This window comes from Pongo abelii, chromosome X (genome assembly GCF_028885655.2).
Source record: "Pongo abelii isolate AG06213 chromosome X, NHGRI_mPonAbe1-v2.0_pri, whole genome shotgun sequence".
Classification (NCBI taxonomy): Eukaryota; Metazoa; Chordata; class Mammalia; order Primates; family Hominidae; genus Pongo; species Pongo abelii.
Window position 1 is genome coordinate 52,391,892 of NC_072008.2, and position 72,089 is coordinate 52,463,980.

Here is a 72,089-nt window from a genome sequence, read left to right on the forward strand (position 1 = left end):
ACTTTATTCTCCATTTTTATGATTTTCCTAATTTCTATAATTTTGTGTTCTTGTTCAAACACACTGTAATGATCACAAGACATTTTTTCCTGAAGTTATTCTTTTTAAAAATAAACCTTTTATTTTAGAATAGTTTTAGATTTACAAAAAAATGTGGATGAAATTGGAAAATTATTCTCAGTAAACTATCGCAAGGACAAAAAACCAAACACTGCATGTTCTCACTCATAGGTGGGAATTGAACAATGAGAACACATGGACACAGGAAGGGGAACGTCACACTCTGGGGACTGTTGTGGGGTGGGGGGAGGGGGGAGGGATAGCATTAGGAGATATACCTAATGCTAAATGACGAGTTAATGGGTGTAGCACACCAGCATGGCACATGTATACGTATGTAACTAACCTGCACATTGTGCACATGTACCCTAAAACTTAAAGTGTAATAATAATAAAATTTTTAAAAAAACAGTAAAAAAAAGTGAAGATAGTACAAATAGCAAAGAGACTTTCTTCTGTTATTAACTTCTTACATTAGTATTGCAGATTTGTCACAATTAATAAGTCAATATTAGCATGCATTAACTAAAGCCTATACTTAGATTTCTGTGTTTTTACCTAATAACTCTTTTCTGTTCTAGGATTCCATCCAAGATATCACATTACATTTAGTCATCATGTTTCCTTAGGTCCTCCTGCTCTAAAAGTTTCTCAGATTTCCCTTGTTTTTGATTACCTTGATGGTTTTTAGATGTACTGGTCAGGAATTTTATAGAATGTCTCTTACTTGGGATTTGTCTGGTGTTTTTATAATGATTGGAGTGAGATTACAGGATTTGGGGAAGAAGCCTACAGAGGTAAAATGCCATTCCCATCACATTATATCAAGTGTACATACTATCAACATGATTTTTCACTGATGAGTTTTACTCTGATCACTTGGCTGATGGTGTTTGTCAGGCTTGAACACAGAAAAGCTACTAATTTTTTCACCTTTACATACTTTACTCTTTGAAATAAAGTCACTATGAGAAACCCACATTTTCTATCTTTTTATTTATTTTTATTGTATTTTATGTTATTGAGATATTCATGTGTCATGGTGGTTTGCTGCACCTATCAACCCATCATCTAGGTTTTAAGCCCCGCATGCATTAACTATTTATCCTAATGCTCTCCATTCCCTTGCCCCCCACTTCACGACTGGCCCCGGTGTGTGTTGTTCCTCTCCTTGTGTCCATTCTATTCTCCTCCATATATTTTCTTCAATAATATATTTATATTAATATGGAATTGTGGATAATTATTTCATACTCTGGATTATAATCTAAAGCTACTTTATTTTGTTGCTCAACCTATTTCAGCTTTGATCGTTGGAACTTTTTCGGCTGACTCCTGTGTCCTTTTGACTTACTCTTGTCATTTATTGTATTTTTGAGCACTTTCTTACTTTCTGGCATTATAGGATACCCCTCTAATCTTTTTTCTACCTTTATTGTGGGTATAATTGACAAATAAAATTGTATAAATTTAAGGTACACAATGTGATGATTTGATATATGTATGCATTGTAAAAATCACAATCAAGTTAGTTAACACATTTTTCACCACACCTAGTTATCATTTTGGCGCATTGTGGTGAGAAATTTAAAATCTACTGTTTTAGCAAATCTCAGGTATACAATACAGTATTTTTAACTATAGTTACCATGCGTACATCAAATCTTATTCATCTCATCACTGAAAGTTGGTACTCTTTGACCAACATTTCCCCATTTCCCACACTTCTCAGCCCCTGGTAACCATCATTCTACTGTCTGTTTCTACGAATCTGGCATTTTTAAGTTCCACATATAGGTGGAGTGCAGTATAAGTGAGATCACTCAGAATTTATCTTTCTATAGTTGACTTATTTCATTTGGCATAATGCCTTCAAGATTCATCCGTGTTGTCACAAATGGCAAGAGTTCCTTCTTTGCTATGGTTGAATACTATTCCATTCATATATATATATACACACAATACATGTATATATGCATAATACATATATACATAATTTTTGTCCATTCATCTGTTGACAGACACTTAGATTGTTTCCATGTCTATTGGGTATTGTGAATATTGCTGCAATGAATAATGGCTGTTGTGAATAATGCTGCAATGAACACGGGAGTGCAGAGATCTCTAAGACATACTGATATCATCTCCTTCAGATATATACCCAAGGAATCATAGGGTAGTTTATTTTTAATTTTTTGAGGAACCTCCCTACTATTTTCTATAATGGTTGCATCAATTTACAATTCCACCAGCAGTGTACACGGTTTGCTTTTCTCCATATTCTTGCTAACGCTTGTTATCTCGTGTCCTTTTGATTATACCTGTCCAAACAGGTTTAAGAAAAAAAGCATTTGTCAAAATCCAACATCTTTTCATGATAAAAACTCTCAACAAATTGAGTACAGAAAGATTGTGCCTCAACATCATAAAGGCCATATATGACAAGCCCACAGCTAACACACTCAACAGTGAAAAACTAAAAATTTTTCTTCTAAGATGAAGAATAAGATAAGGGTGCCTACTCTCACCATTTCTATTTAACATACTACTAGAAGTCCTAGCTAGGGCTATTAGGCAAGAAAAAGAAACAAAAGTTATACATATTAGAAAGGAAAAAGTAAAATTGTCCATGTTTTCAGATGACACAATCTTACATATAGAAAGAAAACCCTAAAAAAAAAAAACCCATTAGAATTCATAAGTGAATTTAGTAAAGTTATACAAAGTAAGCCCACAAAAAATCAGTTGCATTTATATACACTAACAGGGAACTACCTAAAAAAAGAAATGAAGAAAACAATCTCATTTACTAAACTTGAAATAATAAAATATTTAGGAACAAGTTTAACCAAAGAAGTGAAAGATCTGTACCCTGAAAACTATAAGAAAAAGTTCTGATGAAAGAAATTGAAAGGACACAAATAAATTGAAAGATATCTCATGTTCATGGTGTGCAAGAATTAATATTGTTATAACGTCCATACTACCCAAAGTGGACCTATAGATTCAATGCAATCCCTATCAAAATTCCAGGCATCACATTTCCTGATTTCAAATTATGTTACAGGGATATATACTCAAAACGGTATTATACTGGTTTAAAAACAGACATATAGACCAAGGGAACAAAACAGAGAGCCCTGAAATAAACTCAAGCACATAAGGTCAACTTACCTTTGGCAGGAGTGCCAAGAATACACAATGGGGAAGGGACAGTCTCTTCAATAAATGATGTTGGGGAAACTGGACATCCATATGCAAAACAATGAAATTGAATTCCTATCTCACAGCATACACAAAAACAAACTCAAAATAGTTTAAAGGCTTAAATGTAAGACCTAAAGCCAGAAACCTCCCAGGAGAAAATATAAGGGAAAAAGTCGTTGACATTTCTCTTGGCAATTATTTTTTGGCTATGACACCAAAAGCAAAAGCAAATAAAACAAAAATAAACAAGTGAGACTTCGTCAAACTGAGGAACTTCTGCACAGCAAAGAAACAAACAACAGAATTAACAGGCAGACTACAGAATGGAAGAAGATCATTAGAAGCCATGTAACTGATAAGAAATTATCATCCAAAATATATAAGGAACTCATACAATTCAATATCAAAGAAACAAATACCTAATTTAAAAATGGGGAAAGGACCTAAATAAACATTTTCCAAAAAAAAATCATAAAAATGTCCAGGCCAGGCACAGTGGCTCACGCCTGTAATCCCAGAACTTTGGGAGGCCAAGGCAGGCAGATCATGAGGTCAGGAGATTGAGACCACCCTGGGTAACACGGTGAAACCCCATCTCTAATAAAAATAGAAAAAAATTAGCCAGGCATGGTGGCAGGCGCCGGTAGTACCAGCTACTCAGGAGGCTGAGGCAGGAGAATGGTGTGAACCCAGGAAGCAGAGCTTGCAGTGAGCCGAGATGGTGCCACTGCACTCCAGCCTGGATGACAGAGTGAGACTCCACCTCAAAAAACAAAAAACAACAACAAAAAAACTCCAACAGGTATATTAAAATGTGTTCAACATCACTAATCATAAGGAAAATGCAAATGAAAACCACAATGAGATATCACCTGACACCTGTTAGGATGGCTATTATCAAGAGAACAAGAAGTAACAAGTGTTGGTGAGAGTGTAAAGAAAAGGGAACCCTTATATACTGTTGGTAAGGATGTAAACTAGTAAAGCCATTATGGAAAACAGTATGGAGGTTCTTAAAAAATAAACATGGAGGGTGGAGCCAAGATGGCCGAATAGGAACAGCTCCAGTCTACAGCTCCCAGCGTGAGCAATGCAGAAGACGGGTGATTTCTGCATTTCCAACTGAGGTACTGGGTTCATCTAACTGAGGAGTGCCGGACAGTGGGTGCAGGAGAGTGGGTGCAGTGCACCGTGCGTGAGCTGAAGCAGGGTGAGGCATTGCCTCACCCAGGAAGCTCAAGGGGTCAGGGAATTCCCTTTCCTAGTCAAAGACAGGGGTGACAGACAGCACCTGGAAAATCGGGTCACTCCCACCCTAATACTGCACTTTTCCAATGGGCTTATCAAATGGCACACCAGGAGATTATATCCTGCACCTGGCTTGGAGGGTCCTACGCCCACAGAGCCTCACTCATTGCTAGCACAGCAGTCTGAGATCAAAGTGCAAGGCGGCAGCGAGGCTGGGGGAGGGGTGCCCACCATTGCTCAGGCTTGAGTAGGTAAACAAAGCAGCCAGGAAGCTCCAACTGGGTGGAGGCCACCACAGCTCAAGGAGGTCTGCCTGCCTCTGTAGGCTCCACCTCTGTGGGCAGGGCACAGACAAACAAAAGATAGCAATAACCTCTGCAGTCTTAAATGTCCCTGTCTGACAGCTTTGAAGAGAATAGTGGTTCTCCCACCATGCAGCTGGAGATCTGAGAACAGGCAGACTGCCTCCTTAAGTGGGTACCTGACCCCCAAGTAGCCTAACTGGGAGGCATCCCCCAGTAGGGGCACACTGACACCTCACACGGCTGGTTACTCCTCTGCCACAAAACTTCCAGAGAAACGATCAGGCAGCAGCATTAGCGGTTCACCAATATCCGCTATTCTGCAGCCTCTGCTGCTGATACCCAGGCAAATAGAGTCTGGAGTGGCCTCCAGTAAACTCCAACAGACTTGCAGCTGAGGGTCCTGACTGTTAGAAGGAAAACTAACAAACAGAAAGGATATCCACACCAAAAACTCATCTGTACGTCACCATCATCAAACACCAAAGGTAGATAAAACCACAAAGATGGGGAAAAAACAGAGCAGAAAAACCGGAAACTCTAAAAATCAGAACGCCTCTCCTCCTCCAAAGGAATGCAGCTCCTCATCAGCAACAGAACAAAGCTGGATGGAGAATGACTTTGACATGTTGAGAGAGGAAGGCTTCAGAAGATCAAACTACTCCTAGCTAAAGGAGGAAGTTCGAACCAATGGCAAAGAAGTTAAAAACTTTGAAAAAAAATTAGATGAATGGATAACTAGAATAACCAATGAAGAGAAGTCCTTAAAGGACCAGATGGAGCTCAAAAGCATGGCACGAGAACTACGTGATGAATGCAGAAGCCTCAGTAACCGATGCGATCAACTGGAAGAAAGGGTATCAGTGATGGAAGATGAAATGAATGAAATGAAGCGAGAAAGGCAGTTTAGAGAAAAAAGAATACAAAGAAACAAACAAAGCCTCCAAGAAATATGGGACTAGGCGAAAAGACCAAATCTACATCTAACTGGTGTACCTAAAAGTGACGGGGAGAATGGAACCAAGTTGGAAAACACTCTGCAGGATATTATCCAGGAGAACTTCCCCAATCTAGCAAGGCAGACCAAAATTCAAATTCAGGAAATACAGAGAATGCCACAAAGATACTCCTCGAGGAGAGCAACTCCAAGACACATAACTGTCAGATTCACCAAAGTTGAAATGAAGGAAAAAATGTTAAGGGCAGCCAGAGAGAAACGTCAGATTACCCACAAATGGAAGCCCATCAGACTAACAGCTGATCTCTCGGCAGAAACTCTACAAGCCAGAAGAGAGTGGGGGCCAATATTCAACATTCGTAAAGAAAAGAATTTTCAACCCAGAATTTCATATCCAGCCAAATTAAGATTCATAAGTGAAGGAGAAATAAAATACTTTACAGACAAGCAAATGCTGAGAGATTTTGTCACCACCAGGCCTGCCCTAAAAGAGCTCCTGAAGGAAGCACTAAACAGGGAAAGGAACAACTGGTACCAGCCACTGCAAAAACATGCCAAATTGTAAAGACCATTGAGGCTAGGAAGAAACTGCATCAACTAAAGAGCAAAATAACCAGCTAACATCATAATGACAGGATCAAATTCACACGTAACAATATTACCTTTAAATGTAAATGGGCAAAATGCTCCAATTAAAAGTCACAGACTGGCAAATTGGATAAAGACTCAAGACCCATCAGTGTGCTGTATTCAGGAAACCCATCTCACGTGCAGAGACACACATAGGCTCAAAATAAAGGGATGGAGGAAGATCTACCAAGCAAATGGAAAACAAAAAAAGGCAGGGGTTGCAATCCTAGTCTCTGATAAAACAGACTTTAAACCAACAAAGATCAAAAGAGACAAAGAAGGCCATTAAATAATGGTAAAGGGATCAATTCAACAAGAAGAAATAAGTATTCTAAATATATATGCACCCAACACAGGAGCACCCAGATTCATAAAGCAAGTCCTGAGTGACCTACAAAGTGACTTAGATTCCCACACAATAACAATGGGAGAATTTAACATCCCACTGTCAACATTAGACAGATCAGCGAGACAGAAAGTTAATAAGGATATCCAGGAATTCAACTCAGCTCTTCACCAAGCGGACCTAATAGACATCTACAGAATTCTCCACCCCAAATCAACAGAATATACATTCTTTTCAGCACCACACCACACCTATTCCAAAATTGACCACACAGTTGGAAGTAAAGCACTCCTCAGTAAATGTAAAAGCACAGAAATTATAACAAACTGTCTCTCAGACCACAGTGCAATCAAACTAGAACTCAGGATTAAGAAACTCACTCAAAACTGCTCAACTACATGGAAACTGAACAACCGGCTCCTGAATGACTACTGGGTACAAAACGAAATGAAGGCAGAAATAAAGATGTTCTTTGAAACCAAGGAGAACAAAGACAAAACAAACCAGAATCTCTGGGATGCATTCAAAGCAGTGTGTAGAGGGAAATTTATAGCACTAAATGCCCACAAGAGAAAGCAGGAAAGATCTAAAATTGACACCCTAACATCACAATTAAAAGAACTAGAAAAGCAAGAGGAAACACATTCAAAAGCTAGCAGAAGGCAAGAAATAACTAAAATCAGAGCAGAACTGAAGGAAATAGAGACACAAAAAACCCTTGAAAAAATTAATGAATCCAGGAGCTGGTTTTTTGAAAGGATCAACAAAATTGATAGACTGCTAGCAAGATTAATAAGGAAGAAAAGAGAGAAGAATCAAATAGATGCAATAAAAAATGATAAAGGAGATATCACCACAGATCCCACAGAAATACAAACTACCATCAGAGAATACTACAAACACCCCTATGCAAATAAAGTGGAAAATCTAGAAGAAATGGATAAATTCCTCGACACATACACCCTCCCAAGACTAAACCAGGAAGAAGTTGAATCTCTGAATAGACCAATAACAGGAGCTGAAATTGTGGCAATAATCAATAGCTTACCAACCAAAAAGAGTCCAGGACCAGATGGATTCACAGCCGAATTCTACCAGAGGTAGAAGGAGGAATTGGTAACATTTCTTCTGAAATTATTCCAATCAATAGAAAAAGAGGCAATCCTCCCTAACTCATTTTATGCGGCCAGGATCATCCTGATACCAAAGCTGGGCAGAGACACAACAAAAAAAGAGAATTTTAGACCAATATCCTTGATGAATATTGATGCAAAAATCCTCAATAAAATACTGGTAAACAGATTCCAGCAGCACATCAAAAAGCTTATCCACCATGATCAAGTGGGCTTCATCCCTGGGATGCAAGGCTGGTTCAATATATGCAAATCAATAAATGTAATCCAGTATATAAACAGAACCAATGACAAAAATCACATGATTATCTCCATAGATGCAGAAAAGGCCTTTGACAAAATTCAACAACCCTTCATGCTAAAAACTCTCAATAAAGTAGGTATTGATGGGACGTATCTCAAAATAATAAGAGCTATCTATGACAAACCCACAGCCAATATCATACTGAATGGGCAAAATCTGGAAGCATTCCCTTTGAAAACTGGCACAACACAGGGATGCCCCCTCTCACCACTCCTATTCAACATAGTGTTGGAAGTTCTGGCCAGGACAATTAGGAAGGAGAAGGAAATCAAGGGTATTCAATTAGGAAAAGAGGAAGTCAAATTGTCCCTGTTTGCAGATGACATGATTGTATATCTAGAAAACCCCATTGTCTCAGCCCAAAATCTCCTTCAGCTGATAAGCAAATTCAGCAAAGTCTCAGGATACTAAATCAATATACAAAAATCACAAGCATTCTAATACACCAATAACAGACAAACAGAGAGCCAAATCATGAGTGAACTCCCATTCACAATTGCTTCAAAGAGAATAAAATACCTAGGAATCCAACTTACAAGGGACGTGAAGGACCTCCTCAAGGAGAACTACAAACCACTGCTCAAAGAAACAAAAGAGGATACGAAGAAATGGAAGAACATTCCATGCTCATGGGTAGGAAGAATCAATATCGTGAAAATGGCCATACTGTCCAAGGTAATTTATACATTCAATGCCATCCCCAACAAGCTACGAATGACTTTCTTCACAGAATTGGAAAAACTTCTTTAAAGTTCAGATGGAACCAAAAAAGAGCCTGCATCACCAAGTCAATCCTAAGCCAAAAGAACAAAGTGGGAGGCATCACGCTACCTGACTTCAAACTATACTACAAGGCTACAGTAACCAACAGAGCCTGGTACTGGTACCAAAACACAGATATAGATAAATGGAACAGAACAGAGCCCTCAGAAATAACGCCATATATCTACAACCATCTGATATTTCACAAACCTGAGAAAAACAACCAATGGGGAAAGGATTCCCTATTTAATAAATGGTGCTGGGAAAACTGGCTAGCCATATGTAGAAAGCTGAAACTGGATCCTTTCCTTACACCTTATACAAAAATTAATTCAACATGGATTAAAGACTTAAACGTTAGACCTAAAACCATAAAAACCCTAGCAGAAAACCTAGGCATTACCATTCAGGACATAGGCATGGGCAAGGACTTCATATCTAAAACACCAAAAGCAATGGCAACATAAGCCAAAATTGACAAATGGGATCTAATTAAACTCAAGAGCCTCTGCACAGCAAAGGAAACTACCATCAGAGTGAACAGGCAACCTACAAAATGGGAGAAAATTTTTGCAACCTACTCATCTGACAAAGGGCTAATATTCAGAATCTACAATGAACTCCAACAAATTTACAAGAAAAAAACAAACAACCCCACCAAAAAGTGGGCGAAGGACATGAACAGACACTTCTCAAAAGAAGACATTTATGCAGCCAAAAAACATATGAAAAAATGCTAACCATCACTGGCCATCAGAGAAATGCGAATCAAAACCACAGTGAGACACCATCTCACACTGGTTAGAATGGCGATCATTAAAAAGTCAGGAAACAACAGGTGCTGGAGAGGATGTGGAGAAATAGGAACACTTTTACACTGTTGGTGGGACTAGAAACTAGTTCAACCACTGTGGAAGTCAATGTGGCGATTCCTCAGGGATCTAGAACTAGAAATACCATTTGACCCAGCCATCCCATTACTGGGTATATACCCAAAGGACTATAAATCATGCTGCTATGAAGACACATGCACACGTATGTTTATTGTGGCAATATTCACAATAGCAAAGACTTGGAAACAAACCAAATGTCCAACAAAGATAGACTGGATTAAGAAAATGTGGCACATACATACCATGGAATACTATGCAGCCATAAAAAATGATGAGTTCATGTCGTTTGTAGGAACATGGATGAAATTCAAAATCATCATTCTCAGTAAACTATCGCAAGAACAAAAAACCAAACACCGCATGTTCTCACTCATAGGTGGGAATTTAACAATGAGAACACATGGACACAGGAAGGGGAACATCACACTCTGGGGACTGTTGTGGGGTGGGGGGAGGGGGGAGGGATAGCATTAGGAGATATACCTAATGCTAAATGACGAGTTAATGGGTGGGACACACCAGCATGGCACATGTATACATATGTAACAAACCTGCACATTGTGCACATGTACCCTAGAACTTAAAGTGTAATAATAATAATAAAAAAAAGAACTAGAGAAGCAAGAGCAAACACATTCGAAAGCTAGCAGAAGGCAAGAAATAACTAAAATCAGAGCAGAAGTGAAGGACATGGAGACTTAGACTCCCACACAATAATAATGGGAGACTTTAACACCCCACTGTCAACATTAGACAGGTCAACGAGACAGAAAGTTAACAAGGATACCAAGGAATTGAACTCAGCTCTTCACCAAGCGGACCTAATAGACATCTACAGAACTCTCCACACCAAATCAACAGAATATACATTCTTTTCAGCACCACACCACACCTATTCCAAAATTGACCACACAGTTGGAAGTAAAGGACTCCTCAGCAAATGTAAAAGCACAGAAATTATAACAAACTGTCTCTCAGACCACAGTGCAATCAAACTAGAACTCAGGATTAAGAAACTCACTCAAAACTGCTCAACTACATGGAAACTGAACCACCTGCTCCTGAATGACTACTGGGTACGTAACGAAATGAAGGCAGAAATAAAGATGTTATTTGAAACCAACGAGAACAAAGACACAACATACCAGAATCTCTGGGATGCATTCAAAGCAGTGTGTAGAGGGAAATTTATAGCACTGAATGCCCACAAGAGAAAGCAGGAAAGATCCAAAATTGACACCCTAACATCACAATTAAAAGAACTAGAAAAGGAAGAGCAAACACATTCAAAAGCTAGCAGAAGGCAAGAAATAACTAAAATCAGAGCAGAACTGAAGGACATGGAGACACAAAAAAGCCTTCAAAAAATTAATGAATCCAGGAGCTGGTTGTTTGAAAACATCAACAAAATTGATAGGCTGCTAGCAAGACCAATAAAGAAGAAAAGAGAGAAGAATCAAATAGACGCAATAAAAAATGACAAAGGGGATATCACCACCCATCCCACAGAAATACAAACTACCATCAGAGAATACTACAAACACCTCTATGCAAATAAACTAGAAAATCTAGAAGAAATGGATAAATTCCTCGACACATACACCCTCCGAAGACTAAACCAGGAAGAAGCTGAATCTCTGAGTAGACCAATAACAGGATCTGAAATTGAGGCAATAATCAATAGCTTACCAACCAAAAAAAGTTCAGGACCACACGGACTGACAGCCGAAGTCTACCAGAGGTACAAGGAGGAACAGGTACCATTCCTTCTGAAACTATTCCAATCAACAGAAAAAGAGGCAATCCTCTCTAACTCATTTTATGAGGCCAGCATCATCCTAATACCAAAGCCGGGCAGAGACACAACCAAAAAAGAGAATTTTAGACCAATATCCTTGATGAACATTGATGCAAAAATCCTCAATAAAATACTGGCAAAAAGAATCCAGCAGCACATCAAAAAGCTTGTCCACCATGATCAAGTGGGCTTCATCCCTGGGATGCAAGGCTGGTTCAACATACGAAAATCAGTAAGCGTAATCCAGCATATAAACAGAACCAAAGACAAAAACCACATGATTATCTCAACAGATGCAGAAAAGGACTTTGACAAAATTCAACAACGCTTCATGCTAAAAACTCTCAATAAAGTAGGTATTGATGGGACGTATCTCAAAATAATAAGAGCTATCTATGACAAACCCACAGCCAATATCATACTGAATGGGCAAAAACTGGAAGCATTCCCTTTGAAAACTGGCACAAGACAGGGATGCCCTCTCTCACCACTCCTATTCAACATAGTGTTGGAAGTTCTGGCCAGGGCAATCAGGCAGGAGAAGGAAATAAAGGGCATTCAATTAGGAAAAGAGGAAGTCAAATTGTCCCTATTTGCAGATGACATGATTGTATATCTAGAAAACCCCATCGTCTCAGCCCAAAATCTGCTTAAGCTGATAAGCAACTTCAGCAAAGTCTCAGGATACAAAATCAATGTGCAAAAATCACAAGCATTCTTATACACCAATAACAGACAAACAGAGAGCCAAATCATGAGTGAACTCCCATTCACAATTGCTTCAAAGAGAATAAAATACCTAGGAATCCAACTTACAAGGGACGTGAAGGACCTCTTCAAGGAGAACTACAAACCACTGCTCAACAACATAAAAGAGGACACAAACAAATGGAAGAACATTCCATGCTCATGGGTAGGAAGAATCAATATCGTGAAAATGGCCATACTGTCCAAGGTAATTTATACATTCAATGCCATCCCCATCAAGCTACCAATGACTTTCTTCACAGAATTGGAAAAAACTACTTTAAAGTTCATATGGAACCAAAAAAGAGCCCGCATTGCCAAGACAATCCTGAGCCGAAAGAACAAAGCTGGAGGCATCACGCTACCTGACTTCAAACTGTCCTACAAGGCTACAGTAACCAAAACAGCATGGTACTGGTACCAAAACAGAGATATAGACCAACGAAACAGAACAGAGCCCTCAGAAATAATACCACACATCTACAACCATCTGATCTTTGACAAACCTGAGAAAAACAAGCAGTGGGGAAAGGATTCCCTGTTGAATAAATGGTGCTGGGAAAACTGGCTAGCCATATGTAGAAAGCTGAAACTGGATCCCTTCCTTACACCTTATACAAAAATTAATTCAAGATGGATTAAAGACTTACATGTTAGACCTAAAACCATAAAAACCCTGGAAGAAAACCTAGGCAATACTATTCAGGACACAGGCATGGGCAAGGACTTCATGTCTAAAACACCAAAAGCCATGGCAACAAAAGCCAAAATTGACAAATGGGATCTAATTAAACTCAAGAGCTTCTGCACAGCAAAAGAAACTACCATCAGAGTGAACAGGCAACCTACAGAATGGGAGAAAATTTTTGCAACCTACTCATCTGACAAAAGGCCTAGTATCAATAATCTACAAAGAACTCAAAGAAACTTACAAGAAAAAAACAAACAACCCCATCAAAAAATGGGCAAAGGTTATGAACAGACACTTCTCAAAAGAAGACATTTATGCAGACAACAGACACATGAAAAAATGCTCATCATCACTGGCCATCAGAGAAATGCAAATCAAAACCACAATGAGTTACCATCTCACACCTGTTAGAATGGCGATCATTAAAAAGTCAGGAAACAACAGGAGCTGCAGAGGATGTGGAGAAATAGGAACACTTTTATACCATTGGTGGGACTGTAAACTAGTTCAGCCATTGTGGAAGTCAGTGTGGCAATTCCTGAAGGATCTAGAACTAGAAATACCATTTGACCCAGCCATCCCATTACTGCGTATATACTGAAAGGATTATAAGTCATGCTGCTATAAAGACACATGCACACGTATGTTTATTGCAGCACTATTCACAATAGCAAAGACTTGGAACCAACCCAAATGTCCATCAATGATAGACTGGATTAAGAAAATGTGGCACATATACACCATGGAATACTATGCAGCTATAAAAAATGATGAGTTCATGTCCTTTGTAGGGACACGGATGAAGCTGGAAACCACCATTCTCAGCAAACTATCACAAGGACAAAAAACCAAACACCGCATGTTCTCACTCATAGGTGGGAATTGAACAATGAGAACACATGGACACAGGAAGGGGAACATCACACAGCGGGGCCTGTCACGGGCTGAGGGGAGAGGGGAGGGATAGCATTAGGAGGTATACCTAATGTAAATGACGAGTTAATGGGTGCAGCACACCAACATGGCACAGGTATACATATGTAACAAACCTGCACATTGTGCACATGTACCCTAGAACTTAAAGTATAATAATAATAATATAAAAAGAGCTTTGTAGAGGCTAGCTATTTTTGAAAATTAAAAAAAAGAAAAGAAAAACACATAATGTGTGACATGTGTTCTTGTTTTACATAAGATTATTTTTAGGGAGGAGCCAAGATGGCCGAATAGGAACAGCTCCGGTCTACAGCTCCCAGCGCAAGCGACGCAGAAGACGGGTGATTTCTGCATTTCCATCTGAGGTACCGTGTTCATCTCACTAGGGAGTGCCAGACAGTGGGCGCAGGTCAGTGGGTGAGCGCACTGTGCGCCAGCCGAAGCAGGGGCGAGGCATTGCCTCACTCGGGAAGCGCAAGGGGTCAGGGAGTTCCCCTTCCAGGGGTGACAGACGGCACATGGAAAATCGGGCCACTCCCACCCGAATACTGTGCTTTTCCGACGGGCTTAGGAACCGGTGCCCCAGGAGAGTATAGCCCGCACCTGGCTCAGAGGGTCCTACGCCCACGGAGTCTCACTGATTGCTAGCACAGCAGTCTGAGATCAAACAGCAAGTTGGCAGCGAGGCTGGGGGAGGGGCGCCCGCCATTGCCCAGGCTCGCTTAGGTAAACAAAGCAGCCTGGAAGCTTGAACTGGGTGGAGTCCACCACAGCTCAAGGAGGCCTGCCTGCCTCTGTAGGCTCCACCTCTGGGGGCAGGGCACAGACAAACAAAAAGACAGCAGTAACCTCTGCAGACTTAAATGTCCCTGTCTGACAGCTGTGAGGAGAGCAGTGGTTCTCCCAGCACGCAGCTGGAGATCTGAGAACCGGCTGACTGCCTCCTCAAGTGGGTTCCTGACCCCTGACCCCCGAGCAGCCTAACTGGGAGGCATCCCCCAGCAGGGGCAGACTGACACCTCACACGGCCAGCCAGGTACTCCAACAGACCTGCAGCTGAGGGTTCTGTCTGTTAGAAGGAAAACTAACAGAAAGGACATCCACACCAAAAACCCATCTGTACATCACCATCATCAAAGACCAAAAGTAGATAAAACCACAAAGATGGGGAAAAAACGGAGCAGAAAAACTGGAAACTCTAAAAACCAGAGTACCTCTCCTCCTCCAAAGGAACGCAGTTCCTCACCAGCAACGGAACAAAGCTGGACGGAGAATGACTTTGACGAGCTGAGAGAAGAAGGCTTCAGACGATCAAATTACTCCGAGCTACGGGAGGATATTCAAACCAAAGGCAAAGAAGTTGAAAACTTTGAAAAAAATTTAGAAGAATATATAACTAGAATAACCAATACAGAGAAGTGCTTAAAGGAGTTGATGGAGCTGAAAACCAAGGCTCGAGAACTACGTGAAGAATGCAGAAGCCTCAGGAGCCGATGCGATCAAATGGAAGAAAGGGTATCAGCCCTGGAAGATGAAATGAATGAAATGAAGCGAGAAGGGAAGTTTAGAGAAAAAAGAATAAAAAGAAACGAGCAAAGCCTCCAAGAAATGTGGGACTATGTGAAAAGACCAAATCTACGTCTGATTGGTGTACCTGAAAGTGACGGGGAGAATGGAAACAAGTTGGAAAACACTCTGCAGGATATTATCCAGGAGAACTTCCCCAATCTAGCAAGGCAGGCCAACATTCAGATTCAGGAAATACAGAGAACGCCACAAAGATACTCCTCGAGAAGAGCAACTCCAAGACACATAATTGTCAGATTCACCAAAGTTGAAATGAAGGAAAAAATGTTAAGGGCAGCCAGAGAGAAAGCTCGGGTTACCATCAAAGGGAAGCCCATCAGACTAACAGCGGATCTCTCGGCAGAAACCCTACAAGCCAGAAGAGAGTGGGGGCCAATATTCAACATTCTTAAAGAAAAGAATTTTCAACCCAGAATTTCATATCCTGCCAAACTAAGCTTCATAAGTGAAGGAGAAATAAAATACTTTACAGACAAGCAAATGCTGAGAGATTTTGTCACCACCAGGCCTGCCCTAAAAGAGCTCCTGAAGGAAGTGCTAAACATGGAAAGGCACAACCGGTACCAGCCACTGCAAAATCATACCGAAATGTAAAGACCATCGAGACTAGGAAGAGACTGCATCAACTAACGAGCAAAATAACCAGCTAACATCATAATGACAGGATCAGATTCACAAATAACAATATTAACTTTAAATGTAAATGGACTAAATGCTCCAATTAAAAGTCACAGACTGGCAAATTGGATAAAGACTCAAGACCCATCAGTGTGCTGTATTCAGGAAACCCATCTCATGTGCAGAGACACACATAGGCTCAAAATAAAAGGATGGAGGAAAATCTACCAAGCAAATGGAAAACAAAAAAAGGCAGGGGTTGCAATCCTAGTCTCTGATAAAACAGACTTTAAACCAACAAAGATCAAAAGAGACAAAGAAGGCCATTACATAATGGTAAAGGGATTAATTCAACAAGAAGAGCTAACTATCCTAAATATATATGCACCCAATACAGGAGCACCCAGATTCATAAAGCAAGTCCTGAGTGACCTACAAAGAGACTTAGACTCCCACACATTAATAATGGGAGACTTTAACACCCCACTGTCAACATTAGACAGATCAATGAAACAGAAAATCAACAAGGATACCCAGGAATTGAACTCAGCTCTGCACCAAGCAGACCTAATAGACATCTACAGAACTCTCCACCCCAAATCAACAGAATATACATTTTTTTCAGCACCACACCACACCTATTCCAAAATTGACCATATACTTGGAAGTAAAGCTCTCCTCAATAAATGTAAAAGAACAGAAATTGTAACAAACTGTCTCTCAGATCACAGTGCAATCAAGCTAGAACTCAGGATTAAGAATCTCACTCAAAACCGCTCAACTACGTGGAAACTGAACAACCTGCTCCTGAATGACTACTGGGTACATAACGAAATGAAGGCAGAAATAAAGATGTTCTTTGAAACCAACGAGAACCAAGACACAACATACCAGAATCTCTGGGATGCATTCAAAGCAGTGTGTAGAGGGAAATTTATAGCACTAAATGCCCACAAGAGAAAGCAGGAAAGATCCAAAATTGACACCCTAACATCACAATTAAAAGAGCTAGAAAAGCAAGAGCAAACACATTCAAAAGCTAGCAGAAGGCAAGAAATAACTAAAATCAGAGCAGAACTGAAGGAAATAGAGACACAAAAAACCCTTCAAAAAATAAATGAATCCAGGAGCTGGTTTTTTGAAAGGATCAACAAAATTGATAGACCGCTAGCAAGATTAATAAAGAAAAAAAGAGAGAAGAATCAAATAGATGCAATAAAAAATGATAAAGGGGATATCACCACCGATCCCACAGAAATACAAACAACCATCAGAGAATATTACAAACACCTCTATGCAAATAAACTGGAAAATCTAGAAGAAATGGATAAATTCCTCAACACATACACCCTCCCAAGACTAAACCAGGAAGAAGTTGAATCTCTGAATAGACCAATAACAGGAGCTGAAATTGTGGCAATAATCAATAGCTTACCAACCAAAAAAAGTCCAGGACCAGATGGGTTCACAGCCGAATTCTACCAGAGGTACAAGGAGGAGCTGGTACCATTCCTTCTGAAACTATTCCAATCAATAGAAAAAGAGGGAATCCTCCCTAACTCATTTTATGAGGCCAGCATCATCCGGATACCAAAGCCTGGCAGAGACACAACAAAAAAAGAGAATTTTAGACCAATATCCTTGATGAACATTGATGCAAAAATCCTCAATAAGATACTGGCAAACAGAATCCAGCAGCACATCAAAAAGCTTATCCACCATGATCAAGTGGGCTTCATCCCTGGGATGCAAGGCTGGTTCAATATATGCAAATCAATAAATGTAATCCAGCATATAAACAGAACCAAAGACAAAAACCACATGATTATCTCAATAGATGCAGAAAAGGCCTTTGACAAAATTCAACAACCCTTCATGCTAAAAACTCTCAATAAATTAGGAATTGATGGGACGTATCTCAAAATAATAAGAGCTATTTATGACAAACCCACAGCCAATATCGTTCTGAATGGGCAAAAACTGGAAGCATTCCCTTTGAAAACTGGCACAAGACAGGGATGCCCTCTCTCACCACTTCTATTCAACATAGTGTTGGAAGTTCTGGCCAGGGCAATTAGGCAGGAGAAGGAAATAAAGGGTATTCAATTAGGAAAAGAGGAAGTCAAATTGTCCTTGTTTGCAGATGACATGATAGTATATCTAGAAAACCCCATTGTCTCAGCCCAAAATCTCCTTAAGCTGATAAGCAACTTCAGCAAAGTCTCAGGATACAAAATCAATGTGCAAAAATCACAAGCATTCTTATACATCAATAACAGACAAACAGAGAGCCAAATCATGAGTGAACTCCCATTCACAATTGCTTCAAAGAGAATAAAATACCTAGGAATCCAACTTACAAGGGATGTGAAAGACCTCTTCAAGGAGAACTACAAACCACTGCTCAAGGAAATAAAAGAGGATACAAACAAATGGAAGAACATTCCATGCTCATGGGTAGGAAGAATCAATATCATGAAAATGGCCATCCTTCCCAAGGTAATTTACAGATTCAATGCCATCCCCATCAAGCTACCAATGACTTTCTTCACAGAATTGGAAAAAACTACTTTAAAGTTCATATGGAACCAAAAAAGAGCCCGCATCGCCAAGTCAATCCTAAGCCAAAAGAACAAAGCTGGAGGCATCACACTACCTGACTTCAAACTATACTACAAGGCTACAGTAACCAAAACAGCATGGTACTGGTACCAAAACAGAGATATAGATCAATGGAACAGAACAGAGCCGTCAGAAATAATGCCACATATCTACAAGTATCTGATCTTTGACAAACCTGACAAAAACAAGAAATGGGGAAAGGATTCCCTATTTAATAAATGGTGCTGGGAAAACTGGCTAGCCATATGTAGAAAGCTGAAACTGGATCCCTACCTTACACCTTATACAAAAATCAATTCAAGATGGATTAAAGACTTAAATGTTAGACCTAAAACCATAAAAACCCTAGAAGAAAACCTAGGCATTACCATTCAGGACATAGGCATGGGCAAGGACTTCATGTCTAAAACACCAAAAGCAATGGCAACAAAAGCCAAAATTGACAAATGGGATCTAATTAAACTAAAGAGCTTCTGCACAGCAAAGGAAACTACCATCAGAGTGAACAGGCAACCTACAAAATGGGAGAACATTTTCGCAACCTACTCATCTGACAAAGGGCTAATATCCAGAATCTACAATGAACTCCAACAAATTTACAAGAAAAAAACAAACAACCCCATCAAAAAGTGGGCGAAGGACATGAAGAGACACTTCTCAAAAGAAGACATTTATGCAGCCAAAAAACATATGAAAAAATGCTCACCATCACTGGCCATCAGAGAAATGCAAATCAAAACCACAATGAGATACCATCTCACACCAGTTAGAATGGCAATCATTAAAAAGTCAGGAAACAACAGGTGCTGGAGAGGATGTGGAGAAATAGGAACACTTTTACACTGTTGGTGGGACTGTAAACTAGTTCAACCCTTGTGGAAGTCAGTGTGGCGATTCCTCAGGGATCTAGAACTAGAAATTCCATTCGACCCAGCCATCCCATTACTGGGTATATACCCAAAGGACTATAAATCATGCTGCTATAAAGACACATGCACACGTATGTTTATTGCCGCATTATTCACAATAGTAAAGACTTGGAACCAACCCAAATGTCCAACAATGATAGACTGGATTAAGAAAATGTGGCACATATACACCATGGAATACTATGCAGCCATAAAAAAGGATGAGTTCACGTCCTTTGTAGGGACATGGATGAAACTGGAAATCATCATTCTCAGTAAACTATCGCAAGAACAAAAAACCAAACACCGCATATTCTCACTCATAGGTGGGAATTGAACAATGAGAACACATGGACACAGGAAGGGGAACATCACACTTCGGGGACTGTTGTGGGGTGGGGGGAGGGGGGAGGGATAGCATTGGGAGATATACCTAATGCTAGATGACAAGTTGGTGGGTGCAGCGCACCAGCATGGCACATGTATACATATGTAACTTACCTGCACATTGCGCACATGTACCATAAAACCTAAAGTATAATAATGATAATAATAATAATAATAATAAAAGAAAAAAAAAAAAAAGAAAAAAAAAAAAGATTATTTTTAGATATATCATTACGCATATTATATAATATGATATATAGATAGATAGGGATATCCCATACTGTGTCTATTTTTTATTTTTTTTAGAGATAGGGTCTCACTCTGTCACCCAAGCTGCAGTGCAGTGGCATCTTCTTAGCTTGCTGCAGCCTGGAACTCCTTGGCTCAAGTGATACTCCTGCCTCAGTCTCCCAAGTGGCTGGGACTAGAGGCATGCCCCATCACACCTGGCTAATTTTTTAAATTTTTTATAGTGACTGGGTCTCACTATGTTGGTGACGTTGATCTTCAACTCCTGGCCTCAAGTGATCTTCCTGCCTCGCCCCTGCAAAGTGCTGGGATAACAGGTGTGAGCCACCACGCCCGGCTTCTTTACATCTTTATTAATTATAATCAACATATGTTAGACTGAGCATATTTAACATATATGATCTAATAAGTTTTGGTATCACACCTGTGAAACAATCATTATAGTAATGATAATGAACATCTGTATTACAAACAAAAATATCCTCGGGCTCCTTTGAATTTCCGGAATTTTAATAAACGTAATCTTACTCCCTGCACCCTTTTTTTTTTTTTTGGTTTAGCTTCTTTCAGACAGCATATTTTCAGATGCATTTATGTTGTCGTAAGTATCAACAATTCATTTCTTTTTAATGCGCTGTAGTATTCCATTGTATGGACATAGCACAATTTCATAATTCATCTCCCTGTTGATGGACACTTGGGTTGTCTTCAGGCTTTTGGCTACTACAAATAAATTTGCTATGAATATTCATAAACAAGTAATCATATGAAAATATATTTTCTTTTCTCCTGTGTATGTCTTGGAGTGGAATGGCTGGTTTATGGGAGGTGAATATTTAACTGGGTAAGCGACTACCAAACCAATTTCCAAAGTGTTTCCATCATTCAGAAGTTCCACATCATTGCTAGCACTGGGTATAGCCAGTTATTTTAATTTCAATCATGCTCATGTATCTACAACAGTATTTAAATTTGATTTTAATCTGCATTTCCTGAATGATAAATGATGGTATCTTTTTGTGTGGTTGTTAGCCATCTGCATACCTTCTTTGGTGAGGTAGTCTGTTGAAGTCTTTTTTCCATATTTATGGTTGAGTATTTGCCTTCTTATAATTGAGTTATAAGACTTCTTTATGGTCTAGAAGTGTCCTGTGTTGGATACAGATATATGAATTCTAAATATTTTATCACAGACTGTGGATTTCTCTTTCAATTTCAAAAGAATGGCTTTTAAAGGCCAAAAACTTTAATTGTGGTGGAATCAAATGTATTAATTTTTTTCTTTTATAGTTTGTGGTTTGGGTGTCTCATTTTGAAAATCTTTGGCTAAACCAAAAAGATGAAGAAAGTTGTAATTTCCTCAAAGAGGGCATTACATAAGGGTAAAGGGTTCAATTCAACAAGAAGGCTTAGCAATCCTAAATATATATGCACCCAACAATAGCAGCACTGGCACCCAACAACAGGATCATTCAGATTCATAAAACAAGTTCTTAGAGACCGACAGAGGGTCTTAGATAACCACAAAGTAATGGTGGGAGACTTCAACACCCCACTGACAGTATTAGACAGATCATCAGGCAGAAAACTAACAAAGTTACCCGGGATCTGAACGGTATACTTGACCAAATAGACTGAACAGACTATTCTACAGGACTCTACACCCCAAAACAACAGTATGTGCATTCTTCTCATCTGCACATGAAACATGCTGTAAAACTGACCACACAATTGGTCATAAATAAATTTTCAGCAAAATAAAAAAAAAAAACGAAAAATTACCAACCACCCTCTCAGACCACAATACAATAAAAACAGAAATCAATACTAAGAAGATCATTTAAAACCATACAATAACAAGGATATTAAACAACCTGCTCCTGAGTGACTTTTGGGTAAACAATGAAATTAAGGCAGAAATCAAGAAATTCTTTGAAATTAATGAAAACAAAGCTACCACATACCAGAATCTCCGGGGCACTGTTAAAGCAGTGTTAAGAGGAAAGTTTTTAGTGCAAAATGCCCATGTCAAAAAGTTAGAGACATCTCAAATTAATAATCTGACATCATACCTAGAGGAACTAGAAAAACGAGAGCAAGCCAACCCCAAAGCTAGCAGAAAACAAGAAGTAACAAAAATCAGAACTTAACTGAATGAATTTAAGTTGCAAAAAACCATACAAAAGATCAATGAAACCAGGTGTTGGTTATTTGAAAGAAAAAATAAGACTGATAAACCCCTATCTAGACTAATTTAAAAAAAGAGAGAGAAGATCCTAATAAACACACTCAGAAATGACACAGTGGACCTTACCACCAACCCCAGAGAAATACCGAAAAACCCCAGAGACTGTTATGAACACCTGTATAGACACAAAGTAGAAAACCTACAAGAAATCAATAAATTCCTCCCAAATCAATCAAATGCACCCTCCCAAGATGGAGCCGGGAAGAAATTGGTTCCTGAACACACCAATAATGAGCTCTGAAATTGATTCAGGAATAAATAGCCTAACAACAACAACAACAAAACAACAACAACAACAAGACGACAACAACAACAACAAGAAAAAAGGACCTGAGGAATTCACAGCTAATTCTACCAGATGTACAAAGAAGAGCTGGTGCTATTCCTACAGAAACTATTCAAAAAAAAAAAAAAAAACTGAGGGGGAGGGACTTCTCCCCAACTCATTCTACGAGGCCAGCATCATTTTGATACCAAAATCTGGCAGAGACACACAGACAACAAAAGAAAACTTCAGGCCAATATCCTTGATGAACATAGATGCAAAAATCCTCAGCAAAACACTGGCAATCCGAACCTAGCAGCACATCAAAAAGCTAATCCACCACGATCAAGTAGGCTCCATCCCCGGGATGCAAGTTTGGTTCAACATACGAAAATCAATAACTGTGATTCATCATGTACACAGATCTAAAGACAAAAAACGTATGGTGATCTCAATAGATGCAGAAAAGGCTTTTGATAAAAGTTAACATCTCTTCATGGTAAAAACTCTCAATAAACTAGATATTGAAGGAACATACCTCAAAATAATGAAAATCCATCTGTGACAAACCCACGGCCCATATCATACTGAATGGGCAAAAGCTGGACGCATTCTCCTTGTAAACCGGCACAAGACAAGGTTGCCCTCTCTCATCACTCATACTCAACATAGTATTGGAAGACCTGGTCAGGGCGACCAGGCAAGAGAAATAAATAAAGTGTATCCAAATAGGAAGAAAGGAAGCCAAAACACCTCTGTTTGCAGATGACATGATTCTATATCTAGAAAACCCCATAGTCTTGGCCGAAAAGCTCCTTCAGCTGATAAACAACTTGAGTGAAGTTGTAGGATACAAAATCAATGTACAAAGATCACTAGCATTCCTATACACCACCACCAACCAAACTGAGAGCCAAATCAGAAAGGCAATCCCATTCCCAATTGCCACACACACAAAAATAAAACACCTAGGAATACAGCTAACCAGGGAGGTGAAAGATCTCCACAATGAGAATTACAAAACACTGCTCAAAGAAATCAGAGCAGACATGAACATATGGAAAAACATCCCATGCTCATGGATAGGAAGAACCAATAGCATTAAAGTGGCTACACTGCCTAAACCAATTTATAGATTCAATGCTATTCCCATCGAACTACCAAGGACATTCTTCATAGAGCTAGAAACAATTATTTAAAAATGTACATGGAATCAGAAAAGGAGCCCAGATAGCCAAGGCAATCGTAAGCTAAAAGAACTATACTGCAAGGCTACAGTGACCAAAACAGCATGGTACCGGTACTGGTACAGAAACAGGCACATAGACCAATGGAATAGAATAGAGAGGCCATAAATAATGTCGCACATCTACAACCAGCTTTTTTTTTTTTTTTTTTTTTTGACAAAGCTGACAAAAACAAGCGGTGGGAAAAAGACTCCATATTCTATCAATGGTGCTGTGATAACTGGCTAGCCATATGCAGAGGATTGAAGCTGGACCCCTTCCTTACACTATCTACAAAAATCCACATGAGATGGATTAAAGGCTTTAATGTAAAACCCAACACCATAAAAACCCTGGAAGACAACCTAGGCAACACCATCCTGGGCATAGGAGCAGGCAAAGATCTCAAGACAAAGGCACCAAAAGCAATCACAACAAGAGTAAAAATTGACACATGGGATCTACTTAAACTTAGAGCTTCTGCACAGCAAGAGAAAGTATCAACAGAGTAAGCAGACAACCTACAAAGTGGGAGAAAATTTTTGCAACACTATTCATCTAACAGAGGTCTGACATCCAGCATCTATAAAAAGCCTAAACAAATGCACAAGAGAAAAACACACAACCCCATTAATAAGGGGGCAAATGACATGAACAGACACTTCTCAAAAGAAGACATACATGTAGCCAAGAAGTATATGAAAAACAGCTCAATATCACTGATCATTAGAGAAATGCAAATCAAAACCACAATGAGATACCATCTCATAACAGTCAGAATGGCTATTACTAAAAACAAAAAATAGCAGATGCTGGCGAGGTTGCCGAGAAAAGGAAACCCATACACGCTGTTGGCGGGAGTGTACATTAGTTCAACCATTGTGGAAAGCAGTATGGCAATTCCTCAAAGAGCTAAAAGCAGAACTACCATTTGACCCAGCAATCCTATTACTGGGTATAGAGCCAGAGGAATATAAAGCATTCTACCATAAAGACACATGCACCTGGACTATTCGCTGCAGCACTGCTCACAATAGCAAAAACGTGGAATCAACATAAATGCCTATCAATGACAGACTGGATACGGAAAATGTGGTGCATATACACCATGGAATATTATGCAGCCATAAAAAAACAACAAGGCCATGTCTTTTGTGGGAACAGGCATGGAGCTGGAGGCTTAAGCTCAGCAAACTAACGCAGGAACAGAAAAGCAAATCCCACATGTTCTCACTTATCATTGGGAGCTAAATGATAAGAACTTATGAACACAAAGAAGGAAACAACAGACACTGGGGTCTCCTTAAGGGGGAGGGTGGGATGACGGAGAGGAGCAGAAAAGAGATAACTATTGGATACTGAGTTCAATACCAGGGTGATGTAGTCATGTGTGCAACAAACCCCCGTGACACGTGTTTATCTATGTAACAAACCTTCACATGTACCCCCAAACATAAAAGTTTTAAAAAATGTTACAGTGCAAGTCTATTGATGATCAATTCTTTCAACTTCTGTATGTCTAAACACCTGCTATTTTAACTTCATTTGAAAAGATGTTCATTGAGTACAGACTTAAGAATTGACATTTATTTTTATTTCACGATTTTAAAGATGGTGTGCCACATGACTTCTGACTTGCCTATTGCTAATGAGAAGTGTGCTGTCATTCTTTTCTTTGGACATCTAAATGTTTCTTATGGTTTTCTTCTGATTTTCTAGTTACTTAGGAGAAAGGGTAAATCTCTGGGAGAGCAGATAGGTAAAATGTCAGGAATGCGCACCATGGATTCTCTGTGCATAGCACCTTGGACATACTTTAGATTATGTGTGGCAACGTGGATGCCTCCTGAAAGCACAGGGCTCAGTGAAAAGAAAATTAAGAAATCTGGTGGATACTTGTATTTCCAGCCATGATGGATTAACAGGAACCGGATTTACCGTCTCGCCTAAATACGTATAAACCAAAAAAATTATAAGGCTTAACGTCATGGCACCACCTGCATACGAGACAGTGATCCCTGAGAGGAAGGGAACCTGACCAGGTGAGCCCTCTGATCGCCCAATTCCACCAACTTCTTGCCCGGATAGAGTTTGCAGGCTGCAGCACAGGGGAGCTGAACACAACAGAGCCCGGTGGACGGTCTGAGTGAAGGAGACAGAGTTGAGAGCTCAAGAGGTCCATAGGACCAGAATTTGCCGGGAGTAATGGGGAGGAGACAGCTGCACAGAGAGGCAGCTCTGGAGACCCTTCAGAGCTTGCCCTTCTGGATGCAGCGTATCAGAAAGGGGGAGTGGTGATCGATGACTCCCAGTTTCTGGAGTGAGTGGTTGTGTGGATAATGGCGCCATTTACTGAGACTGTGAAGATGGGTGGGGTGGGGGGAAACAGGAGCGATGGGGATGTGTGAGTGTATGGGAGGAGTGAGTATACCGAGTGACCAGTTTTGGACAGGCAAACCACGAAGAGCCTTTGAGACTTCCAAGTGGAGATGCCATGTAGGTGGGTGAATGTATGTACTTGGACCTCAAAAGTGAAGTTCAGACTGGGGTTGTAGATTTTTTGGAGTGATTAGCACGTAGCACTTTCTGAAGGCTTTCGTTTGTAGGGTGTGTTCCTCTCCCGCAGAGGACATGTTACAGGGGAAGGGCTGAAGAGGCACAGGCAGCTGACAGGAGAGATTGATATACAACAGCTGGAGAAAGCCACAGAGCCAGGCAGAATGGATACTGGTCAGCGGAGAGTAAAAGCTGCTGTCCTAGCAATACCTTCCATTCATACACAGGGGTCCTGGCGAGGAGGCTGACATAAAAACAAATATAAAAATCTACTACGAATTTTACAAACAGTCCAGGTTCGACTGCAGATGAGACCACAGCATTTTCTGCCTCAAAAGACATCCAAGTGGAGATGTTACGTAGGCAGGTGAACGTACTATGCACTTGGACCTCAAAAGTGAAGTTTGAACTGGGCTTGTAGATTGTGGAGTAATTAGCTCAGACACACAGGTGTCTAATTGTCCTGGCGGACACCAGGTGGGTCTCAGCGGCAGCGTGATTGTATCACTGATAAGGAAGAGGGCTGACAATCTGAGTAGAGAGTGGACCCGGTGGAGCAATTCTCATACCTGGATGGACCCACATAGAGCCGCAGAGGCTGGGGGCGAGGCGGGGGGAGGCTCTGTCTCCCTGTGTCCTGAATGCAGAGCATGAGCTTAGGCCTTCTACAGCACAAACCTTGCTTCTTTGGGACAGATGTTGGCGTGGGGGAGGCCTGTCACTCAAACGGAGGAGGCAGTGCCTCTGTCCCCAGGTCCGGAAGACCCAGGCCCAAATTTTGCATTTTCTGTTTCCTGGCTCTGTGGTCTAGTTCATGCAATGTGTCTGTGCCTCAGCTTCCTGATCTGCCAAATGGGGATGCTGACATCCACTTCCCAGCGCTGCTGTGAGAGGAAGAAAAGCCCCAGCACAGATCCCTCTGTGACATACAAGCTGCATAAAGGGTAGCTGAGGAAGCAGATGTTCCCAGTATGTCTGGGGGCCAGAGAGTTGGCTAGTGGAGAAGCACACAAAGCGAAGTGCCATCCTCTGGCCATGTCCATTTCGTAGCCCCGCAGGTTGAGGATTTCCACTTGTTGCAGTTAGAGACCCAGCTTATTAATTGTGAGACCTCACTAATTGTGACCTAAGGGGTCGTGCCGGGGAAACGGGGCATAGTGTATCCCAGACTAGGCTGGAGGAGTTTGGGTGAAAGGGCAGGGCAGGACAGAGAAGCATTGTGCAAAAGTGGGGCGATTGAGAAGAGATGATCGGGTGGGTCGAGCTGCACTGCAGGGTATGAGTGTGCGCGCCCGCGGTAGGAGGAGGAGGAGGAGAGGTGAAGTGGATCTGGCGGGAAGAGCCCCCCCACCCTACCTTCGACCCCACCGCCCACCCACCCGCGGAATCGCATGCGCACTGGAGACCTGGAGGAAAGGGCTTTTGTTGGGAAAGCGGGCGGGCTGGAGGGGTCCGCGCATGCGCAGGCTACCCAGCCGCGGGGGGTGCACGGAGAAAAGGGGCGGGGTGGTCCGGGCTGCTGTGCTGGCAGCAGTAGGCGAGGGCGCGGCTGCGGGGTTCCTGGTGCTGAGGACGGACGCCATTGGAGCCCCCGAGAAGGTAAGGATCCAGCCCCAGACAGGACCGGGAGAGGGCGAGTGGAACCCGACACGCTGCGCCCTCCCTCCGCCTCCGGATCTGAACAAAGCCCAAGCACTCAGAACCGGAACCCCATTAGACCCAAGGTCTAGATAGGAGCCCCCATCACCATCAGACCCAGGCGCCCCGATCTGAGCCCTACTGAAACCGGAGCCCAGGATCCTCACCCCTTTAGCAGACCCGTGTGTTCCGAGCTGAGCTCCCTCGGACCTGAGGCCCCACCCCCACCCCAACCACTCCTAGATTACTCGAACGGAGCTGACCGCTTGCCCCCTTCCTGGAGTGCCCAGTCCTCGCGTTTGAGATCTGCAGCGCTAGGTGATTGGAGCCTCACCTAGGTCTGAGGCCCCCACTCCATCCGCCTCTAGTGCTCGAGTCTGAGCCCCACCTAGGCCCCCCGCCCGGACCTAGCCAAAGGTCCCTGGGGTTCTGTTTCGCAGAGCTTACGGCTTGCCACTGTCCCCGTTGTCTGAGCTCTCCCGTCTGCTCCCCCTTCATCCTGGTCGCCTTCTCTGGCCCTTAAATCCAAACCCTTTGTTTCTCTCTTCCCCAATGCATCCCCTTTGGGACTCTTCGGACCCCGGCCCTCCAGAACACCCCCTCGTCAAATCTAGCCGCTGGGATGGCGAGCCTGCCCATCCTAAACTCCGCTTTCAGTGCGGCGCCTCCTGCGACCTCCTCTGTCCCTTTCCTTGGGCTCTGTCCCTGACCAGGTCTACCGCATCAGAAAGCCAAACCGTCTCCCCCCCACTTCCCCCCCCCCCCGCCCCCTACTGCCTAATATTGCCTAGTAACCTGATGATTGTTGCCCCTCACCTCCCGGGAGATCCCGCCTCCCATTGGATCCCGCCCCCTCCCCCTGCAGCTGCTTCACCCTCCCTCTCAGGCTGAGCTCTCATCTCCCTGGGACCCGCAGCATGGCTGAGGGAAGCTTCAGCGTGCAATCGGAAAACTACAGTGTTGAAGACATGGATGAAGGTAGCGACGAAGTCGGGGAGGAAGAGATGGTTGAAGGCAACGACTATGAAGAATTCGGTGCGTTTGGTGGCTATGGCACCCTCACCAGCTTTGACATCCATATCCTCAGAGCCTTCGGAAGCTTGGGTCCAGGTCTTCGCATCTTATCGGTGAGGCCCCTTCCTGGCCACCTGCTGGCCTGGGCCTTTCCCCTGTGAATGGGGGAGGGAGGAGCGGGGAGCAAGGAGGGTTGTGTGGGAAAGGACTGCCCAGCTTCCCCAAGCCTTCCCTCCCCTGCTCGGAAGAAGAAGATTTGGAAAGGTCTTGGGGTGTTCAGGGCTGACTGCTAGGAAGAGGCTGGCCAGCACAGGGAAGCTAACACAAGTATGTCGTCGAGTGGCCTGCCTTCTCCAACCCCTCTCTCTGGCCTTGCAGAATGAGCCCTGGGAACTGGAAAACCCTGTGCTGGCCCAGACCCTGGTGGAGGCATTGCAGCTGGATCCGGAAACACTTGCCAATGAGACGGCCGCCCGTGCTGCCAACATAGCCCGCGCCGCCGCCTCCAACCGTGCGGCTCGGGCCGCTGCCGCCGCTGCCCGTACCGCCTTCAGTCAGGTGGTCGCTAGCCACCGGGTGGCCACGCCGCAGGTCTCAGGAGAGGATACCCAGCCCACGACCTACGCCGCCGAGGCTCGGGGGCCCACCCCTGAGCCACCCCTTGCTTCTCCGCAGACCTCCCAGATGTTAGTCACCAGTGAGATGGCTGCCCCCGGGGCTCCGGCAACCTCCGCACAGTCCCAGACAGGCTCCCAGGCCGAGGAGGCTGCTACCGAGGGCCCTAGTAGCGCCTGTGCTTTCTCTCAGGCTCCGTGTGCCAGGGAGGTGGACGCCAACCGGCCCAGCACAGCCTTCCTGGGTCAGAATGATGTCTTTGATTTCACTCAGCCGGCAGGTGTCAGTGGCATGGCCTTTCCGCGCCCCAAGAGACCTGCCCCAGCCCAAGAGGCTGCCACAGAGGGCCCCAGTGCTGCCTCCGGTGTGCCCCAGACGGGACCTGGCAGGGAGGTGGCAGCCACCCGGCCCAAGACCACCAAGTCGGGGAAGGCGCTGGCCAAGACTCGGTGGGTGGAGCCTCAGAATGTTGTGGCAGCAGCTGCTGCCAAGGCCAAGATGGCCACGAGCATCCCTGAGCCGGAAGGTGCAGCTGCTGCCACTGCTCAGCACAGTGCTGAGCCCTGGGCCAGGATGGGAGGCAAGAGGACCAAGAAGGTGAGAGCCCCCTGCCCCCTGCCACCTCCACACCCCCTTGCTCCTGTCCTTTCCTTCTCCTCCCTTTCCTGCTCCTCTCCTCCCTCTCCTCTCCCCCTTCTTCCTCTCTTCTCCTCTTTCCCCTCCTTCTCTCCTCACCTCCCCTTCTCCTCCCCTCCTCTCCTCTCAGCTAGTCCATGTTTCTCCAACACAAGTTTGCTGAGCATGTTTTCACTCCACGTAGTCCCTACCCTCAGGACTGGTGGGAGAAGAGGCTGGCTCAGTGCCTGGCACTTAGTAAGCACGCAGCACATGCCAGCAGCTGCTGGTACTGCTCTCATTTCCAAGAGCCTGCTACGGGTGAGGTGCGTGCCGGGTGCTTTGGCACGGGGAGCCTGGTAGCCCTGGGTCTCTCCTCTCTCGAATGATACAGTCCAAGCACCTGGATGATGAGTATGAGAGCAGCGAGGAGGAGAGAGAGCCTCCTGCGGTCCCACCCACCTGGAGAGCATCACAGCCCTCATTGACGGTGCGGGCTCAGTTGGCCCCTCGGCCCCCGATGGCCCCGAGGTCCCAGATACCCTCAAGGCATGTACTGTGCCTGCCCCCCCGCAACGTGACCCTTCTGCAAGAGAGGGTAAGAAGCCCACCCTCCCCCATCTCCCTCCTCTCCTCCCTTGTGGGCCACGTCTCTGCTGTCACCCATGCCTTGACCTCCCCGCGTGTTCCTCCTTCTCCAGGCAAATAAGTTGGTGAAATACCTGATGATTAAGGACTACAAGAAGATCCCCATCAAGCGCGCAGGTAGGCAGCCTGTGCCCTCTTCGCCATCCCCTAGTCTGTGGGCATCCCTTTGCTTGCGTGCCGCGGCTGGTCCCTCCGTAGCCACGGGACGGGGTCCTGGCTGCGCCACCCTCGGCAGGGCTGACCAAGGGGCTACAGCTCTATGACCCCTGCTCAGCCCAGGTGCTTTCTCCAACTCTTCCCCCTCCTGCAGACATGCTGAAGGATGTCATCAGAGAATATGACGAACATTTCCCTGAGATCATTGAACGAGCAACGTACACCCTGGAAAAGGTGGGTGCAGGATGGGAGCAGCTCTGTGGAGGAAGAGCGGGCATGGGGGTGGGGTGACCCTGCAGCCCCTCAAGGCGCAGTCTCTGGAGCCATCTCTCACCTCTCCGACTCTGAGCTTCCACTGCACTGGCAGTTTGACTCGTGCTTCCTGCCCTCGGCTTCTCTCTCTCATGCTCTCTGAGTGTCTCGCTGTCTGGCCAGGTGGGTCTCATCGCCTCTGCCAGCGTCAGCTCCCACAGCGAAGGTCTTCCGTGTGCTGTCTTCTTCTGCCCTCGCTCACGAGTTTGGATTCCTTGCTGAGGAGCAGTTCTAACCGGGAATCACTGTCTGCCGGCAGGATGCCCAGCATGGGGTTTGGATCTCACACTCTGTTTTCTCCCCCATGTAGAAGTTTGGAATCCACCTGAAAGAGATCGACAAGGAAGAACACCTGTATATTCTTGTCTGCACACGGGACTCCTCAGCTCGCCTCCTTGGAAAGTAAGAAAGGGAAAGCGGGTCGTGGCCTTCCTCGGTGGTGTCCCTTCCCTGCCCACACCCCTTCAGTGAAGCAGGAAGACGGGGCTTGAGTGCGGCGCACGGCTCCCACACACAGCGAGGGCTGCCTGGTGACTGCTGGATGAAAGGAATGATAGCCTGGGGGTGAGGCCTTGCTGCCATCAGGTCTCCCCAAGCTGCTGCCGGGCTTTATCCCCAAAGCTTCGGAGGAAAGCGGCTTGCCTCTTCCTCCTGCCTGCCTGGCCTGGGCCCAGCAGAGCTGGCCTAGGGGAGAGCTTCCTCTTCAGTGTAGGTCCTGATGTGGAAGGGGCAGGAAAGGTCTGGAGCCATCTCTGGACACACGTTTGCCATTTGCAGAGCTTCGGCTCCCTGCCTCGCCCTGTCCTCTGCAGAACCCTGTCAGGGAAGTGTTAGTACCCATGTTTTATAGAGGAGGTGATTAAGTCTCAGGCGGAGGTGCGAATGGTCTGCCAGCAGCTAGTGAACTGTGCCCTGTCCTGGGAAGAGTTCCCCTCAAGCTGGGAAACCTGAGAGAGGCTAGTTGGGAGAGCCTGGTGGTGTCTCTCAGGCAAATAGCTGCTAAACAGGATTTCTCTTTCCACACCTTTAGAACCAAGGACACTCCCAGGCTGAGTCTCCTCTTGGTGATTCTGGGCGTCATCTTCATGAATGGCAACCGTGCCAGCGAGGGTGAGTGGCTGGACCTGCAACTGGGGGGCTGCCCATAGTCTCATCTTCTGGGTGCCAAACTCTCGTACCTCCTCTCCCCTCGCAGCTGTCCTCTGGGAGGCACTACGCAAGATGGGACTGCGCCCTGGGTATGATTGGCCTCTCCGGCTCCTCCCCTCGGTGCTATCCTCTGGCCAAAGAGGTCCTGGGATTGCAATAGCCTGGTGGTCTGGCGCAAGGGCGTGGGGCGCCCTGGGCTCGGTAGAGAGCAAAGGATCTCACCGGGGCGGATGGGGAAGCGGTGCTGGACGCTGCTCAGCCCCCTCTCTGCTCTGTGACCCCAGATGACATCTAAAAGAGACAGTCAGAGTCGGGGGTTCCATCAAATCCCTACCTGGGGCATCCCTGACCAACAGTCCTCTGGCCTCTGCTGCATGCCCAGGCCTCCACAGCGACTCCCCGTGGGCTGGGAAGTCATAGTCATGCTAGGGAGGGCCCCTGCCACCGTCTCTGCTCATGGATTCCTTTCCTTGCCCTCAGGGTGAGGCACCCATTCCTCGGCGATCTGAGGAAGCTCATCACAGATGACTTTGTGAAGCAGAAGTGAGTATCACCCCAGCTAACTGCGGCTCTCCCTCGAGCATCCTTTGTGTGCTGGTCTGGCTGAGAAAGCAGTTCCCTATCCCAAATCTTCAACGGGAGGGATGGGTGCCTCTGGCCTGGGAGTGAGTGGCAGTGGGGGTATGCGAGCGTGTGGGGAGCCGAAGGCCAGGGCGGTCTTGGGAAAAGGGAGCGCACGTCACCTGAGAACACGGTGTGGGGTGTGAAAACGGCCACCATCTCCTTGAGCACCTGCCCTGTAGACTGACACAAGAGTTCCCCCTGGTTTACACCTAAGGAACCCGGAGCTCAGAGAGGGGACGCCTCTGAGCATGGCTCCCAGCTGGTAAGGGCCTCAGCCCAACTCTCCTGATTTTCAGGCCAGGGGCCACCCTCTCCCCGTCCCTGGAGGACTTGCCAACGCACAGGCGCGCATGCACACCAACAAAGGGTCAGGACTTGAGGAGGATGCCTGGAGCACGCTTCTCCTGGCTGACTGTTTCTTCCTCTCCAGTCGTTTCCTCTGGTGGGCCTCTCCAGGGCTCCACCGGGGTGTGGCCAAGACCCTTGAGGTGGGGTGTGCTCAGAGCAGGGGGCCTGAAGAATGGCTCCTCTGTTTACAACACACCCAACAGGAAGCTGGGGTCATCGTGATGAGGGGCACAAACTTGTAGCCTCCCTACAGACAAATGCCCTACATGTGGCCCCCCTGCACCTCCGCATGGCTTCCAGGGAAGACCAATGGCAAAAGGCTTTGAAGGCCTCACTTTTGCAGGCAGAAGTCCTGGGAGTGGGTTTGGGAATGAGTGAAGGGCTGGAGGGGCAGGGCAGTCCTCTTCCAGGAGCTGAGCTGCGGCATCGGGTTGAGGAGGGGCCCCCTGGAACCCATCCGTTCAGCAACAGGTCTGCTTGGCTAGAAGCAAAGTTTACTTTCCTCTCATGCCAAGGTACCTGGAATACAAGAAGATCCCCAACAGCAACCCCCCTGAGTATGAATTCCTCTGGGGCCTGCGAGCCCGCCATGAGACCAGCAAGATGAGGGTCCTGAGATTCATCGCCCAGGTAAGGGAGCCTCTGTTGGGTGCCCGGCACCGGGGGTGGTGCTCGCCACACCTTGCTTGTTTCTTGGTCGAGGCCTCCTTCCCATTACCCCGTATTCCAGTGAGGGTACCAAACACTCACAGAGGCACCTGAGCACCCTACACAAGGTCACAGACGGGGCAAAATCCCAGGTCTGGCACAGGGGAGTAGGAGCCCCCAGTCCCTGTGGTCCTGATTTTTGCCGTCATTGCACAAAGCACACGGGAGGGGGTGAGGCAGGCCGCGGGTGCTCAGCCAGTGTGGGGTAGCTCTGTGTCTATGCTTGCCCTTTTCCTCCTCAGAATCAGAACCGAGACCCCCGGGAATGGAAGGCTCATTTCTTGGAGGCTGTGGATGATGCTTTCAAGACAATGGATGTGGATATGGCCGAGGAACATGCCAGGGCCCAGATGAGGGCCCAGATGAATATCGGGGATGAAGCCCTGATTGGACGGTGGAGCTGGGATGACATACAAGTCGAGCTCCTGACCTGGGATGAGGACGGAGATTTTGGCGACGCCTGGGCCAGGATCCCCTTTGCTTTCTGGGCCAGATACCATCAGTACATTCTGAATAGCAACCGTGCCAACAGGAGGGCCACGTGGAGAGCTGGTGTCAGCAGTGGCACCAATGGAGGGGCCAGCACCAGCGTCCTAGATGGCCCCAGCACCAGCTCCACCATCCGGACCAGAAATGCCGCCAGAGCTGGCGCCAGCTTCTTCTCCTGGATCCAGTAAGAGTTTCGGTAGAGAAATGAGACTCTGCAGGAGGGCTGCGGAGGGGGGTGATATGTCAGAGGGAGGGCCGGGGTGGGGGCGTTGGGGGCAACGGCAACAGCATGGACAGACACTTATTTTGTTACGTATACTCCTCCCTGGTTCGCGTGTGTCCACGGATGTTGTCACTTTGGTTTCTTGTGCTTTTACAGGCACCGTTGACGAACTGCAGCGATCTTACTGGCCAAGCCAGAGCGCCTCCTCTCAGATTCCTTCTCGACACAGCACCCTAGGCGGCTTCTTCCTGTCAGTCAGAGGTGGCATGCAAGATGAAGCTCTCTTTGCTCTTCCTGCTTTCATTTTGCGCTTTTCCTTGTGCTTTCATGTTTTGGGTATCAGTGTTACATTAAAGTTGCAAAATTAATTTGAACGTTTCTTCCTTTACCTGCACACCCATTGCTATACCTGGCCATGCTTGGGCTTGTAGCAAGGAAACTTCTTCAGGCTCTCTGGGGTAGGTGGGCCCCACCTCTGCCAAAAAGGCCCACAGGGACAGGTGGGATGCTGGGAGGTGCGGAGGTTGGTTACGCCTGAGTGTGCGACCAGGAGTTTGGAGAGGCCCCAGTGCTCATCGCTATGTGATTTTCTACAAGCCTTGCTCAGCAGCCCCAGGGACATGGCAAGAGGGGGGGCCAGAGCAGGGGCGGGGCAGAAAACTGCAGCTTGGTGCCACTGCCCCTCCCGCCGTGGGACAGGGTCTAAGGCTCTCACCAGGACCCACCTCCCACACCCCCTCCTTGGAGATGATGTTCCGGAACGCTTGGCTCATCATCCACACAGTTCAGGACCCCGTCCTCGGTACAGAGTCTGACGGACAATGAGGTGGGCCCCGCAGTGATGTTCGCAGCCCTCCAGTGGGTAGAAGGAGGGGCCGTGATTGCTGAGGGAGCAGGATGTGATAAAAACGACGCACGGTGCACGCGTACACAGCCCCTTGCCTGTGACGGAACGGCGGCCTGTTTGGGGCTTCGCAGCCCTTCTCCCTCAGCAGCAGGACTCTCCCAGTGAGGACAACACCAGGCCTACCTAGGTCCTGGTGTGTTCAAGGGCTGGGTGATGTCTGGAGGGGTGTGAGGTAGGGCTGCACATGCTTCAGGTACAAGACGGTGAGGGCAGAGACAGTTTGGTCTCCTGGGAAGGGCTCAGTGGCACGCAGGGACAGTGTCCAGGGCTTTCTGGAGTTCCCCGGTAATGTCCAGGGCTTGGGAGGACAGAGCCCTAGATAAGGAGGGAAAACATAGCAGTGGAAGGCTCCCTGCTTCCCACCCCCTCACCCAGCCCCAGCCTCTGTTTCCCCAGGAGGGGCTGCCATCTCCGCCACGGCCAGATCCTGACCCAGACCAGGCTAATGTGGGAGGCCCGGTGGAAAATGAAAACACGAGTCTCCTTGTCAAACACTATGAAGGATTTCAAAACAACAACAGCAGAGCATGGAGCCACATGGGGAGCCCTGGTGAGCATCGGACTGCATTGGTTGCACACCCCAGAAGCTGTCCGTCAGAAAGGCTTTGGGTGGGTCTCCATGTTGGCTGCCGCTGTGATTTCTGCTTCTCTGGTGCTTGGGTCCATGCTTGGCCACACTGACATTCTGGGACTCTGACAGAAATCCAGTCCCAAAGTTTTACTGGAACACAAACACACACACACACACACACACGCACATGCACACACACACACACACACGCACGCGCGCACACACACACACACACACACACACACACAATGGAGTCCCCTTCCCTTTATGTCTCCTGGTTTGTGGTCTGGGCTGTGGAAGAGATGAGGGATGCCTGGGACTCCACCCCGGCGTCATAAATTTAATGCTGTTTGGCCGGAACCTCCCCGGACACCCTTGTGCACATAGCGGGCACATGCCTGTCCTTGGATCAGGGTGGGGGTAGTCACCATAAGCCACAGGAGTGAGTCTGAACACTGTGTGCAGAGGGCACTTGAGATACGGAAGCTCCACCGGAAAGGAACAGGAAGCAGCCCTCAGAGGCAGGGTGCTGGCCAGGTCACGGCCTCCTCAGGCCTCCAGGCTTGCTGGACACTCCCCCTTTCACATCACCTTGCTGCGGTGGGGCCTCACTAGGGACCCACTCCCCCTACACTGTAGGGGCAACGCTGAGAGCACCTGGGAAGAGAGGAGGAGAGCAGGGAGGCGAGAGCGCCCTGGTGGGAAATGGGGGAGGACTGGACTGCGCGTCCTGCAGGAGGGTGAGACCGGCCACCCTGGAGACGGCCACCACCTCACTCACATGGCAAACGGGAGACCCAGGCAGGCTTCCCCCCTGCCCCCTGCCCCCAGCCTGGGGCCTTCTGCAGACCCCGCACTGCAAAGGCCCACAGTCCATGTCAGCAAGTGTTTTCTGAGGCCCTGCTGTGGCAGTGGACGGCACTCACAGCCTTCTCCCAGCCTGGCCTGCTCCCTCTGATCACCCCTGCCCCAGGCCTGGCGATGGACGAGCATTCGTGCATTCACTTGTTCCAGTTATTGACATTATCCATAAAGTTGTTCTGAATATTCATGTACAATTTCTCGTCTGGGCCTATGTTTCCGTTTCTCGGGCAAGCCCGAGAGGTGGGGGCAGTAAGGCCATTTCATGGTCTCAGCCAACTGAGGCTCCCAGAGGGAAGACGCTCTCCCCAAGTCACACAGCCAGGAAGCGGCAGAGCACAGACCTGAACCCGGGACCCTCTGAGGCCAGGGTGCGTGCACTGGGCCCTGCTGTCAGCCGCCCCTGCCATCCAGGGGCTCGCAGTGTCCTGGGGGTGATACACCCACCTGCTGGGCACTCTCCCCTGACACCCACCCTCCCACCCACATGCACATACCACTCCCCATCTCCCTTCATTGTGCATGATCGCTACCCCTCACGGCTTCCCTGAACGACAGGTTCCACCCTAGGTTTCTGAGGCCTGCCACCGCCCTCCCAGCCTCCTGAGACATCAGGTTGGGTGTTTTCCTTCCTGGGCATCCATCCTGCTGCTCCTCCTTGTTTTTGTCGTCATCAGGCCCTGGGCCAAGGGCGTTTTGCCCACTACCTCATGACACCCTCAAAGATCGTCTGAGCTACTACTGTGCACTTGAGGAAACAGACTCAGAGAAGGGAGGTGACTTGCCTGAGATCTCTGACCCAGCTTTGCCGCTGCCTCCACTAGTGACCTTGGCCCAGCCTCTTCTCTTGACCAGTTGCATATAGTTTGGTGTGGCATGTGAAGAACCATTCACATGGTTTGCACACTGATTATTATTTGTCATCTTAATACTGAATTATAAGAGTGCTTTTTTGCGTGCAAACTTTTCCATTGTCGGGTAGTATATATTGCAAACATTGCCGCAATGAATGGTTTGCTTTTTCATTTCGCTAATGATGAAAAGCCAGATTTCTAAATTTGATGAAATTCACTTAACGTGTTTTTGCATGGCTATTGCTTTCTGTGTCATAGCTACAAGAGTCCTTCACCTGCAGCAAGTTTTTCAAGGCTTTATCCTGAATTCTCTTCCAGAGGTCTTATGCTTTAGCTTTTTTGTTGACATTTAGGATCTTCACAAACTTCAGAAGTTTGAAATCATACCAATTATCTTTTCTGACCACAATGGAATGAAACTAGAAAGCAATACCGGAAGGAGAATTGAAAAAGTCACAAACAGGGTGGAAATTACAACATTCTCTTCAATAACCAGTGGGTCAAAGAACAGACCACAAGGAAATTAGAAAGTATCTTGAGACACATGAAAATGAAAACACCACATACCACAACTAAGGAGATGCAGGGAAAGCAGTGTTAAGAGGGAAGTTTATTGTGGTAAATGCTTACAGTGAAAAAGAAGAAAGATCTCAAATCAACAGCCTATCTTTGTGTTTCGAGGACTAGAAAAGGAAGAACAACGTAAACCCAAAGTTAGCAGGAGGAAGGAAGTAATAAAGATTAGAGCACAAATAAAGGAAATGGAGAATAGGCAAATAATAGGAAAAAAAAAAACCCACAATGAAACTAAGAGCTGGTGTCTCTGAAAAGGTCAACATAGGTTAAGCAGATTAAGAAAAAAACAGAGAAGGGTCAAATAACTAAAATCAGAATGACAGAGGGGCATTACAATTGATACTATAGAAATAAAAAAGATTATAAGGAGAAGACCAGGAAAAACTATACCCCAACAAATTTGATACTTTAGAAGAAATGGATAAATTCTGAGAAACATACACGCTGCCAAGACTGACTCCCTGAAGAAATAAAAAATCTCAGCAGATCTCGACAACTCGTAAGGAGACTTAACCAGTATTCATCAACCTCCCAACAGAGAAAACCCCAGGACTAGATGGCTTCAGTGGAGAATTCTACTAAACATTTAGAGAAGAATTAGGACCAGAAACACACACACACACACACACACACACACACACACACACTTCCCAAAAGAATGTTTATGCATACATATTCAACAAAAGTCTAGCACACCGAGTTCAACAACACATGAAAGGCCCATGACCATGTGGGATTTATTCGTGGAATGCAAGGAAGTTTCGATCAACGAAAATCAACTAATTTAGTGTACGGCATCAACAAAATGAAGGACAAAACCACATGATCGGCTCAATTGACGCACTAAAAGCATCTGACAAAAGTCAACCCCCTTCGTGATAAAAACACTCAAACTCCTTGAAACAGAAGGAAACAACCTCAACGTCACAAAAGTCCTATATAAAATACTCATTGTGAATGAACACTGTACTCGATGGCGAAAGAGTGAAAGCTTTTCCTCTAAGATCAGGAGCAAGACAGAGATGCCCGCTTTTGCTACTTCTTCTCAACATAGTCCCGGAAGTTCAGAGGGCAGTTAAGCAAGAAAGTGAAACAAAAAGGCATCCTTTTTATTTCACTTCATTTTATTTTTAGAAAAGGCATCCTTTTTATTTCCTATTTTCTAAATAACCCATAGCTCAAGGAAAACATCACCAATGAAATCACAAAGTATTTTGAACCTGATGAAAACTTATGGGATATATTTTAATTGTCTAGATTGCATGAAAAAGAAAGGCACAACATTTGCATCTTTCTCAAGGATGTTGAACAACAGATTAAACCTGAAGAAAGCAGAAGAAATGAAATAACGATAAAAGTACAAATCAGTTAAAGATAAAACAACACAGCCAGAGGTGGTTTTTTGTAAAGATGATGTGACTAAGACATGCCTTGTGTGGACCTGAACAAAAAGGAGAGAAATCATGAAGCAACCCGTGTCTGGAGTGGCTAAGGAGACATCATTATGGGCAACAAAGGCATTAAAGAGATCATTATTCAAAACCATGAGCAACTTTATGCCCACAGATGTGAAACTTTGGATATAATTTACACACTTCAAGAAAATACAACAAAATGACAGAAAACAGACTAAACATCTGAATTGTCCTACACATTCTAAATGGGCGGAATCTGAAGGAAACAACAGCAGCAGTCACAAGAACCTACAGACTCTGATGCCGCCACCGATTAATTCTACAAAACGTTTGTGAAGGAAGGAATGTCAATCTTACCTTCTTGCCAGGTAACATAAAAAACGGGAAATCCTTCCCATCCCATTTTATGAGGCAAAACCTTAAAGGGCATGGTAAGAAATGAAATGCACAGGCCTGTCTTTCACATAAGCACAGAAGAAGAAATCTCGAATAAAGCATTAGCAAAACAAATCAGTTAAATCTCCAAAAAGGAAAACGTATCACAAACAAGTCAAGAGTATTCTAGAAATGAAGCGGTTCAGTGCTTGAAAAATCTATCTCTCAGAAGTAATGTATGAAGGAGAAAAAATATGATATTCCCTACAGACGCAGGAAGGGTATTTCATGGGTTTGATTTTTTTTAAATGACCATGCACTTATGATAAAACCTCTTAGCCAACTACGAACAAAAGGGAACTCTCTTGATTCCGTTGGAATATCTTTAAAAAGCCTACGAAAACAACAATACTTACGGGTGACATGTTGACAGCTTTCCCTCTGAGATCAGGGGAAAAAAAAAAAGATACATCCACTGTCACCACTTACAGTGCCATGAAGGAGGAAAAAGTAATCAAAGCAGTCCTGCAAGCACAGCCTTAAATGCATACTCATGTTAACCAAAGGACATCCTTGTGAACGTGCACCACAATAATAATACTAACACTCCAGCGTGGAAACTACTGAAGAGTCCATTAGAAATAAAAGGCATGAATAAATTGTGGCATCGTCATACAATTCAAAACACTGCACAGGAATGCAAAGAGACGAAATTCAGCTACACAGCACGACAAAAGTGAATAGCAAGGAGAAAAACCTAATGTTGCCAAGAGAAACCCGGATTATAAAATACGTACTGTACTGATTCTGCTCATGTGTAATGCGTTCACAAACAGGCAGGATTATCTTCAAGTGTTAAAAGTCACAAGAGTGGTTAGATTTGCTGAGGTGGAAGACAAGAGTGACTGGCATGAGAGTGCTTTTGAGCTGCCGGCAATACACTACACCATTTCTTAACCCAGATCGTAGGGGATCAGACGTCCCTGTGGAACCATTTACTGAGTGGTACCCTCATTTTGCGTGCAACTCCATCTTTGTATTATATTCCATTACAGTGTACATAACGATATTTAAATGAATACTATCCCAGGAATGTCCATAAACAATGGATTCTTCAGCGATTTGTATATTCTCTGACCACAATGCCACAATGGGATCTAGAAATTAATAACAAAAGATCATTACAAACCCCCGTATATGTTTGTAAATTAAGAAACATCCTCCTAAGTAACCCATGGCTCTAAGAAAAACTAACGTTGAAATAAGAAAATATTTTGAGCTTACTAACGAAGCAAACTCCAGAGGTCTTTGCCTGCCAGTATTACTAAGTCTCCTCTCTGGGGAAGTTTAGATTACACAGGAAGACTCTCCTGCATCTCTGAGAAGGGGCAAGATGCCAGCAATCTGGACGCCAAACTCCAGCGGAGGTGAGGGACTGAAGATTGCTGTAGAGAGCAACTGAAATCCCTACGCCGGGTTGGGATGTATGCCTTCAAGTGAGCCTGAAGTTCCAAAGCCCGTAAATCTGCTGGTTCATGCTCTGCAGAGAGTACATTTGTCCTCCATCTCCCAGAGTTGGGGGAGAGCGATTTGTCATGCTACGAGGAGCTGAGAGGGGATCTGGGTGTCTAAGTGATTTGTAAATACACTTTCTAGAGCAATCGTGCAATTTACAGCCCCCACCATTACCAACAACGTGCCGGGATACGTGGCAATGCCATTGTTGCACACAGTTGGAAGGTCTGGTGAGAGGGGATAAGTCAGTTGCTTTCCTGCCGTCCTCACTGCCAGTTGATGCTCAAGCTCTCTTGGCAACACAAGTGAGACTCCGTCTGTAAAAAAACAAAACATAAAAAAAAAAAAAATTAACATGTACTCCCAGCTACTCTGGAGGCTGTGGCTGGAGGATCCCTTGAGCTCAGCAGTTCGAGGCTACAGGGAGCTATGATCGTACCACTGCACTCCAGCCTGGGCGACAGAGCGAGAACCCCCCACACCCTCAAAAAAGATCAAGCTCTCTTAATCAGCTAAGTCAGTGTCACTCACCTGTTTCCTTCCCATCTTCTGCTACTTTCTTTCTTTCGTCTCCTCAGCCAGTTTCTTTGTCTTTATGGGGTAAAGCCTTAGGAGAAAAGGATGCAGCCAGGAAAGAGGGAGGGGGAAGAGAGGTGAGAAGTGAACGTGAGAAACAGAAGGGGTGAGTGAAGTACATGACCAAAGGTGCCCTGGGGAAGCTGGGAGCAGGAACAAGGGTCTGTCCCCGGGCGAGTTGAAACTACCCCTCATGCTCTTTGGTCTGTTGGGTGCTCAGGTTGCAGGAAATGGGCATCCGGTTGGACTTCATGAGAACTCACACCTTGCGGTGTGGAGGGCAGGACACCATGAGAGGAGTCCCACCCTGCTGCAAAAGATAGAAGAGGAGAGTTGCCCCCAACATAAAAGGGAAGGCAGGGACAGAAAGAGGCAAGCAGAGGATGGTGGATGGCAGAACAAGGACTATCATCAATGACATTTTCTTCACTGAGCCCACCCCAGAAATGAGCTCCCTTCCTGTGTGCTCTCACAGCTCCTTGTCGTTGAATCTCATATCACTGATGGTAATTCGCAGAGGAATAATTAAGTTGGTGATTCACTTTAGGATGTACTGCCCTCCGAGGCTGAAAGCTAAACACATAGAGCCCACGTTACGCCCAGTACCACTTAAGGAACTAAGGATTAGTCACTGGGTAAGTATCAGGGGAGGGGAGGGCGGGGAGGGTGAGGGGAGGGAACGGCATAGAGAGAAGGAAAAAGCAAAATGAGGGGAAAACCAGGGAGGACAACATGAGAAAGGAAAAGAGGGAGAGAAAGGGCAGTGAGGGATATGGGAACTCGGAGGGAGGACAAAGGGAAAGACAAGGCATGGAGGAGAGAGAGCAGAGAGGGGAGGTGAGGGGTGATGACAGAGGCTGAAGTGAGGTAGGAAGAGAGAGGAAAGAGGAAAGGAGTGTAGAGGAAATGGATGAGGGAGTAAAGAGAAAGGAACAAGGGGAGAGGTCCTTTACCACAGGGTGATTGATGAGCAGGGGGCAAGATGAAGGGGCAGCGAGGGAGAAAGGGTAAGGAGGAGAAAACTGCCAGCTTTGAGAACTCTACCCTGCCCCTGGAAAGAGGGGATCCCCATCCCAGGTCAACCTGGGACTCTCCGTGGGACTATCTCAGAGGGAGGAGCTGGATAAGACAAGAGCAAAGGGTGCACGGGACTGCTCTTGCCTTGCTGCATGTGTCATTCAGGGCCTTCCCACCCAAACAGGGGGACCGGTCACATCAACAGCCACCTCTGCTGAATCCAAGCTCTGCACCAGATCCTCCTTTCCCCTGCCAGATACGGGTTTCAACAAGCAAATTTAAGGGAATCACTCCCCTTCCTGGGATCCCTCCCTGACTGTATCAGTTGCAACCCCTTTCATGGTCACAGAGGCCTGGCCTCTCCCACAAGAACCCTATGGGCCAGCCAGTGTGATGCTCTGTACATCATATCTGTTCAGGATGAAGCCTGTGTGTGTGTGTGTGTGTGTGTGTGTGTGTGTGTGTGTGTATGGGGTGGGGGTGTGTGGGATGTGTGCGTGTGTGTGTGTGTGTACTAATAATCACAAGGATCAATATATCTGTGGGAATTGTGAATTCTTTCGATGTGACTGCCTTGCTAGAATCCCCTCTCCCAGGGGCCTTTATTTCAAGGACCAACTCTGCTTTTCTCCCACAGCCCAATGAATGCATCAGACACTCAGCTTCAGTTCCCATGGCAACAGGGGCTAATGGCCTAGAGACTAAGGATGAGACAAAGAGAAACGCAGAGAAATGTGCGTGTTCTGTCTTCCTCTGAGGTACGCAAGCCCCTATTCAGGGATTGAAAAGAACATTCGCTTTAGTTCTACCCTGCCCTTCCCTCAATGCTGGGTGGAGGAGGGCAGAAACGCAGACGGGCCTGACATGAATCCAGAATTTCTACATCCTCTCAATGCACCTGCACGGTTTGGAGACAGGCTTCTTTGTCCCCGAGCCATCATGTTACCAACAATGTATTGTACCTGCAAACCATGCCTGTGAAACCTAGGATTCCTGCTACCCCAACTCACTTTCCTCTTTACCACCCTCTAGCCTCTATCATAGTAGGGGAGTTTTTTCAGTCATTCCTATTTTCTGACAGAAAGTTCCAGCCAGCCCAATTTCAGAAGCGCTGTCTCAGGAGGGCTCCCTGATCCTTCCTGCCAGAGTCACACAGGACACACCTCCTCCTTCTTCTCCTCTGTGGCCTGGGAGACCTCTGCCCAGACCATGGGACACGTTCCTAGGGCTCCCCCTTCCTGCCACACTCCTGTTCCGCCAGGACCTTGGGGAGACTCAGACGAGGGAGGTTTCTGATAGTCTCCCACTTCTGGAAGCAGCCAAACTAATGAGAGGCCTCTTGCCTGACCCTCTTCCTGAGAAGCCCACCACCTCCTGTGTATTGACTCCCCTTACCAGAGGCTGGACAAACAGGGTGCCAGGCAGAACATGAGACGTCCCACACTATAAATTTGTGATAAACAACAACTCAAAAGCTGGGCATATGCCCCCAACTTCCCCTCCCTTCTTTCCATTTATTCCAGTGAGTCTCAGAAGTCCCTTTGTCCAGCTGCACTCTCCTCTCCTGGGACCCAGCTGCCCTCCATTTCCCATGTCCTGGAACCCCTCAGTCCAAAACATCTAAGTAAACTCGTCTTCACTGCAATGGTGCAACCCACACCCACAGCCATGCCCTAAGCCAGAAGGAACCACATGAAGTTCTGCCCATCTTCCTGACCTCCACGGATGTTGCGCGACATCCAGTCTCCTCTGGGTCAGGGGGTTTGTCTCATATGCACTCCTGAGTGCCCACCTGCCAGTGACTCCCCTGTGTTTCACACCCCTCTCGGGGGATCTCAGATCCACTCGGCTGCTGGTCTCTGTCTGGATGACCACGACCAGTTTCCCTTGGAGAAGGACCAATGGGGAATGGCAATGCCAGGAAGGCAACGCTTCGCTTGACTGCTCTGCTCCTTAAATCCCCAAAAGCACCACTCACAGGACTGTAGACGCTATGCCAGTTACAGACTTCAGTGAGGGTCAATAGTGACTACATGAAATTACAGTGGAACAAACTACTAGCGAGCGATGGCTAAGCATCCATGCTGCTAGAATCCAAAAGGAATCACCCATCCCTTGCCTCCCACGGAAAAGATAAGGTCTTCTGAGGACATTCCATTTCCGGTGAATTCCTGTTCATGGCTTTTCTTCCTGTTTTGAGCACTGCCCTTTTCTCTCCCTGGAAAGGAGGAAGTCCCCTCCATTAATCTGCTTCATTGTAGGGATTTCTTTATCTCTCAGTAATGGGATCTGTCTATGTCTCCACCTCCCTGTGAACATATGAACACCCAGAGACAATCACCAAACACTAAGGAGCTATGAGTGTCACATCATAATCCCTCACCTAGCTCTGTGCAGTGGCTCACACCTATAACCCCAGCTATGCAAGACACCGAGGCAGGAGGATTGTTTGACGCCAGGAGTTGGACACCAGCCTGGTCAACGTAGCGAGACCTCATCTCTAAAATTATAAAAATAGAAAAAATTAGCCTTATACGGTGGCACGCATCTGTGGTCCCGGCTACTCGGGGGACTCATGCAGGAGGATCACTTGAGCCCAGGAGTTTGAGGCTGCAGTGACTTATGACAGCACCACTGCACAGAGCTTTGGGAGGCTGCACTTTGAAGCCAGGAGTTCAAGACCAGCTTGGGCATCACAGCGAGACCCCAGCTGCAGAAAAAAAATAAAATTAAATTAAAAAAATTAAAAATATCTCTGACCGATACATTTCTCAAAATTTGAATTTGTCAGTTTACATTAACCTTCGTTACTCAGCCTGGATCCTATGGACTTCAAACTTCATTTCCTCATCCTCTGGACATCTCTCCCCTGCCAATCCCTCATTCCCAATTTGGCCATCCCCGGGGATGGAGGTTATCAGCATGGCTTTAACTGAGAGCATGAAGCATGGGGCTGGTGGCTCATATTTTTAACAAAGCCAGCCTCTCTGGTTGACCCCATCTTTACCCCTCACTGTTTCACAGTTTGAATTCCTGCAGATGTCCACTGTTTCTCTGCATCTTCAAATTCTCCTGCTCCAGTGGCTATTCCCATCAGCATACAATTACTCTCCACTGTCCTCCATTTTAAACAAATACCTTCCCTTGGCGACACTTCCCTACCAGCTGTTCTCCCACATACCTGCTGCCTTTCACAGCAAAACTTTTCTGGTGAGTTGTCTGAACAGGTTGTCATCACTTCCTCATCTCCACCTCCGATGTCTTGCGTGGCCTTCTGTCCTCCAATATGCTTTTTTTTTTTTTTATGCTCTTTAGTAACTTACATGATGTCAAATCCAATTATCATCCCTCTGACCTGGCTTGCCCTCTTAGTAGCATTGAACGTGCTGGCCACTATCGGTCTCTTGAAATCTTGTGGATTCCATGAAACCATCCTCTTCTGGTGATCTTCCTTCCAGGAAAGATCCTATTCTTTGAGTTGTTTCCTGGCTCCTCTTCTTGTAAACTCCTCTGCTTTTTGATATGCTCCAGATTGTGGCCTTGTTTCCTCCTTTTCTACATTTTTTCTCTAAGAAATTTCCTTTCACTTTACAGATGTAAATAACACCTACATCTGCCACCTCCTGTGTCCATCAGTATGTTTGGTTAGCAACAACAGAAAAACACTCACGATTGCGCAACCAAACAAACAAACAAACAAACAAACAAAAAACCTGATGCAAGAATATCAGGTTGCACACGAAGTCAATAAGAGGGCTGCATAACCAGGATTGGAAAGCAGGTAGGATCCATGGGACGCTGAGACATAGAAACAATCACGAAGGTCATGCCTGAGAAATAGCTTTGTTTTGACATTGTTCTTGCAACCTTGCTACTCTGCCAGAGAGGCCGCTTTGGAAGCTTCCTACCGCATTTAATTTTTCAACCTTATGGAAGTCTTCGTATAGGTTTCGTTTTGTAATAATTCGAAAATATCCCTCCAACTTCTATCCTAATATACTAGCATGTATGTTAACTTAGGAATAAGTTATGAACATTTTGAATTCCTTCAGAGATTCTTTCCTCCTTCATTAAAAGAAACAGCTTTATTGAGATATAATTCAGATACCACAAAGTTCACCCTTTTAAAGTGTACCGTGCAGTGGTTGTTAGTATATTCCAAAAGTTGAGCGACTCCCATTCTGTAGGTGGCCTTTTCACCGTGTTGATTGTTTCATTTGGTTCACCATAGGTTTTTGTTTTTGTTTTTGTTTTTTGCTTTCATTTTATTTTATTTTATATATATATATATAAAAAATACTTTAAGTTCTAGTGTACATGTGCACAATGTGCAGGTTTGTTACATACGTATACATGTGCCATGTTGGTGTGCTGCACCCATTAACTCGTCATTTGCATTAGGTATATCTCCTAATGCTATCCCTCCCCCCTCCCCCGACCCACAACAGGCCCCGGTGGGTTCACCATAGGTTTTTGGTTCGACATAGTCTCACCAGTCTAACGTGGCTTTTTGTTGCTTGTGCTTTTTGTCATATTCAAGAGATAATTTCCAAGTCAAATGCCACGGAACTTTTCACCTATGTTCTCTTCTAGGAGATTTACAGGAAAAGATATTTGAAAAGGGTGTATATGATAAGGGATTAATATCCAAGCTATACAAGGAACTCCTACAACTCAATACCAAAAAAGAAGACAACAAACTGACTAAAGAATGGGCAAAAGGCTTGAATAGACGTTTCTCCAAAGAGGACATGCACATGCCCAACAGTATATGAAAAAGTGCTCAACGTCACTAATCAGAGAAATGCAAATCCAAACCACAATGAGCTATCACCTCACACTTTGAAAGATAGCTATTATCAAAACCAAAAAGAAAGAAGAAAGAAGAAAGAAAGAAAGAAAGAAAGAAAGAAAGAAAGAAAGAAAGAAAGAAAGAAAGAGAAAGAAAGAGAAAGACATAAAGAAAGAAAGAAAGAGAAAGAAAGAAAGAAAGAATAACAAGTGTTGTTTTGGAGAAGATGTGTAAAAATTCCAACACGGGCACACTGGAGTAGGCACTTAAAGCGGTGCAGCCACTATGGAATACACCATAGTGGTTCCTCAAAAAATTAAAAATAGAACGACCATGTGGTCTGGCAATCCCACTTTTGGGTATATATCCAAAAGAATTGAAATCTGGACCTTGAAGGGATATATGCACTCCCACCTTTATTGAAGCATTACATCTAACAGTCAAAATTTAAAAACAATGTGGAAACAACCTAAATGTTCATCGACAGATGAATGGATATTAAAAATGTGGTATACACATAAAATGGCGCATTATTCTGCCTCCATGAAGAAGGAATTCCTGCCATCACACACAAATAATGTGGGTTCTAAATATTTCAGCTATCTAAAATAGTCAAACTTAAAAACCAGAGTGCAGTGTCGGCTGCTTGAACCTGGAGGGAGGGGGAAACAGGGAGTTGCTATTCTATGGGTATAAAGTTTCCGTTGTGCAAGGTGAATACATTCTTGAGATCTCCTGTACAACCCTGTGCCTATGGTTAAGAATACGGTATTTTGCACTTAAAATTTTAGTGAAGGCGGATCTCATGTTACGTGTTCTTAGCACAATAAAATACAATTTAAAAAACAGAAAGTTGAGCAACTATGACAACCATGCAATTTAAGAACTTTTTTATTGAAAAAACACGCTGTATGTATTTAAGTGACCTCATCTCCCCTCTTCTTCAAACCACTGGTACCCTCTGATCTATCTTCTGGCTCTCTGATTTTGCATGTAGTGAATGTTTCCTATAAATCAGATCATACAATACATGACCTTTTTGACCGGCTTCTTTCAGTAAGCACTATGTTTTCCAGATTAATCAATGTTGTGGCTCGTACATTCCATTAACTACCATATAATGATACCACATATTGGTTACTCATTCAACTGTTGATGGACATTTAGATTCTTTCACTTTTTGGCTATTATGGAGGAGGCTGTTATGGACACTCTCGTACAGGATTTTACCTGAGTTATTTTTTCAAATCTCTTGGGTGAACACCTGGAGTGGACTTGCTGGGTCATAAAGGAACTCTTACTTTTGGAGGAACTGCTGCACCCTCTCCCAAAGTGATTGAGCCATCTTACAATCCCATGAGAAATGTCTTAAGATTCCAGTTCCTCCACAACCTTGCCAACATTTGTTATTGTCTATCTGTTTGATTTCAGCCATCTTAGTGAGTGGGAAGCGGTATCACAATGTGGATTTGACTTGCACTTCCCTAATGACTAATGACACTGAGCGTCTTTTCTTGAGCTTATTAGCCATTTGTACATGTTCTTTAGAGAAATGTCTATTGCAGTCCTTTGCCCACTTTTATTTGGGCTGTGTGTCTTTTTTATTAGGCAGTCGTAAGTGTTTATTAGATATTGCAAATACAGTCAAATATGAGATATATGATTTTCCAGTCTTTCCAATCATCTCATAAGTTGTCTTCCCTGTCCTTGATGGTGGGCTTTGAAGCACAAAAGTATTTAATTTTAATGAAGTACAATTCCTCTGTGTTTCATGTTTTTCACTGGTGATATGGGTACCATATCTACAAAGCCAATTCCAATTTCAAGGTCATGAAGATTATCCCCAAAGTTTTTTTCCAAAAGTTACATAGTTTTTTCCCCTTAGGTTTATGTCTAGCATTCATTTTGAATTAATTTTCAGGCATGGCATGAGATGGCGGCTCCACTTCATTCTTCTCCGTGGGCATAACCATTTGTCCCAGCACCCTTTGTGGAAAATGCTATTCTTTCTCACTTTGAGTTGCCTTGATACACTTGTCGAAAATCAACTGAACTTAAAAGAAGAGGGTTATTTCTAAAATTTGCATTTTTATGACACTGATATATACGCCTAAATTTATGCCAGTACCACAATACATTGATTACTGTAGCTTTGCAGTCAGTTTTGAAATAGAGACGTGTGAGTCCTCCATCATTGCTCTTTCTCAAGATTGTTTTGGCTTTTCTGGGTCCCTTGCATTGCCAAGGGAATGTTAGAATCAGATTGTCAATTATGGCAAGAAGATCCTGGTGGGATTTTAAACAGAGAGTATGTTGTATCTATAGATCCACTTGTGGACTGTTACTATTTTAATGATACACAGTCTTCCCCGTCCATGCATAAGGGACACCTTCACATTTCTTTAGGTCTTCTTTAATTTCTTTCAATGAGGTTTTGTAGTGTTCTGCGTACAAGTCTTACACTTCTTTTGTGGAATTTATTTCTAACTATTGTGTTTCTTGGGATGCTATGATAAGTGGAATTGTTTTTAAAATGTCCTTTATTGGATTATTCATTGGTAGTATAAAGACATAAAGTTGTATGTTTTACATTGATGTAGATATTATATGGAATAAACTCAATGACTCGTCCTGATAGTATCTTCTTTTCTGGCTTCTTTAGTGTTTTCTACGTACAAGATAATGTCATCTGTGAGCAGAGACAGTTTTACTTATTCCTTTCAAATCTGGAGGTCTTCTATCTCTTTTTCTTGCCTAAATGCATTAGCCAGAAGCTCCTGTACAATGTTAAATAGAAATGGTGAGAGCACACATTGTTGCTTGTTGAGGGTGAAAGTTTTCAGCCTTTCACCATTAATCATGATGGCAATTGTGAGTTTTTGGTAGAGTCTACTGAGTTGCAGAAGTGCCTTTTTCCTCCAGTTTCTTCATATTTTTTTAATTGTGAAACGGTTTTGGATCTGTCACAAGTTTTTTCTGTGTCTACAGAAATGATAATATGGGGTTTTTATTTGGTTCGTGTGGTATATTATATTGAATGATTTTTGTATGTTGAACCAACTTTTCATTCCTGGAGCAAGTTCCACTTGATCTTTGTGTAAAATCTTTGTGTGTGTGTGTGTGTGTGTGTATGTGTGTGTGTGTGCACGTGTGTGTGTTGCTGGATTAGGTATGTGCATAATTTGTGGAGGAGATTTGTGTATACATAACAGATATTCATCTGTAATTAGGTTAGTTATTTCCTTCTGATGCCTTGTCTAATTTTGGAGTTTGGTTAAAGTTGGGCTTGAAAAACTAGCTGGGAAGGGCGCCCTTCTGTTCTTGAGCAATCTTATGAAGCTTTGGTGTTAAGTGTCCTTTAACTATTTGGTAGAATTCCACCAGTTAACCCTGGACTTTTCTTTGGGGGAATATATTTGTTAGTAATTCAATCCCTTTGCTCGTTGTAAATCAATTCAAATCTTCTACTTCTCCTTTAGGCAGTTTCAGTAATTTGTGTGTTTCTAGACATTTGTCCTTGTCACAAGATTATCTAATTTGTTACCATGCTGTTGTCCACAGTATTTCCCATAACCTTTTTATTTCTGTAAGATTGTATTAATATCCCATATTCTAGTTTTGATTTTTGTAATATGCATCTTTTCTATTCTTTCTTAGTCTGGCAAAAGCATGTCAATTTCATTGATCTTTGTTAATGAACCAACTTTTGGTTTGGTTAATTTTCTCTATTATGTCCTATATTCTTTTTATTTATATTGCTGTAACAGTCCTTATTTCCTTTCTTCTGCCTGTGTGGGGTTAGTTTAATTTTCTTGCTCCTGTGTCTTAACATAAAAATTTAGGAGAATTTTGTGAGAGCACTATTCTTTTTTAAATATAGGTGTTTATAGCTATACATTTGCATCTAAGAGCTAATTTAGCCGCATCCTACAAGGCTGGGATCTTGTGTGCATCTTTCTCCCTTCAGTTGTGTCCATTTTTGCTTCGTGTATTGTGGGGCACTAGTGCTACGTGCCTATATATTTTTATAACAATCTTTATATCTTCTTGATGGATTGAGCACTCTACCATGATAAAACGTCCTTCTCTGTATCTAAATCGAATTGTTGTCTTAAAGTATATTTTTGTCTCAGAGAATATTAGCAGAGCCACTCCAACTCTCTTTTCATGATTGTTTCCACACTATACTTTTTCCATGCTTTTATTTTAAGCAATTTATGTCTTTGAGAGTAAAGCACACCTCTTCATGATAGCATGTAATTGGAACATTTAAACAAATCTGTTCTGCCAATCTCTCCTTTTGGTTTTGTTGAGGGCATTTTCTTCTACATTTATAAAAGATATTGTTCTGTAGTATGCTCTTCTTGTGATGTCCTCTTCTGCCTTTGGTTTCTGGGTAATATTGGTCTCATAGAATGACTTCAGTGAGTTTGAGCAAGTTACCTAACTTTTGTGAACCTCAAAGACTAAGAGGGATGTGAATGGGCTGATTCTGGAAGGTCTTCTTTTCTCTAAGCAGTCTTCTCCAGGTGGTGGTGGGGCGGAGGCACCTGCTAGGAGTAGAATGAGCAGTGGATGGATAGTGGGGTCAGATATCATCTTGTGCACCCCTTATCTCCCAGGTCCTGCCTTCACCTTCCTGCCCATCCTGTCTCCCTCCCCATTTATATCTACCACAAGGAATTCGAAGGAGTTTGTGGAACTTTAGATGAAATTTCTCTTTCTCCAAAAGTGGATTGGATAAGAGGCGCACAAAATATTTCTGAACCCAAACATTTTTCAGAGAACATAGGATGATGAAGAAACAATGTGCCGTTGAACTTCTATACTTTCTTCCACACAGTGAGAAGCATATTTAGTCTTTACAGTGGGTAATAAAATCCCTGAGTCCAGAAGATGAAACCTGGGGGAACGAAGAGGCTTAACTGAGGCTTCAGTATTTTGGCAATCTTCATAGCCAAGGAAGGGCTTGCTGGGGCACTAGGAGCAGGACTGATGGCTGTAGAATCACACGGCATATAGAATGGAAGATCAGGCTTCCTCTTACCACGGGAACTCCCAATCTGGTTTGAAAAAGGGGACCCATACATGACATTATTCAATATAATGAAAGGTGCTATATAAGCTGAAGAGCCTTCGAAAAGATGGACGAGAATTAGTCACTGTCATTGAGAAGTTCAGAGTCTGGTGGGAGAGATAAGGCTCATAGACAATGATACTTATCATAGTGAATATTACCTTTCTTACAGGAACAAAGAGGAGGGAAGAAACAACTTCCTGAGGGAGTCAGGAGCACTTGCTCCAAGTGTAGGCGATGAGTTGCAGGTTATCAACCATCAAAGCTGTGGCAATGACATTCTGGGAAGAAGGAACAGAATTTGCAAAGAAGGAAGCTTATTTGACACACGTTTTTTGAGAACTCTGTCTTCCCCAAATACTGTGCAAGGTTTGAGAGCTACAGAGGAAATGAACAATGCTTCTGTCCAGATCACTAATGAATCCATGTACCCTGAACTGGCAAGGGAAACATTCACAAACCGGTTCTCATCATTTTAAAAGGTATAATGACTCCAAGGATGCCTGGGGAAGGCCATCTCGTCATCCGGTCAGGTCCCCCACAGGGGAAGTCAGTACCATGCTATGATCACCGTTATTCCCAGTTTTGTAGGTGCAGCAATTAAACGTTGTCCACACATCCAGAGGGAATTGGGCTACAGAAGACTGCCTCACATTGATAAAAGTTACCAAAATTATACCCATATGGTACACAAAATGAGGTCAGGTGCATCATTTGAATGAAACATTGACAATTTTAAAACACATTAAATAATTTTTCCTAAATGACACATTTTGCCTCACTTACGTTTGTTTTTTACAGTAACTTTCTATTTATGACAAGTGATGTTGGATTTCCACTTATGGTAGTGATATTAAGTTTCCTTTGAGAATATACTTATTGATGAAAAACTATTTTGTTCAAAGGAAAACACTATGCCTTCTAAACACGACAATGAAGATAGCATGTGATATTAATGAATTAAAATTCTAAACAAACTATAAGAACTGCAAGTGAAATATTAACGTAGATCGGAAGCATTTGGTATTATAATAGTTTTACCACAATTAAATATGGCAAAAAGAGTGAAGGTGGTAAACGGATGATTACTGAAATCAGGGACCAACTCGAATTTTCTCCCAGAGTCCAATGAATGCGTCAGACACTCAGCCTTGGTTCCCATGGTAACTAGGACTAATGGTCTCGGGACTAAGAATGAGACAAAGAGAAACACAGAGAAATGTGCACATTCTGTCTTCCTGTGAGGTACACAAGCCCCTATTCAGCAAATGAAAAGAACATTCACTTTAGTTCTGCCCTGACCTCCCCTCACTGCTGGGTGGAGGAGAACGGAAAGGCAGAGGGATCCAATACCAATCTTAAGCGTTTACATCCAGGCTTCCTTGTCCCTTAGCCACCATCTTACCAACAATGTATTGTACCTCCAAACCATGCCCGTGGAATCTAGGATTCTTGCTATCCCAATCCACTTGCCCTGTTCCCCACCCACTAGCCTCTATCATAATATGGGAGGTTTTCAGTCATCCCCATTTTATGTCAGATAGTTCCAGCCCGATTTCAGAAATGCTGCCCCAGAAAAGTTCCCTGACCCTTCCTGCCAGATCGCACAGAACAGAACAGACTCCCTCCCTTTTCTCCTCTGTGGCCTGGGAGACCTCGGCCCAGATCATGGGACCATTTCCTAGGGCTCCCCCTTCCTGCCACACTCCCATTCCACCAGGGCCTGGGGGGAGACCCAAAGGAGGGAAGTTTCTGACAGTCTCCTGTTTTGGGAAGCAGCCAAACTAATGAGGGGCCTCTTCCCTGTCCCTTTTTCCTGAGTAGCTATCTCCTTTGTATTGGCTACCCTGTATCAGAGGCTGGACACATAGGGTTCCAGGCAGGACACGACACATTCCATACCATAAATTTGTGAAGAAAAAACACACAAAAGCTGGGCATAGGCCCCCAACTTCCACTCCCTTCCTTCCATTTATTCCAGCGAGTCTCTGAAGTCCCTTTGTCCAGCTGCACTCTCCTTTCCTGGGACCCAGCTGCCATTTCCCATGTCCTGGAAACTCTCGGCCCAAAATACCCAAGTAACTTCATTGTACTATTCCTTTCTTGCATTGCTGTAAAGAAATACCTGAGACTGGGTAATTTATAAAGAAAAAAGGTTTAATTGGCTCACAGTTCTGCAGGCTGTACAGGAAGCCTGATTTTGGCATCTGCTCGGCTTCTGGCAAGGCCTCAGGAAACTTGCAATCCTAGCAGAAGGCAAAGGAAAAGGGAGCACTTCACAGGAGGAGGGAGCACTTCACATGGGCGGGGCAGAAGGAAGAGAATCAGGAGGAGATGCTACACACTTTTAAACAACCAGCTCTCATGAGAACTCTATCCTGATAACAGCACTAGGGAAATGATGCTAAACCATTAGAAACCACCCCCATCATCCAATCACCTCCTATCAGGCCCAACCTCCAACACTGGGGATTACAACTGGACATGAGATTTTGGCAGAGACACAGGTTCAAACCATATCCCTCATCTTCACTTCAATGGAGCAACCCACACCCATAGCCATGCCCTCCACCAGAAGGAACCACATGAAGGTCTGCCCGTCTTCCTGACCTCCATGGACAGTAGGCGACGTCCAGTCTCCTTTAGGTCTGGGGGTTTGTCTCATATGCTCTCCTGGGTACCCACCTTCCAGTGACTCCTCTGTGTTTCACACCCCTCTCAGGGGATCCCAGATCCACCTGGGTGCTGGTCTCTGTCTGGATGACTAGGACCAGTTTCCCTTAGAGAAGGGCCAATGGGAAATGCTTATGTGAGGAAGGTAATGCTTCGCTTGACTGCTTTGCTCTTAAGTCCTCAAAAAACACCACTTACAAGACTGTAGACTCTATGCCACTTACAGACTTCAATGAAGAGTCAATCATTTCTATATGAAATGATAGTGGAACAAACCACTAGTGAGCAATGGCTAAATATCATTGCCCCGGGAGTCCAAAAAGAACCACCCATCTCTTGCCTCCCACAGAAAAGATAAATTTCTCTAGAGACACTTCATTTTGGGTGAATCCCTGTTCATGGCTTTTCTTTCTGTTTTGAGCACTGCCCTTTTCTTACCCTGTAAAGGAGAAAGTCCCCTTCATTAATCTGCTTCACTGTACGGATTTCTTTATGTCTCAACAATGGAATCTGTCTGCATCTCCACCTCCCTATGAACATATGTACACACAGGGATACACACACAAACGCTAAGAAACGATGAGTGTCACACAATAATCCCTAACCAATTCACTTTGCAAAATCTGAATTTGTCAGCATAGGTTAACCTCCATTACTCAGTCTGAGTCTCAGAGTCTTCAAAGTTCAATTCCTCATCCTCTGGACATCTCTGCCCTGCCAATCCATCATTCTCAATTTGGCCATCCCTGGGGATACAGGTTATCAGCATGTCTTTAACCAATAGCATGAAGTGTGGGGCTGGCGGGGTGACATTTTTTTTAAAATTAAACAAAGCTAGCCTCTCTGGTTGATTTCATCTTTACCTCTCACTGTTTTAAATGTTTTATTTCTGAAGATGACCATTGTTTCTCTGCATCTTCAATTTCTTCTGCTCCACTGATACTTAACATCAGCATACTCCACCATCCTCTATCTTAAATACCTTCCCTTGTTGACACTTCCCTACTACTTATTGTTCCATATATTTGCTGCCCTTCACAGCAAAACTTTTCTGATATCTTGTCTAAACTGGTTGTCACCACTTCCTCATCTCCACCATCAATGTCTTGTATCCCCTTCAGATCTTTAAACATGCCTTTCTTCATGGTCTTTAACAAATAAATGCAATAGCAATCCTTAGAGGAAAGTTTATAGTAATAAATGCCTACATTAAAAAGTAGAAAAATGACAAATAAACAACTTAACTTTACACGTGAAGGAACTAGAATAAAAAGTACAAACTAAGTCCAAAGTTAGCAAAAGGAAATAATAAAAAATAATATAGATTAGAGCAGAAATATGTCAAATAAATAGCAAGTCAAATACAGAAATGGTAAAAAAAAAATCAACAAAATTAGGAGTTTCCTTCTTGAAAAGATTAACAAAATTGATAAGCCTACAGCTAGACTTACTAAGAAAAAAGAGAGAAGCCACTAATAAATGAAATCAGGTTTGAAAGAGAAGACATTTCAATGGATGCCTCAGAAACAAAGAATATCATAATGGAAGATTATCAATGTATATACACCAACAAATCAGATAACCTAGAATGGATACATTCTTAGAAACATAAAACCTACCAAAACTGAATAAAGACAAAGTAGAAATCCTGAACATACCAAAAATATAAGGGTATTGCATTATTAATTTAAAATAGCCCAACAAATAAAACCCCAGAAGCAGATGGATTAGTGGGTGACTTCTATCAAACATTCAAAGAAAAAGTGCTAACAATCCTTCTCAAACTCTTCCAAAAAGTAGAAGATGGAATACTGGCAAACTCATCTTATAAAGTTAGCATCACCCTGATCACCAAAGATACAAAAAGAAAATACGACTGCTGACCTATATCCCTGACAAACATAGATGCAGAAATCGTCAATGAAATATTAGCAAATTGAATTCAACAGCATGTTAAATGTATCATACGTCATAACCAAGTAGGATTTATCTCTAGGATACAAGAATGATTCTTCATGCTCAGATCAATCAGTGTGATACATCACATTAACAAAATGAACATAAATATACCCCACATGATTATCTTGATAGATGCACAAAAAGCATTTGGCAAATTTCAACATCGATTGATTAATCTATCCATGATTAAAACTCTCAACAAGATAGATGTAGAAGGAACTTACCTCAACACAATAAAGGCCATGTATGAAAATCCCACAGCAAACTTTATAATCAATAGGGATAACCTAAAATCTGTCCCTCCAAGTTCAAGTACTAGGCAAGTATGCCCACTCTCACCAATTCTATTCAACAGAGTACTAGAAGTCTTAGAGTTCTAGCCAGAACAACGAGATACAAAAAAGAAATAAAATGCTTCCAAATTGGAAAGGAAAAAGTAAAATTATCTCTGTTTTCGGTATCATCATAAAAATGTTTTGTTTAAACAATGTTTGTAAAACGATGATGTTTTGGCATCATCATAAACAAAGAAAACTATAAAGACTCAACCAAAAGTAACGTTAGAATTCATAAACCAATTTGGTATAATTGCAGGATATAAAATCAACATACGAAAATTAGTCACATTTCCACATGCAAACAATGAACTATCCAAAAATGAAGAAAACAACCCATTCACAACAGTAACAAAAATAATTAAATAATAAGATATTTAGGAATAAAGCCAACTGAAGAAGTTTAAGACCTGTACACTGAAAATTACAGAACATTGATGAAATAAATTAAAGAAGACACAGATGAATGGAAAGACATCTTGTGTTCTATACATTTCCAATATGTATAGAAACTCCTAAAAGTCAATAGCAAAACATGTATTAAAAATTTAAAAAAGGCAAAAGACTTGAATGGACATTTCTCCAAAGAATACAAACAAATGGCCAACACGAATATGAAAAGATGCTCAATATCACTAAGCATAAGGAAAATGCAAATCAAAACTAGAAGGAGATATCACCTCATGCCTGTTAGAATAGTTGTAACAACAGAAAACACTAAGGGCAGTATGTATTGACAATATTGCAGAGAAATTGAAACCCTTTTAAAATATGGTAGGTATACAACGTGATGCAGTCATTATCAAAAATATTATGGGGTTCCACAAAAAAATTGCCATATGATCCAGCAATCCCACTTCCAGATATATTAAAAAAATGAATACAGGATCTCAAAGGGATATCTGCACTCTATGTTTGCTTCAGCATTATTTACAATAATCAAGTGACGGAAACAAACCAAATATCAATTGACAGATGAATGGATCAAGAAAATGTGGTGACACACAATGGGATATTATTCAGACTTTAAGAAGGAAGACTTCCTGTGGAGGAGGTAGAGCAAGATGGCAGAATAGAAGGCTCCTCCGATCGACCCCCCCATCCCTACTCCACAAGGACATCAATTTATCTACACACAAAAATATGTTCATGAGAACCAAAAATCACAGTACCTGGTTTTCACTTTGTATCACTGAAAGATGCACTGAAGATGTAAAAGGGACTGTCTTGAATTGCTGACATGACCCATCCCACACCTCCCAACAGCAGTGGTGTGGTGTGGAGAGCACTTTTGCACGCTGGTGGAGGGAGAGCACAGCAACTGCGAGGCATTGAACTGAATGCTGTCCTGTTAGAGCAGAAAGGAAAACACGACCATCAACTCAGCTGATGCCTACCCACAAAGGGAGCATTTAAACCAGCCTAGCCAGAGGGGAATTGCCAATCCCAGCAGTCAGAACTTGAGTTCCTACAAACCTCGCCACTGAGGAGTAACATGCTCTGGGTCTCTAAGTAAACTTGGAAGGCAGTCTAGGCCACAAGAACTGCAACTCTTAGGCAAGTCCTAGTGCTGAACTGGACCCAGAGACAGTGCACTGGGAGGGCACGTGACCTACTGAGACACCAGCTGGTATGGCTAAGGGAGTGCTGGCATCACCCTCCCTGAACCCCAGGTTGCACAGCTTGCAGCTCCAAAAGAGACCCCTTCCTTCCACTTGAGGAGAGGAGAGGGAAGACTGGGGAGGACTTTGTCTTACATCTTGGACACCAGCTTAGCCACAGCAGGATAGGGCACCAGTCAGAGCCCTAAGGCCCCCATTCCTGTCACTAGCTCCCGTACAACATGTCTAGACACTCCCTGGGCCAGAAGGGAACCCACTGTCTTGAAGGGAAGGATCCAGTCCTGGCATCTTTTATCACCTGCTAACTGAAGTGTGCTTGGGCCCTTAAAAACCAGAAGTGATAACCAGGTACTACACTGAGGGCCTTGGGAGAGTCTCTGAGACTTTCTGGATTCAGGAGAGACTCAGCACATTCTTAGCTGTGGTGGCTAGAGAGCGAAACTCCTTCTGCCTGTGAAAAGCAGAGGGAAAAGTAAAAGGGACTTTGTCTTGCACCTTAGATACCAGCTTGGCCACAGGGGAGTTGAGGACCAAGCAAGCTCTTGGGGTTCCTGATTCTAGGACTTGACTCTTGGATGGCATTTCTGGACCTACCCTGGGGCAAATGGGAGCCCATTGCCCTGAAAGGTGAGTTCCAGGCCAGGCAGCATTCACCACAAGCTGACTTAGGAGCCCCTGGGCCTTATAGGAACATCAGTGATAGTCTGGCAGCACTCCCTGTGGCCTGTTGTGGTATTGGCTATAGGGTGAGGCTCCTCTGCATTTGGAAAGAGGAGGGAAGAGTGAGAAGGGATGCATCTTGTAGTCTGATTGTCAGCTCAGCCACAGTACAATAGAACACCAGGTAGACTTCTAAGGTTTTTGACTCTAACCCCTAATTCCTGGACGGTACATCTGGACCCACTTGGGGCCTGGGGGACCTCACTGCCTTGAAGGGAAGGACAGAGGTCTGGCTGGCTTTGCCCCCTGCTGATTGTGGAATCCCAGGGCTTTCAGTGAACATAGGCAGTAGCCAGGGAGTGGTTACATCAGGCCTTGGTCAAAACCCAGTGTTGTTCAGGCATCAGGTCTGACCCAGTGCAATCCCAGTGGTGGTGGCCACAGGGCATCTTGTGTCACTCTACCACCAGCTTTAGGTGGCTTGGAACACAGAGAGAGACTCCGTTTGTTTGGGAGAAAGTAAGGGAAGAAAATAAGAGTCTCTGCCTGGTATTTCAGAGAATTCTCCCAAAATCTGTCCTAGACCACGAGGGTGGTACCTCTGCACATCTGCAAGAATGATAGCATTATGGGCTTGGGGTGCCCCCTAAAGCAGATACAGCTTAAATCACAACACCAACTCCTTTTGAATAGCTGGAAAGCCTTACTAAGAAGGACAGGTACAAACAAGCCCAGACAATGAAGACTACAATAAATACCAAACCCTTCCAATGCACAGACACTGACAAACATCTACAAACATCAACGTCATCTGGGAAAACATTACCTCACCAAGTGAACTAAATAAGGCACCAGAGACCAATCCTGGAGAAACAGAGATATGTGACCTTTCAGACAGATAATTCAGTATAGCTGTTTTGAGGAAGCTCAAAGAAATTCAAGATAACACTGAGAAGGAATTCAGAATTTTATTGGATAAACTTAACAAAGATATTGAAATAATTAAGATGAATTGAGCAGAAATTCTGGAGTTGAAAAATGCAATTGGCATACTGAAGAATAGATCAGCATCTTTTAATACCAGAATTGATCAAGCAGAACAAAGAATTAGTGAGCTTGAAGACAAGCTATTTGAAAATACACAGAAGAGACAAAAGGAAAAAGAAAAATAAACCATGAAGCACACCTAAAAGATCTAGAAAATAGCCTCACAAAAGAAAAGCTAAGAGTTATTAGCCTTAAAAAGAAGGTAGAGAAAGAGATAGGGGTAGAAAGTTTATTCAAAGGGAACATAACAGAGAACTTCCCAAACCTAGAGGAAGATATCAATATGCAAGTACTAGAAAATTATAGGGCACCAAGCAGATTTAACCCAAAGAAGACTAGCTCAAGACATTTAATAATCAAACTCCCAAAGATCAAGGATAAAGAAAGGATTCTAAAAGCAGCAAGAGACAAGAAACAAATAACATATAATGGAACTCCAATACATCTGGTAGCTGGCTTTTCAGTAGAAACTTTACAGGCCGGGAGAGAGTCACATGGCATATTTAAAGTGCTGAAGGAAAGAAATGCTTACCCTAGAATAGTATATCTGGCAAAAAAAATCCTTCAAACATGAAAGAAAAATAAGACATTACCAGACAAACAAAAGCTGAGAGATTTCATGAACACCAGACCTGTCCCACAAGAAATGCTAAAGGAGGTACTTCAACTGGAAGGAAAGGACAATAATGAGCATCAAGTAATCACCTAAAGATACAAAACTCACTGGTAATAGTAAATACACAGAAAAACACAGAATATTATAACACTGTAACTGCAGTGTGTAAACTACTCTTTTCCTAAGTAGAAAGGCTAAATGATGAGCCAATCAAAAATAATAATTACAATGGTTTTTCAAGACATGAACAGTACAATAAGATATAAGAGAAAAAAGAAAAATTTAATAAGTAGGGGGACAAAGTTAAGGTATAGCGTTTTTATTAGTTTTCTTTTTGCATGTTTGCTTATTTATGCAAACAGTGTTGTTATCAGCTTAAAACAATTGGTTATAAGATAGAAATTGCAAGCCTCATGGTAACCTCAAACCAAAAAAATATACAAGGGATACACACACAAAAAAATCAAGAAACCGACCTATATCACCAGTGAAAATCACCCTCGCTTGAGGAAGACAGGAAGGAAAGAAAGAAGGAAGAAAAGACCACAAAACACCAGAAAACAAATAACAAAAGGGCAGGAATAAGTTATTACTTATCAGTAATATTTGTATTAGTTTGTTCTCATTTTGCTTTAAAGAACTGTCTGAGACTGGGTAATTTATAAAGAAAAGAAGTTTAATTGACTCACAGTTCCACAGGGCTGGGGAGGCCTCAGGAAACTTGCGATCATAGCAGAAGGGGAAGCAAACACATCCTTTTACACATGGCAGCAGGAAGGAGAAGTTTTGGGAGCAAGCCCCCCAAAATCTGGCCATAAACTGGCCCCAAAACTGGCCATAAACAGAATCTCTGCATCACTGTGACATGCTCATAATGGCCCTAACGCCCAAGCTGGAAGGTTGTGGGTTTATGGGAATGAGGGCAAGGAAGAACTGGCCCACCCAGGGTGGAAAACCGCTTAAAGGCATTCTTAAGCCACAAACAATAGCATGAGCGATCTGTGCCTTAAGGACATGCTCCTGCTGCAGTTAACTAGCCCAACCTATTCCTTTAATTCGGCCCATCCCTTTGTTTCCCATAAGGGATACTTTTAATTAATTTAACATCTATGGAAACAATGCTAATGACTGGTTTGCTGTTAATAAATACATGCGTAAATCTCTGTTCGGGGCTCTCAGCTCTGAAGGCTGTGAGAACCCTGATTTCCCACTTCACACCTCGATATTTCTGTGTGTGTGTCTTTAATTCCTCTAGTGCTGCTGGGTTAGGGTCTCTCTGAGCGAGCTGGTCTCGGCAGAGAAGTGCTAAGCAAACAGGGAAAAGCCCCTTATAAAACCATCAGATCTTGTGAGAACTCACTATCATGAGAACAGCATGTGGTAACTGCCCCCATGATTCAATTACGTCCCACCAGGTCCCTCCCATGACATGGGGATTATGGGAACTACAATTCAAGGTGAAATTTGGGTGTGGACACATCCAGGTCATATCAATATTGAATGAAAATGGACTAAACTCTCCAATCACAAGACATAGACTAGCTGAATGGATAAAAAACAATACCCATCGGTCTGTTGCCTACAAGAAACACACTTCACCTATAAAGACACACAAAGACTGAAAATAAAAGGGTGGAAAAAGATAGTCCATAGCAATGGAAACCAAAAAGCAGCAGGAGTCACTGTACTTACATCAGACAAAATAGATGTCAAGACCAAAACTATAAGAAAAGAAACAGGTCACTATATAATGCTGAAGGGTTCAACTTAGCAAGAGAATATAACAATTTTAAGTATATATGCACCCAACACTGGAGCACCCAAATATATAAAGCAAATATTATTAGAGTGAAAGAGACAGGCCCTAGTACAATGATAGCTGGAAACTTCAACACCCCATTTTCAGCACTGGACAGATCTTCCAGTCAGAGAATCAAGAAAGAAACATCAGATTTAATCTTTACTATAAATCAAATAGCTCTAATAGTTTGCAAGAGCAAATCAAAACCCAACATTAGTAGAAGAAAAGGAATAATAAATATCAGAGCAGAAATAATGTTGAAGAAAGAAGGCAAAAGATTAATGAACTAAAAAGTTGCTTTTTTGAAAACTTAAACAAAATTGACCAACCTCTAGCCAGACTAAGAGAGAAGATCCAAATAAATAAAATCAGACATGGAAAAAGGAGACATTACAACTGATACTGCAGAAATTCAAAGGATTATTAGTGACTAGTATGAGCAACTAAATGCCAATAAACTGGAAAATCTAGAAGAAATGGGCAAATTCCTAGACACATACACCCACCAACATTGAACCTAGAAGAAATCCAAAACCTGAACACACCAATAACAAGTAACAAAATTGAGGCCATAATAAAGTCTACCAGTAAAGAAAAGCCCGGGACCCAATGGCTTCCTTGCTGAATTCTACCGAACATTTAAAGATGAGCTAATACTAATCCTACTCAATACTACTCCAAAAAATAGAGGAGGAGTGACTACTTCCAAACTCATTCTACGAGGCCAGTATTACCCTGATACCAAAACAAGGCATCAAAAAAAAGAAAACTACAGGCCAATATCTCTTAGGAATATTAATGCAAAAATCCTCAACAAAATACTAGCTAACTGAATTCAACAACACATTAGAAAGATCAGTCATCACGACCAACTGGGATTTCTCCCTGGGATGCAAGGATGATTCAACATATGCCAATCAATCAATATGATACATCCTATCAACAGAATGAAGGATAAAAACGATATAACCATTTCAATGGATCATTTCTATATAAAGCATTTGATAATATCCAACATCCCTTCATGATAAAAACTCTCAAAAACTGGGGATAGAAGAAATATACCTCAACATAATTAAAGTCATTTATAACAGACCCACAACTAGCATCACACTGAATGGGGAAAAACTGAAAGCATTTCTTCTAAGATCTGAAACATAACAAGGAAGCCCACTTTCACTGCTGCTATTCAGCATGGTACTAGATGCCCTAGCTAGAGCAATCAGACAAGAGAAAGACATAATCGACATCCAAGTTGGAAAGGAAGAAGTTTAATTATTCTCGTTTGCAGAAAATATGATCTTATATATTAAAAAATCTAAAGACTCCATGAGAAAACTATTTGAGCTAATAAACAAACTCAGTAAAGTTGCAGGATACAAAATCGACATATAAAAATCAGTAGCATTTGTATATGCCAACAGTAAGCAATCTGAAAAAGAAATAAAAAAAGTAATCCCGTTTACAATAGCCACACATAAAATTAAATACCCAGGAATTAACCAAAGAAGTGAAAGATCTCTATAAAGAAAACTATAAAACACTGATGAAAGAAATTGAAGAGGACACGAAAAAATGGAAAAATATTCCATGTTCATAGATTGGAAGAATCAATACTGTTAAAATCTTCATACCACCCAAAGCAATTTACAGATTCAATGCAATCCCTATCAAAATACCAATGACATTCTTCACAGAAATAGAAAAAAACAATTCTAAAATTTATATGAAACCAAAAAAGACCAATAATAGCCAATACTATTTTAAACAAAGAAAAATAAAACATTATGAACTTAAAGTTTATACTACTGAGATATAATAACCAAAACAGCATGGTACTGGCATCAAAAGAGACACAGAGACCAATAGAACAGAATAGAGAACCCATAAACAAATCCACACACCTACAGTGAACTCATTTTTGACAAAGGTGCCAAGTACCTACGGTAGGAAAAAGACAGTCTGTTCTATAAATGTTGCTGGGAAAACTGGATATCCATATGCAGAAGAATGAAACTAGGCCCCTATCTGTCACCATATAGAAAAATCAAATCAAAATGTATTAATGACTTCAATCTAAGACCTCAAACTATGAGACTACTGCACGAAAACATTGGGGAAAATTTCCAGGACATCAGACTGGGCAAAGATTTCTTGAGCAATACCCCACAAGCACAGGCAACCAAAGTAAAAATGGACAAATGAGATCACATCAAGTTAAAAGGCTTCTTCTGCACATCAAAGGAAACAATCAAGAAAGTGAAAAGACAACCCATAGAATGGGGGAAAATATTTGCAAACTACCCATCTGACAAGAGATTAATAACCAGAATATATAAGGAGGTCAAACAACTGTATAGGAAAACATCTAATGATCCAATCAAAAAATGGACAAAAGATTTGAATAGACATTTCTCAAAAGAAGACATACAAATGACAAAAAGTCATATGAAAAGGTGCTCGACATCACTGATCATCATAGAAATGCAAATCAAAACTACAATGAGATATCATCCCACCCCAGTTTAAATGGCTTCTATCCAAAAGACAGGCAATAACAAATGCTGGCGAGGATGTGGAGTAAAGGGAACTCTTGTACACTGTTGGTGGGAGTATAAATTGGTACAGCCATTAGGAAGAACAGTTTGGAGGTTCCTCAGAAAACTAAAACTTGAGCTACCATATGATCCAGCAATTTCAGTTCTGGATATATATCCCCAAAGAAAGAAAATCAGTATATCGGAGAGATATCTGCACTCACATATTTGTTGTGGCACTATTCACAATAGCTAAGATCTGGAAGCAACCTAAGTGTCCATCAAGAGATGAATGGATAAAAAATATGGTACATATACACAATGGAGTACTATTCAGCCATAAAAAAATGAGATCCTGTCATTTGCAACAACATGGATGGAACTGGAGATGATTATATTAAGTGAAATAAGCCAAGCAAAGAAAGACAAACATTGCACGTTCTCACTTATTTGTGGGATCTAAAAATCCAAACAGTGGAACTCATGGACATAGAGAATAGAAGCCTGGTACCAGAGGCTGGGAAGGGTAGTGGGGGCTGGTGAGAAGGTAAGGATCATTATTGGGTACAAAAAAATTAAAAGAATTTATAACACCTACTATTTGATAGTACAACAGGGTGACTGTAGTCAATAATAACTTAATTGTATATTTAAAAATAACTAAAAGAGTGTAACTCATTTCTTTTATTATAACACAAAGGATAAATGCTTGACGGGATGTATATCCCATTCTCTATGATGTGATCATTGTACAGCACACTCCTGTACCAAAACATCTCATGTATGCCCACAAAAGTTAAAAATAAAAAAATTTAAAATAAAAAAAGGAAATTATATCTTTCATGACAACATGGATGGACCTAGAAGATACTAGCTACGTGAAATGAATCAGTTGCAGAAGGACAAATACTGCATACTTTCTCTTCTATGAGGCATCAAAAATAGTCAAACATGTAGAAGTAGAAAACAGACACATGCACACGTATGTTTATTGCGGCATTATTCACAATAGCAAAGACTTGGAACCAACCCAAATGTCCAACAATGATAGACTGGATTAAGAAAATGTGGCACATATACACCATGGAATACTATGCAGCCATAAAAAATGATGAGTTCATGTCCTTTGTAGGGACATGGATGAAATTGGAAATCATCATTCTCAGTAAACTATTGCAAGAACAAAAAACCAAAAACTGCATATTCTCACTCATAGGTGGGAACCGAACAATGAGAACACATGGACACAGGAAGGGGAACATCACACTTCGGGGACTGTTGTGGGGTGGGGGGAGGGGGGAGGGATAGCATTGGGAGATATACCTAATGCTAGATGACGAGTTGGTGGGTGCAGCGCACCAGCATGGCACATGTTTACATATGTAACTTACCTGCACGTTGCGCACATGTACCATAGAGCCTAAAGTATAATAATAATAATAATAATAATAATAATAAAAAGAAAAAAAAAAGAAAACAGAGTGGTGGTTACCAGGAGATGGGGATATGGGATATTAGGAGCTATTTTTTCAGTGGTTATAAAGTTACATTTATACAAGATGAGTGGGTTCCAGAGATTTCATGCACAACATAGTGTCTGTAGTTAACAATGAGGTATTGTGCACTTAAACATTTGCTAAAAGGGTATATTTCATGTTAACTTTTCTTATAAAAAGAAAAGTTAAAAAAACATTAAAAAACAACAAAAAAGGAACACAAGGAAATTTTGCAGGTTACGGATATGTTTATTACTCTGATTGTAGTGATGGCGACATGAGTGTATACATATGTCCAAACTCATCAAATTGTACACATTAATTAGGTACAGTTTTTATATACCAATTGTACCTCAGTAAATCTAGAAGCAGGAAGAAATCTTGTGTCACTTCATCAAAAATACATAACCATCCAAATATGTTATCAGCTAATTCCAGAGATTCAACATATATGAAGAAAATATTGACAATAATAAAATAATAAATAGACAAATCTACAAATATAACTGAAGACTTTCAACATCTTTCTGCCAAAAATTTATACAAGTAGACAAAAGAAAACCAGAAAGAACATTTTAAAAACTAAACAATACCAACCAACTTGACCTAATTGATGTTTATAAAGCATAGCAACTAACAACTTCAGAATACATTCTTTGTGAGTCCATAAGAAACATCTACCAAGATTGACTGTGCTCTAGGCTCTAAGGCATGTCTCAATAAATACCAGAGGACTGAAATTCAGATTATAGTTTCTGATCAGATCATTATTAACTGAGTTATCTATAATAATAATATATCAAGAAATATCTATTTGGAAATTAAACAACCTACTTTTAAATAACTAATTGATTCAGGAATAAATCATAGGGAATTTATAAAATATTTTCTACTGAATTGCCATCAATTTTTTTAGGCAAATCTCAAATCAATCATCTTATGATTTAAGACTCAAGAAAACGAATACAAAATTAAACCCAAAGTAAATAAAAGAATAAATAATTAAAATGGTAGATGTCATCATGAGAAAATATAAAAAATAAAAAACAATGAATTCAAAAGGCCATTTAAAAAATATTAGTAAAGTTGGAGAGGAGCCAAGATGGCCGAATACGAACAGCTCCAGTCTACAGCTCCCAGCGTGAGCAACACAGAAGACGGGTGATTTCTGCATTTCCATCTGAGGTACCATGTTCATCTCACTAGGGAGTGCCAGACAGTGGGCGCAGGTCAGTGGGTGAGTGCACCGTGCGCCAGCTGAAGCAGGGGCAAGGCATTGCCTCACTCGGGAAGTGCAAGGGGTCAGGGAGTTCCCTTTCCAGGGGTGACAGACGGCACCTGGAAAATCAGGCCACTCCCACCCGAATACTGTGCTTTACCGACGGGCTTAGGAAACGGTGCACCAGGAGATTATAGCCTGCACCTGGCTCAGAGGGTCCTACATCCACGGAGTCTCGCTGATTGCTAGCACAGCAGTCTGAGATCAAACAGCAAGGCAGCAGCGAGGCTGGGGGAGGGGCGCCCGCCATTGACCAGGCTCGCTTAGGTAAACAAAGCAGCCAGGAAGCTCGAACTGGGTGGAGCCCACCACAACTCAAGGAGGCCTGCCTGCCTCTGTAGGCTCCACCTCTGGGGGCAGGGCACAGACAAACAAAAAGACAGCAGTAACCTCTGCAGACATAAATGTCCCTGTCTGACAGCTTTGAGGAGAGCAGTGGTTCTCCCAGCACGCAGCTGGAGATCTGAGAACGGGCTGACTGCCTCCTCAAGTGGGTCCCTGACCCCTGACCCCCGAGCAGCCTAACTGGGAGGCGCCCCCCAGCAGGGGCAGACTGACACCTCACACGGCAGGCCAGGTACTCCAACAGACCTGCAGCTGAGGGTCCTGTCTGTTAGAAGGAAAACTAACAGAAAGGACATCCACACCAAGAACCCATCTGTACATCACCATCATCAATGACCAAAAGTAGATAAAACCACAAAGATGGGGAAAAAACAGAGCAGAAAAACTGGAAACTCTAAAAAGCAGAGTACCTCTCCTCCTCCAAAGGAACGCAGTTCCTCACCAGCAACGGAATAAAGCTGGATGGAGAATGACTCTGACGAGCTGAGAGAAGAAGGCCTCAGACGATCAAATTACTCCGAGCTACGGGAGGATATTCAAACCAAAGGCAAAGAAGTTGAAAACTTTGAAAAAAATTTAGAAGAATGTATAACTAGAATAACCAGTACAGAGAAGTGCTTAAAGGAGCTGATGGAGCTGAAAACCAAGGCTCAAGAACTACGTGAAGAAAGCGGAAGCCTCAGGAGCCAATGCAATCAAATGGAAGAAAGGGTATCAGCCCTGCAATATGAAATGAATGAAATGAAGCGAGAAGGGAAGTTTAGAGAAAAAAGAATAAAAAGAAACGAGCAAAGCCTCCAAGAAATGTGGGACTATGTGAAAAGACCAAATCTATGTCTGATTGGTGTACCTGAAAGTGACGGGGAGAATGGAAACAAGTTGGAAAACACTCTGCAGGATATTATCCAGGAGAACTTCCCCAATCTAGCAAGGCAGGCCAACATTCAGATTCAGGAAATACAGAGAACGCCACAAAGATACTCCTCGAGAAGAGCAACTCCAAGATACATAATTGTCAGATTCACCAAAGTTGAAATGAAGGAAAAAATGTTAAGGGCAGCCAGAGAGAAAGGTCGGGTTACCATCAAAGGGAGGCCCATCAGACTAACAGCAGAACTCTCCGCAGAAACCCTACAAGCCAGAAGAGAGTGGGGGCCAATATTCAACATTCTTAAAGAAAAGAATTTTCAACCCAGAATTTCATATCCAGCCAAACTAAGCTTCATAAGTGAAGGAGAAATAAAATACTTTACAGACAAGCAAATGCTGAGAGATTTTGTCACCACCAGGCCTGCCCTAAAAGAGATCCTGAAGGAAGCACTAAACATGGAAAGGAACAACTGGTACCAGCCACTGCAAAATCATGCCAAAATGTAAAGACCATTGAGACTAGGAAGAGACTGCATCGACTAACAAGCAAAATAACCAGCTAACATCATAATGACAGGATCAAATTCACACATAACAATATTAACTTTAAATGTAAATGGACTAAATGCTCCAATTAAAAGACACAGACTGGCAAATTGGATAAAGACTCAAGATGCATCAGTGTGCTGTATTCAGGAAACCCATCTCACGTGCAGAGACACACATAGGCTCAAAATAAAAGGATGGAGGAAGATCTACCAAGCAAATGGAAAACAAAAAAAGGCAGGGGTTGCAATCCTAGTCTCTGATAAAAGACTTTAAACCAACAAAGATCAAAAGAGACAAAGAAGGCCATTACATAATGGTAAAGGGATTAATTCAACAAGAAGAGCTAACTATCCTAAATATATATGAACCCAATACAGGAGCACGCAGATTCATAAAGCAAGTCCTGAGTGACCTACAAAGAGACTTAGACTCCCACACATTAATAATGGGAGACTTTGACACCCCACTGTCAACATTAGACAGATCAACGAGACAGAAAGTCAACAAGGATACCCAGGAATTGAACTCAGCTCTGCACCAAGCC

General features: G+C 43.3%; 2 protein-coding genes, 1 long non-coding RNA gene and 1 other non-coding gene across 12 annotated transcripts; 3 read left to right on the top strand and 1 right to left on the bottom strand.

The window, feature by feature from the left end:
- Positions 1-28,180: 28,180 nt before the first annotated feature.
- LOC112131062 (melanoma-associated antigen D4) lies at positions 28,181-35,588 on the top strand. 9 transcript variants are annotated; one of them, XM_054544566.2, is made up of 14 exons: positions 28,181-28,280; positions 29,236-29,446; positions 29,712-30,545; positions 30,958-31,161; positions 31,265-31,328; positions 31,522-31,601; positions 31,990-32,081; positions 32,710-32,789; positions 32,875-32,917; positions 33,309-33,371; positions 33,667-33,714; positions 34,316-34,430; positions 34,751-35,181; positions 35,377-35,588. In XM_054544566.2, the coding sequence occupies exons 2-14, from the start codon at positions 29,237-29,239 to the stop codon at positions 35,384-35,386; spliced, it is 2,274 nt and encodes a 757-aa protein (XP_054400541.1). In that variant the 5' UTR covers positions 28,181-28,280; position 29,236; the 3' UTR covers positions 35,387-35,588. The 9 variants fall into 9 exon arrangements, with proteins under 9 accessions (XP_054400541.1, XP_054400545.1, XP_054400542.1 ...); XM_054544567.2 differs by having other exon boundaries at positions 28,187-28,280; positions 29,206-29,446; positions 34,751-35,193; XM_054544564.2 differs by having other exon boundaries at positions 28,187-28,280; positions 29,206-29,446.
- Positions 33,943-34,070, top strand: LOC112131178 (small nucleolar RNA SNORA11). The gene has a single exon (XR_002913314.2). It is a non-coding gene; the product is annotated as a small nucleolar RNA SNORA11 (small nucleolar RNA).
- Positions 35,589-41,237: 5,649 nt separating the features above from the next.
- On the bottom strand, positions 41,238-43,436 carry LOC129052932 (uncharacterized). Its single transcript, XR_008518064.2, has 4 exons — positions 43,310-43,436; positions 42,826-42,901; positions 42,469-42,611; positions 41,238-41,936 (listed from the first exon to the last, which is right to left on the bottom strand). It is a non-coding gene; the product is annotated as an uncharacterized LOC129052932 (long non-coding RNA).
- Positions 43,223-44,644, top strand: LOC112130752 (putative uncharacterized protein FLJ39060). Its single transcript, XM_024240456.2, has 2 exons — positions 43,223-43,505; positions 44,525-44,644. Exons 1-2 carry the CDS (start codon positions 43,254-43,256, stop codon positions 44,642-44,644), a joined length of 372 nt encoding a protein of 123 aa, XP_024096224.1. The 5' UTR covers positions 43,223-43,253.
- Positions 44,645-72,089: the final 27,445 nt, after the last annotated feature.

What these genes read in the sequence shown, in the direction of transcription:
- LOC112131062 (XM_054544566.2), top strand. Translation starts at nt 29,237, where the DNA reads ATGGCTGAGGGAAGCTTCAGCGTGCAATCGGAAAACTACAGTGTTGAA. An exon ending in GATCCCCATCAAGCGCGCAG is followed by an intron (nt 31,329 to 31,521) that starts GTAGGCAGCCTG and finishes CCCCTCCTGCAG; the next exon opens with ACATGCTGAAGGATGTCATC. An exon ending in CAACGTACACCCTGGAAAAG is followed by an intron (nt 31,602 to 31,989) that starts GTGGGTGCAGGA and finishes TCCCCCATGTAG; the next exon opens with AAGTTTGGAATCCACCTGAA.
- LOC112130752 (XM_024240456.2), top strand. Translation starts at nt 43,254, where the DNA reads ATGGTGGATGGCAGAACAAGGACTATCATCAATGACATTTTCTTCACT. An exon ending in AACTAAGGATTAGTCACTGG is followed by an intron (nt 43,506 to 44,524) that starts GTAAGTATCAGG and finishes TTTCTCCCACAG; the next exon opens with CCCAATGAATGCATCAGACA.